This window comes from Thermobia domestica, chromosome 3, assembly GCF_964235325.1.
Source record: "Thermobia domestica chromosome 3, izTheDome1.hap1.1, whole genome shotgun sequence".
Taxonomy (NCBI): domain Eukaryota; kingdom Metazoa; phylum Arthropoda; class Insecta; order Zygentoma; family Lepismatidae; genus Thermobia; species Thermobia domestica.
Window position 1 is genome coordinate 236,898,258 of NC_137456.1, and position 72,089 is coordinate 236,970,346.

At 35.6% G+C, this 72,089-nt stretch overlaps 1 protein-coding gene across 1 annotated transcript; it reads right to left on the reverse strand.

Moving 5' to 3' along the window:
• Window positions 1-3,100: 3,100 nt before the first annotated feature.
• LOC145682166 (putative inactive 1-aminocyclopropane-1-carboxylate synthase-like protein 2) lies at window positions 3,101-37,145 on the reverse strand. Its single transcript, XM_081753754.1, has 5 exons — window positions 37,059-37,145; window positions 25,705-25,899; window positions 19,713-19,877; window positions 6,526-6,683; window positions 3,101-3,212 (listed from the first exon to the last, which is right to left on the reverse strand). Exons 1-5 carry the CDS (start codon window positions 37,143-37,145, stop codon window positions 3,101-3,103), a joined length of 717 nt encoding a protein of 238 aa, XP_081609880.1.
• Window positions 37,146-72,089: the final 34,944 nt, after the last annotated feature.

Consider the following 72,089-nt stretch of genomic DNA (forward strand, 5'->3'; position numbering starts at 1 on the left):
ATATTCACACCGTTAAATTCTAGGTACGATCTCCACATATTAGTAGGAAGACATATATTGATTTTGCTCCAAATACAATAGGATATTCGGGTCTAAAGCCGTATTATTGTGAATGTGCACATGGAAATCGAATAGATTGATGTTCATATGTCCCTGCAAACATTATTTATCTTTCGCGTGCTCGATACATCCAGTAGAGCCAATAAACTTCAGAAAACTAAGAGTGTTGCCCCCGTAAACAACAATTGTGTGTCTGGTTTCACGAGGTCACGAGTAGATCCCCATCATAGTGAAGCAAGTGCTAAGACGAATGATAGTGCTACCTCTTCGGACAAGTGATCATATCACCTTCCAGTATAGAATGGGAATGTGTGCGAGTGTTGCCCCCCGTCTTTGTTTTTTCAAGTGTATTGTGTCATTTCTTTGTGTCGTGCTTTTTTGGTGTCTTTTTATTTTTCTGTGGCCATTAAATATGTATGCCACGCGTATAGCCACTCTTAATGTCAATGGCATTTCTAGTCTCACCAAGCAAAAAGCGCTAGCCGATTACATCAACCAATCGTCTCTGGATATAATTTTCCTGCAAGAATGCAATATTGACAATTTCTCCTTTCTTTTTAATCATTTGTGGGAAGTCAATCCTTCCGAAACTGGTTCTGGAACAGCTATTATATATCGCAAAGATATCTCATTAACCGCTTTCTCAAAATTTCCGTCAGGACGTATTATCGCAGCCAATTATGAAAGCATACACTTTTGTAATTTATATTCGCCGTCCGGGAATACCAAACGTGCTGAGCGAAACTCCTTCTATCTCACCGACGTTCCAATGGAGTTACATTCTGGTGCCAGAGATTTGATTTGTGTAGGAGACTACAATGCAGTGTTAGATCCTATGGATTCAAGTTTTGGTTACAATACTTCTCCTACATTACGTAAATTGATTCAAGACTTTAAGTTAGTTGACGTATGGCGTCATTATAAAGGTAACACCCCAGGGCACACTTTTTTTCGACGAAATGGATCCTCACGTTTGGATAGGATCTATGTCAGTACCACTTTAATTAATTTTGTGCGCTCCATAAACGTTCAACTGGTATGCTTTTCTGATCACTGTGCTGTGGTTTGTACCATTGATCTACCCATCCGTAAGTACTTAAAATCATCCTTTGTTTGGTCACTCAATAACAGCATTTTACCTGACGAGGATCTACAGTTGCTAATTACCAATAGGTGGAACTATTTAATGCACTTTAAATCTCAAAAGAAAAGTTTGTTTTCATGGTGGTTACATCACATTAAACCGTCCTTTCGGTCTATCTGTAAACAGCACTGCAAAGACAAATCCTCTCTTCTTAAAGAGCAATATAATTATTACCATCACTTATTATGTGACTACTATAAAGAACTTGCTCAAGGAGTAGACGTACTCCCTCGTATTAAGGAAATTAAGGCACTCCTACTCACTTTACATCGAAAAAAATCAAGGTTTTTTCACGAGAGGCAAAACAACGATGCTTCAGCATGAAGTTCCCTCTTTACATACAGTTATCTGTGAAAGGCGCAGAGGTAAACAAAACCTTATTTTCAAGGTCTCCTTTCCTAACGGTGTAGTTCACGAGCATGATCAGGTAATCCCAGCTTTGTACGATGCATACCAAAACCTATATTCCCCCGCTCCAACCCAATCTTCTGACCCTTGCTTCGAGCGTCCGACCGGTACTTTCACCCCGGAGGCTCGTAACATATTCAATGCCCCCTTTACAGAAAGAGAAGTCAAGCAAGCTATTTTTGCGGGGAAGTTAAATAAATCTCCGGGACCCGATGGTCTTATATTAGAATTTTACCGCCAATTTCACAGCATTCTTACGCCTTTTCTCACAGAAATGTATAACGAACTCCGACTCACGCCCACGTGCATCTCTTCCTTTACCGCTGGCATAATGGTACTTGTACCTAAACATGCAGGTGCGCATGACTTTGATAATTTTAGACCGATTACCCTCCTTAATGTTGACCAGAAAATTTTATCTCGTTGCCTTGCCTCTCGTTTAGAACCGTTTCTGAATCAAGTCTTACACAATGATCAGTATGGTTTAAAACATACAAAACCTATATTTTTAGCACTAAGTAATATACGAGAAGGTATTCATTGGTGTCAGAAAACAAGTTCTCCGCAGGTCGCTTTATTGGCGCTTGATTTTCATAAGGCATTTGACAGATTGTCACATGATTACATGTTTAAGGTACTTGAAAACTATGGTTTCGGAGACAGTTTTCTTAATTTGATTAAATTTCTTTATACTCAACGATATGTAAGATTAAAGGTTAATGGTGCACTTACATATCCTATCAATGTACGTCGAGGTATTGCACAAGGTTGCCCCCTGTCTTCCATTCTATATAGCTTGGTTCTTGTTCCCTTTCTTTTAACACTGGAACAACAACTTCAAGGTATACAGATTGGTGCAACATCCTTAAAATTACAAGCATTTATAGATACATTGTTTCATTACCAGTCCACAGGAACTGTCACGTGTTGAACTTCTCATATCGAACTACGAGTGCGTTTCAGGTGCTATTCTCAATAAACAAAAGTCATGCCTGATGTGTATAAATCCGGCTGACCAAACACGTGTATTTGTCTACGTTCCCCTTTACTGATCGCATCAAAATCTTAGGCGTAACTTGGCAACGTCGCATAGCAGATACTATAGACTACAATTTTCATACCACAACCTGTACTTTGGTTGCACTCATACACCAAAGTAAAGTCCGGCAGGTCAGTCTTGCAGGCAGAGTATACCTTTTAAATGTTTTTATTTTTAGTCGTCTTTGGTTTCTGACTCAATTTTTTTCCTTGCCGAAGAAATACCTAAGTATCATACGAAAACACACAGGGCAACTGTTGTGGCATAATCACTGCCTAAGGGTAAGTCACGAGACTGCGTGTTTATCAAAACGTGATGGTGGCCTTGGCCTTAAAGACATTAAATTTCAGAGCTACTCGCTGCTGATTCATCACGTCTGTCAAACATTATGCTCCTACTCCGAATCCTTTTCCAGCAAGGCGTTATGTGTACCACTACGTCATATTGAGTTACAAGCTCCCCTGCATATACAACCTTGGATTTCCCTTGTGCCATACCTCAAGGACGTATTTCTTGATATTAGTTACTCGCTTATCGCACGGAGTCACCTTGAAGATCTTTCTGTTAGACAATTATATAATCATTATCATGGCACCACAACTTCGGTTCCCTGTATTGTAGAACATTACCCAATGACACACTGGAAGAAAATCTGGTCAAACATTCATACTCCGGTATTGTCTCCTGCCATGCAATCTCTTTGGTACAGTGTTGTTCACAATATATATCTTACTAACGGGAGACTTTATGAATTGGGTATCTGTAATATTTCTTTCTGCGGTACTTGTTATGTTCTCGATACTCTCCAACACCGGCTCGAAAGTTGCCCACGAAACACAGCTATATGGTTTCATTATCAAAAAATCATTGCCCGTATCTGCAGAACAACTCCTTCTAATATTCACTGTACGTCATTCATGCTGCTTCCGGATTATCAATTTTATCCCAGCACTAAACATAACGCAATTTTATGGATCACGTCCCAAACTATCGATATTCTTTTATGTAATGATTTTAATAATAATGTGACTTTGTATGTCAATCAATTATTGTTCCGTATGCAAACTCTAGCACTTTCAATTCGTAAACAAAAGTTTGCTAATTTTCTAGCAGCAATTTATTGATGTGTCTATTGTACTTTTTTTTTTTGGTATAATTGGATGCTCACAGTACAATTTTCTTTGTTAATCCTTTCTGACGTAATTGGCTAAATAAGAGTACAATAAAGTATTTAAAAGAAAAAAAACCGGTTAGCGTATGCGCCTTTAACGTGGGAGACCAGAGTTCGATTCCCGGAAGGAGCTAAATGCGGTTCGGATTTTACGTTAATTAGTAGGTTCTATTTTCGCTGCTGAACTTTGGGAAGAATACTTGATTTTTGGTTGTTATCCCTTTGATGAGATGGACTAACACTGGTGCAAATGAAATCTTTAGTTTTACGTCCCACGATTATGCCACGATTATCAGTTATTAGTAGCTTCTGAAAACAAACCTATTCATGACTTTTAATTAGAATATCACAGATGATGCCATTAAATGAACTTCTTTGAGTTTATGACGAACACGAACATCGAGCTTTCTTAAGTGCCTCACAAGCAACGTACAGAACAAGGCAGGATCAGATCCGACTCAAACTTCTCCCAGAGGACACATAATAGAAAATAAGAAAATATCCCAAATTGGAGCTGCCCCCATCCAGAAACACCGGGGATATGTTCCGCAACATAACGCAACACGCTACAATTTGATATAAGATTAACGTCATGAATGGTTCTACATAACAATATAACTCTCATAATCGTTGACCATAATTGTACCTCTTCGAGAAACCACATGAGAGCGCTAGTGCCGCTGATAATAATAGAACTGCCGTTTAACTACTGTTGTGTTTTTGTTTACTCTGCTCACTGGCAATTCGAATAATGTGTACTGCAATTCTAGGGCTGAAAAGGAAACAGCATGTTTTGGATATGACGTCCTTCCAAGAAAAAAAAAACATTTTACCCTATAAATTCGAAGTCGCGGTCAGTTCACGAGAAGAACTCATAACAATTTAATTTTTAAAAAAAAAAAACTTTTGTGTCAACTAAACTTCACAATACTGTTGACCACGTACGCACCTTTGGCGTGAGAGATCTGGGTTCGATTTCGGACGGGAGTTCATGTGGTTCAGATTCCACTTTAATCAGTAGGTCTACGTCTCATATAGCCTTGCTACTAAAAGGAGCGTTAAACTTAAAATCAACTCATCTCATGCGATGGTAAATGAAGATAACGGCACCAATCTCCATTTCCTGAAAGAAAATACACATACCGTTAAATTCGAGGTACGATCTCGACATATTAGTAGGAAGACATATATTGATTTTGCTCCAAATACAATAAGATATTAGGGTGTAAAGCCGTATTATTGTGAATGTGCACATGGGAATCGAATAGATTGATGTTCATATGTCGCTGCAAACATTCATTACCTTTCACGTGCTCGATACTTTGCTAAGATCGTTCGGCCTACAAAAATTTTAAGCAAATTCTGTGTTGCCGGTCTTGTGACTCCAGTAATAAACGCTTATAGTGATGAAGATTGAAGGTTCAACATACCGTGTTCTTCATTTTCCCTGCAATGTGTTCTAACACAGGAAAGACATTGCAAGAACATTTTGATATATTTGTATCATCATCTTGTGCATTATAACATTTCATACATTATATATGAGTATACATCATATATAGGGATAATTTTAAAAAAAACATTGTTTTCTATAAATCACGATTTAAAATATTGGTATTTTACTAAGAAAGAATGAAAATCAATGGCAGTAGTGCTCTCACGCTGTTTCTGAAAGAGGTACGATTATGATAGTTATATTCTCACATAGAACCATTCATGACGAGTCAGAAACTCGAACTCAACCATCTTTGACTTCTGACAATATTCGTGCTAGTTAAAAACATTTATGGTGTGACACGGGTTGCATATCTTCAAGGCATGTCTGACTTTAGTTTTTCTCATTTTACACCAAGTTGCACCACGAGCATCAAACCATGGTTAAAATATATTATAGGTGGGTTAATGCTACTTCTATGGAAAAAAAATAGAAGCTGGTCACTCAAACATAAACCAAAAATATTTGAATTCGAAGCACTCACTTTTTCGATGCACTTTTTGCTAGAAATTTGAAGAGCAATTTATATTGTTTCTTGTTTTCGGTAAGGCCCTTCAAGCAAAGTATAGGCCTATTCATATTTTGTTTCACCCTCGTAACTTAAGTAGTTTCAGTGAGCTTTGTGGTAAACAAACATCGTGTGCGTGGGTTTTCTCGGGGTTATCCCGTTTCCTCCCACTTTCTTCATTCCACCATTTCATTAATTTCTCATCATAACTCTCTCCTTTAGCCTAGCCGGTAAAACTTAAAAATTTCATTTCATTTTTAAGTAGTTTCCGAGATATGAACAATTTTTGATTTTTGGAATTTTCAACAATAACTTCGAAATTCGAAGGAATTTGAAGTTGATTTTCTGGTCAAATAAAAGTTATCTTTGTATATGAGACACCATTGGTATAAATATCACAGCAATCCGTGTAAGAGCACGTTTTACCGCTTTGCCCGGCTATACCCTCTATAAGTTGTAATTTCTTTTGATATGTTTTCGAAGAGTGCACTTGAGTAAAGTTCTGTGGTACAGTATACTTTACTATGATTAAGAGATTATAATAACAATGTATAGAACAATCCCTATTATAAGCATGTGCTTAAATAATTTCGGTAGATAAAAGTAGATAGAAACAGGGAGAAAAAAAGCTTTGTATCGTTTCTATGGAATAAAAGTTAACTGTTTCGTCCCTATGAAGGCTTCATATTAAAGTACCTACCGTTTGCACACATTCATTAAGTCGTAGATAAGTTTTTGAGAATATACATCCCCTAATGGATTGTTTGGATTCACAAGGACAAATCCTTTCACTGATAACCCCTGTTCCTGCAGAGACAAAATTTTATCCTCCAGAGCTTTGATTGTCAATATGAAACCCTAAAGAAAGAATAATATTTTATTTAAATTCTGAGAATAATCGGTTCTTGTGAATATGAAAATTATTTAGGATTAATGAACAGGGCTTAAATAATGCTAAATTTACTTGACTATTTTAAATGTTATATCCATTTCTAATATCAAGTTTATCATACTTGAATTACAGTGTATCATAGGTTCTAATCCTTCTATTATCCGACTTGCACGGTGAATAGGTCTGAAGCATTAAGCTGGTAACCCCGTAGCAAAAAAAAAAAAAAAAAAAAAAAATGCTGTTACCATTAGTACCAAAGATGTTATAAAATAGACGATCTGCCCATATACTATGTATCATCATCCTATTAACTCAATGAAGCAAAAAACAACCGAGCGTCCCACGTCTGATTGGCTATTCTCGTTTCCCCCATCGTCTGATTGGCTACTTTGTTTCTGTCATGAATGTTGGCTCAAAACATTGCGATCTTATTGGGCGGAATGGGCAGAGTGGAGGTGGCGAAACTGTGACGTATGGCTTCCAAGATATTTTTCTATAGGCAGATCCTCTATTTTATAACAACCTTGATTAGTACAATTTAATTGTAACACAGGCCAGTAGCCTCAGCATGATAACCACTCTAGTTTTTTTTTTTTTTTTTTTTTTTTTTTTTTTTTTTTAATATTAAGGGTCTAGTGTTTCGGATTACGTATTTTGTAGTGATCAGCAGTGGCGTAGGCAAAGGCCACTTATCAAGATTTTATGAAAACATTAGCCTATTAGATGAATTTGACAGCATGTACCTGTCTCCCTGCATACGCTATTAGGCATTACATACGTGGGTTCTACCTTCCCTCCGATTTCATTTCTCATTCCACTAATTACTTCATTATCATCCCCTTTCATTTACCACACATTCTAACATCATAATCGGGAACATTAAAACTACAACTTTTCTCATTTTTACTAGGTTCAAGGAACATGTGACTGGGACGTGTTCTGTCGGCTGAGATCCGACTGCATTTTCATGACACAGGCGCTTTTCAGTATGCTCATAACGCGTTCATTCAATTATACAGTTTGTGAGCTTACGCATTTTACTCCGAGTTGTTCTATGGAACCGAGGTGGCATGAAAACAGAAAGTAGTTTGTCTTCATTATTTGTAGAAAAAGGAAAACCTATAGGAAAAATTACTTGGAATATATGTATGGGAACGCCGTCGTATACTTTCGCCCTGTGCTCTGATTTTCCACGGCACGGCACTGATTCTGTATAAATATGCGGGAACGTTGTTTCGCTTACCGTACCGCTTGTTCACGAATCCTTAAACAGCCAGTGTCTTGTCTCCCAGATCAATGACAACTTTCGGCAATGTCTTGCCTTGCGGGATAAATGAATAATCACACCTTTACAGTGATTGGTATCTGTCGTCAAAAGAAAGTTTTACCATCTTTGCTCCACGTTCTAGTTATTGGAGGAATCGGTATAGAGTTATTAGGGACGATACCAGATAAATGATGAAAATGCAAGTAAAAGATGGAGATGGAGATGGAAATTATTAATTAAGATAATACCCAGTTATCATAATATCCAAGATAAGATAATATCCAATCACTTCTACTTTTAATTTTCGCGTATCCGCTAGAACAACACGGTCTAGTGATCTCTTTTACACTCAAGCGACGAGAGTTAATATTGTCCAAATGTCCCCTCTAAACCGAATTGTCAGTACCTAATCAGTTATCAGAAACTGTAGACGTTTTTTTTTTCAAGTGAGTATACTTTCATATCATCTATAAATAAACTATTTTTGTAATGTCGATGTTGTGTTGTACCATCTTGACCTCAAATTGTTATTAAATTGTTATGTTATCAAATTGTTAAAATGATTCAGTGTAAAATGGCCTAGTGCTGTATCTGAAATCTGTTATAAATAAATATCCACACTTCTCAATTTATATGTCTAATTACATTCTCTATTGATATTAATATTAATTATTATCTTTTCTTTAAATTTACGCTTTCCTGATATATGTCAATATGAGTGTGAACCTTCCTAACTTATATATTGTGCATAAGTGGAACATTTTAACATTAACACATATAAGTGACGCCACGTATTTACAAGTTACATTATTTTCGCTTTATTAACCACCTCTTTAACCTATAACGGGTAACATCCTTTCAGACCTATCACTTCTTAGTCTCCACCTGTGTATTAAATTTTGCTCGATTGGCTTAGTACTTCTTGCTGGAGCGAAGCTACATTCGTCATTCCCTTGGAAGAGTCCCATTGCAGTCGAATCAATCATATTGTGCTGTAATTGTTAATGAAATATTCTCTTCTGAGATACGAGCAAAAATGTAAGGTGTTTTGGGAAAATTTTGTTCGAAGAAAATTTACCCCCAAAAGTAAACTTCACTTTGTGATTTTTAATAACTAATTAATTATACCATATAGTAGGGTTATAAATGAAGTCGTTTATTTATGAATTATCAACAAAATGGTAGAGTCATTTCTGAAAAAAAAAAAAAAGTTCGAAAAAACTCACCTCCAAGAGTACACTCCCTCGTAGGTTTTTCAGAACAATTGAGCTACGCCATATTATCAAAGTAGTAATAGAATATGTATTTATGAAATGTGAACAAAATCGGATGAGTCATTTTTGAGAGCTCATCTCCAATAAACTACACTTTTCTCCTAGTATATACGTCAACAGAAGTGTGAATCATACTAGCCTATACATAGTTCAACTCAGTAAAAGAAAAAAAGTAGCGCCACCTTTATATGAGTTATAGTTTTTTGCTATTTATTACCCACACCCTTAACTTATATTCAGTAGCTTCCTTTCCCCTAATAGCATGTTGGTTTGCAGCAAGTCTTTCACTATATTTGATTTTAACTTGCTAGGCTTTCCGTGCACTGTACACGTGCTGCAGGTGTTTTGAAAGAGTTATCTGCAAATGTCGTAATTTAATTTTCACTTGCTAGATTTTACTTGCCTCGAAGGTTTTCTGCAAGTTTGTAGCAAGTGTGTCAGTTCTAGTTTCTACCAACAGATGGCACAGAAGTCTAATCTTAGAAATCTCCCCGCCAGGCCACCATTTGTAGTAGGTGCGAAGTCTATAATTAAGATAATTACGTAAGTAATTTTAAACGTGTATTGTTTGGCAAAGTTGTTGAGAAAAATATACTGTGTGATTGTTCGTATACAGTAAATGTTCGGTTTGTAAAAGGCTTGCAATTCAATGCAAGTATATACCTGCAGAAGACTTACTACACTCACTTGCTGAAGACCTGCTGTAGACTTGTAATGCAAGTATATACTTGCAGAAGACTTTCTACAAACTTACTGTAGACTTGCAGTGCAATTGGTATCCTTGCAGAGACTTGCGTCAAACCTACACTAACTTGCTGCCGACTTACTGTGCACTTGCAGTGCAAGTGGAAACTTGCAGTAGACTCGCTGTGCAATAAACCCCTTGCAGAAACTTGCTTTGCAAACTTACCATACACTTGCACTGCAGGCGTGCTGCAAGTTCGAAAAGCGTCAACTAGGAAGTTTGCATTAAACTTGCATCAAACTTGCAGACTTGCATCACAAGTCTGCTGCGAGTTTGCCAGACTCGGATTGCAAATCTGCTGCAAGTTTGTTGCAAGTCATTTTTGCTATCTGGGTCAGACCTGGTAGTTTTCAGTATCAATTTGTGTACTAAATTCAGCTCTATCGACTGAGTTGTTTTTGCTACAGCGAAGAAGTGTTACTTTCGTCATTCCGAGCGAAGATTCTCATTGTAGTTGAATCAATAAAGCGTTTTGTAAACTAGTAATACTATGTTTTGCCAGTTGTCAATGTTGGAAGTAATATCTACTGTTTCTTGCTTCCACCTAGAAGAGTCGGAAGTACCCTCAGCACAACGATCTGGGGGAAGAAGTAGAATTTTAACTTCTCAATTTATTTATTTATTTATTTATTGTAACAACAACACAACAGGCGTCCTGCCCATTTACAGTGTTTGTTTACATATATGGTAAAATATCATTATTTTTACAGAAGAAAAACATACAGAAATTTTTATTGTTTCATTAATTAACTCAGCTCATCATACTACAAATTGTGTTCCTAAACATTTTTTCAGACATATTGAATATGTCTATCATTTCACACTTTTCTTCAATATTATTGTAGTGAGTGTAGGTTCATAAATGTTAATATTCCAATCTAAATATGATTACCACCTGTTAAGGGTTGTGTGCTTCATGTGGATTGGCGGTAAAGGTTGTTAAAGTATTGCACTCTCCTATAGGTAAACAAACAATGCCTGCAGTTTAAATACTATGTTCAAGTTACTTAGTTACTAATTTATATTGTGCTTAACATGAAATAAATACTTACAGATATTATATACGTAATTACAATCGTATTTATATGTCCGTGTTTAGCATAATCACTATAGAATTTTAAATAAGCAAATTAACACAATACAGTTTTTAAGTTGCAAGTAAATCGTCATAATAAATTTAGTTTTAAATCTGAAATTTTCTGCACACTAGCACCATCTATTAGCATCAGGTATAATGCATCGCACGTAGCGGAGTAACGACTTTAACTATTAGGAATTATTTTAACTATTAGGAATTAGTGTTATTTGGCTATTTCTATTAGAAATTGGTGTTACTTTAACTATTAGGAATTAGTGTTACTTTAACTATTAGGAATTAATGTTACTTTAACTATTATGAATTAGTGTTACTTTAACTATAAGGATTCACTGTTACTTTAACTATTAGAATTAGTGTTACTCTAACTATAAAGAATAAGTGTTACTCTGATTATTCGGAATTAGTGTTTCCTCAACTATTAGGAATTAGTGATACTTTAACTATTAGGAATTAATGTTACTTTAACTATTATGAATTAGTGTTACTTTAAGTATTAGTATTCACTGTAACTATTAGAATTAGTGTTACTCTAACTATAAAGAATAAGTGTCACTCTGACTATTCGGAATTAGTGTTTCTTCAACTATTAAGAATTAATGTTACTTTAACTATTAGAAATTAATCTTACTTTAACTATTATGAATTTGTGTTACTTTAACTATTAGGATTCACTGTTACTTCAACAATTAGAATTGGTGTTACTCTAACTATAAAGAATAAGTGTTACTCTGACTATTCGCAATTAGTGTTTCTTCAACTATTAGGAATTAGTTTTACTTTAACTATTAGAAATTAATGTTATTTAACTATTAGGAATGTACTTTAACTATTAGAAATTAGTATTACATTAACTATTAGGAATTAGTGTTACTCATCACAAGGGCGAAGAAGGCCACGAACAACTTTATGCAACTGATGAAATATGTAAGTGGAAGACATAAAATTCCAGCAACGATAAATTGCTATATTTTTCTTTTAAACTATCGCTACACTGCAAACCAAACTTTTTTATTTGAAGTTCTGGGGCAAGGGATTCTATGTCAGCGTTAAAAGGATTGCAAAAAATTTTGATGTCATTTGTAATTACATCATAATCTTATATATATATATATATATATATATATATATATATATATATATATATATATATATATATATATAATATATATATATATATATATATATATATATACAGTGTGGCTGGATTTAGGACGGTGCAAAGGTGCACTTGCACTCCCTCTGCATTGTAAATATACACTATCTAAAATAAGAAGCTGGCAGTGAAAATACTTTCCGAAACTTTCTGCCATCATGTTTCCGTTTGCGGCTTAAAAGAAAGCAGAGCTTTGCAAAAGCAATAGTTTAAGTCGATTTTCTAAAGGTTGAAGGAAAAAGATTTACCAAGCAAAACAATATAACATTTGTCAAGTAAGGAAGGAAACAGAAGCCAGGACGAGAGAAGAACATTTTTTTTCCTGCATAACACTTGCGACCCTCTCTAAAAATACTTCCCTCCGTCCTATGCATCAGTGTTATCAGGGATGAAGAACATTGTCATGTCATTTTGAGGAGTTTCAGTATGATTGGTTATTTTAGTAGTTATTGGTGCACCCCCCTCAGACAATCCGGGATCCGGCTCGATATATATATAGTTTCCATCTTGTACTTTTAAGTTAAGGTAATTCATGAGTTTAGTTCAATCTGCATAAAATTATATCTTCAATAGCCACACATTGTTATTATGTGATTCGATAGATTCGATTAGTCAGAAGTCGATTCGTTTCATTCAAGATAAGTTCGGTTATTGTTCGGAGCTCAAAAACTCGCTTTAGAACTTTGCTGCAGTTAAACCAGCGTATTGCAGTATAATATGGTATTCCATCCCCCCCCCCCCAATCTCTTCAATAAATTCGTGAAATGGACAGTGATTAAACGCATGCGATCAGATATAATTAACAGTTGACATGAATAACTTTAAAACTTCTGACATATCCAAGCACCAAGAATACTGGTGAATGATGCAACATACGATTGATGGTTTTGAAACACCGTAATTTTTGTTGCCTTTGATACGAGAAGTACGATACCTTTATTTTTTCTACTCATCTGCCATCATCAATAGTAATACACTGTATTTTTTTCCCCACTGAACATTGTTTTTCTGAACAGCATTTTCAATTCCTTTAAAATAGTGTTTGCTGACAAACTTATGCTTTGTTAAAAAATTAGCTTTTCCTTGACATATTTCTTCTGCTGTTGCAAAAATGCAATCCTTGATTAATTCACCGTAGGTAAATAGTTTCCCACGTTTCGCAATTGAATGAGCCATGCAGGAACTAACATGGGTTGCTGCTTCTTGTTCAACATTTATTTTCTTAAACAACAATATTGTTGACATTTCAACCCGCTTATCAATGATTCATATTTTTGTAACCGTAGGCTTTCCTGTACGTATATTTGGAGTAATTCTGAGAATACTTAGTTTTATAATGACGTTTCATATTGTATTCTTTGTGGAGTGATATTGTTTTATTGCAAATTGCATGCATTAAATTATTCTTATTGTTTGACTCAATCACGAAATATTGATATATCCATTGTTCTCCAAATGTTCTGCACTCATATCCTTCATTTTTCCCTATATTTATATAAATCCATACAAAAGACACGTAGGGTAACTTCAAGTCAAAATAATGCTAATTAATGTAATTATAAGCCGGGATTTTGAATAAAGAATTCACCGGTTTTATCCATTCACAATTAAAAACACTATATTTTTATTATTAAACTATAGTAACAAAACACACTAGTCGCACTATATTTCGCTTTTTAGGTCGAACTTGTCGCTCCGAACTCAAAAGTTGAAACTGTCCTACTCTCAATTGTCTACCGTATTTATATTACACATCTTCGGTACGCAGAACATATTCGAAAATACTCGAAAGTATTCGAATCTTCCACACAAGCAATCGCGAAGCAGGACATTTCCAGAACATGCTCTAGTTCTGGTACTCACTTCACGAAAGTGCTATATAATTCGATTAACAATTTTGCGTAATTCTGCAACTCCCCACAAGAAGGTGCTGGCGCCACAGTATGTTGGTATTACGAGCTACCTAGGTAGACCCTTGAGACTTAGTGGAGAAATCAGTACAATCCTTAGACTAAGAAGTTTGGAGACCCCTGTTATATCTAAAGTGGATTGGGCTACGAAACAATTTTTGCCAGTTATATGGCTATATTATTATTATTCTCGATGTAAAGCTAGTATATTGTTATCCTTTTTCAGATTATATTAATCGTGATGTGAATCACAATGTACTGTATCTGAGTTGGGGTTGGTAATTTTTAATTTTAATGTTTATGCTACGAAAAAGGTTCACTCAATAGTTAACCCTAATTGTTTTCGTTATCTTATTGAAATTAAGCTCCCTTTTTCTATCTTAATATATCAACAGAAGACAAATTTACTCACTTTGCTTTTCACAAAGGAGATTATTTATCATTATACATAGAATTTGCTGGAACTGATTGGTCTAATATACCTAGCAATACTAAGTTCAGAATACAATTTTTACCTGCTATAGCAGTTGAAAATTCAATAAAATTAAGTATGGAAAATGACATACCTTTAAGTAGGCCTATATCTAGGAAATGTCCATCTTGGTATTCCAAGAATTTAATTTCTATAATTAAAGCTAAAGAACAGTATCACAGGAGATTTAAAGCTGTCCTAAACGAGAATTAACAATTCAAATATAAAATACTTCTGATAACTTTACCTATATTTATGAAAGAGAGAACAATTTAAGGAGTACCTCGAAAAAATTAGAAATTCCTAATACGGAGAAAGGTTATTCGAATCAAACCTCTGGACTTATAGTTAATTGTATATATCTGGTAAAAATTGTTGGCTGACTCCTGGGCTGAACTATTTGAGTCTATATATTTAAAACTTTCCTTTTTACGTAACATTAACGTATAGACAGTGGCTGGCAGTAGATGTTTCTACCCAGTTGACAATAATAACAAAAGTTATAAAAGGTCTTAATGCTGTCTTCTTGTGTTCTTGATCATGTACCGATATTTATATTGAAGGGAATCAACTATATTACTTCTCCGGTATATTTGAATCGCTGCTTAATTGGAGCTTGCTTACCTCTGTTTATCCAGATCATTGGAACGCTGTTGCTGTTGTCCCTCTTTCCAAAACATGGTAAGGATCTAGCGATTATGGATCAATTTAACTCTTGAATATTATTCCTAGTGTTCATGACAAGTTGGTTTGCAGGTTCTTGTATAATAATGTTTATTCTAGTATCTCTATACATCAACATGGTTTTGTGAAAAATAGATTAACTGCTGAGACGATTCTGTCCTGTTTTATGACTGATGTTCTTCCTGTTGTTAAGAATAACGAACAGGTTGATGTAGAATATTTTGATTTCTCCAAGGCTTTTGACAAATTATCTCATGATATTTTGAGTATTTTCTTTGTCATGTAGAAAATTTATTGTTAGATACAAGAGTTGTGTTTGATATCTACAATATCTGTTCCGGTGTTCCTTAGTGTTCCAAATTGGGTCCGCTTTTATTTTTCGTGTTTATTAATGATAATTTAAGCGATAACTTGAATTGCACATATAATGTATACAGATGGTTTAAATATTTACAAAACTGTTAAGGATTTTGATGACTGCTTTGTAATTCAAAATAATATTAATAATGTTCTATATTGGTCGGAAGTTAATGTTGTACCATTAAATTGTAATAAAATATTTAATATGATTTTTACGAACAAGTCTAATATAGTTTATTTTACTTATGTTGTTGATAAGACATTCGTTAAATTTGCAATTTTATTAGATATTTGGGTATTGTCTTTGATAACAAGTAGCTTTTTAATAAATACAGTATATACCGCTAAATAACATTGTTTCAAAGGCTCGTAGGAATATTGTTTTTTTTTAATGGGTATTAATAAACATTAATTGTGAGAAAATGTGCCGTCTTTATTACGTTAATACAAGGAGTCAGAGTATTTGTCCAGTATCTGGAATAGAACTACAAATTATCTGTTAGTCTTGAAATTATTCAAAATAATATTTTGTTATGGTTACGTTGGAAATTTAAGCGTTTCTTAGATAAAATAGTAGAAAATGTAAGATAGTCATTGCTCATTTTGAAGTTGTCGCAGAGAAGAACTATTACGGATCTCAAATTATTGCATTTTATTTTACATAGTAAACTGAATTTGTTAACTATAATAACTTTATATGTTCCAAGCCATTACACAAGGAATTTGAGAATGTTTCTAGGTGCCACCTATCTAAAAGATGTTCCTACTGGCAATGATTTGGCCATGTTGTTGATGTGTTTGTTGAGGATTGTGATTTACTTCAAAAGTAACTCTATCTATATTATATCACAGGTTGTGTGGGGTTCATTATTATTATTATTATTATTATTATTATTATTATTATTATTATTATTATTATTATTATTATTATTATTATTATTTGCATGTGTAACTTGTATAGTATGCTATTAAACTTATATTTTCGTATCATTGTGATGTGTTTGTTTATAATTTGATGTAATTTTTTGTATTGTAAATTGCATTGGATATATTGTCTGTAATTTCCTGATTCAATAATAATAATAGATCTATAATAATAATAATAATAATAATAATAATAATAATAATAATAATAATAATAATAATAATAATAATAATAATAATAATAATAATAATAATAATAATATGCTACATAGAGAGCAGCAATAATTCTAAGAAAGGGATATAATGTCATTCGATTCTTTGTGAGCAATGTTTGCGGCATCATTGCAGCTGCACATGTCTATGCTGTACGATCAAAGGGATTAACAACAATGCATATTGCATGCACATATACTGCAAACCAGACGACGTCGAACTATTAGTAGGGACATTGGTGGCTGCACTATATTGCTGAATTTGTATGCTGGCGTTCGGATATAGGTTGGAAACACTATCGTAAGAGTTGTGCTGCAGTTAGAATATATATATGGATTTTGCGAAACTGTTTTTATACTTTAAAAAAATCGTATTATTTTCGGGCCAATACTGTGATTTTGAATTTGCAAATGAAAATGTATATTTCCACTTTTGGATATTGTTTTACCAGTAAATTTAAAACATATAAAGAAATCTAATAATTCAAAATTTTTATTTTATACGCCCTCAGTATTTGGATCATTTTTAAAAAAAAAAATGCTGCAAATCTCGTTTTTTTGTAAGAAGAGAATATATTTCGAAACTGTTTTCTATATTTTCTTAGTTGATGTAAAGAATAAACAGCAGCTATATGAATTTTGTTTCGTTATGAAAAAGCCATTCATTCTCTCGATGTTCAAACCAGCGAGCCTGGGACTGAAAAGGGTTCTCATTCAATAATTCAGTAGGAAGACGAGTGCTGTAAGTCGATAGCAAGCTAAACTTGAAATCCGAGTGAGCACAAGCCTCAGTGAGATTAGAGAGCGCTAGTACGAGCGAATGTGAGCCCTAGTAAACGACAGCGAACCGAGCCCTTAGCGAACGAAAGCCCAATGAGGTAAGTGAAAGTTTGATCGAGTAGTGAGAGCCCCATTGAGGATAGCAAGCCCGAGCTCAAATGAGTAAGACTATGAGCTAGCATAAGCCTAATTCAGATTACTGAGCGCGAGCCCCTTTAAAAATAGTAAGCTTGAGCCCAAGTGACCCTAGCTTGTAAAATAACCATCTGTGCTCTCGACTGTTAAAATTCGAATAATTCAATATTCGAACATTCTAATAACACAGTCACACACAAACAAAAGTTCTGTGCACGAGACACCTGCTATGGATTCGATATATTTTGTTACATACAATCCATATTTCGAAACCCCAGGAAGATTGATAGTGCCAATTTTTTGTTATGGACGAAAAGCTGGAGCGATTTTGGATAGGGAGAATACACAGCCATTTACAGCCATACAGAAAAAAAGTTCTGTGCACCGTACCCCATGATATGGATTCGATGTATTTTGTTATACAGAATCCAAATTTCGAAACCCCAGAAAGATCGATCTTACAATTTTTTTATTATGGGCGAAAAGCTGGAGCGATTTTGGATAGAGAATACACAGCCATATACAGCCATACAAAAGAAAAGTTCTGTGCACCGTAGCCCACGGTATAGATTCGATGTATTTTGTTACACAGAATCCAAATTTCGAAACCCCAGGAAGATCGATCGTACCATTTTTTTTTTTTTTATTATGGGCGAAAAGCTTGAGCGATTTTGGATAGGGAGGATTCATGTAACACAATCACAAGAAAACAAAAGTTCTGTGCACCGTACAACATGGTATGAATTCGATGTATTTTGTTACACAGAATCCAAATTTCGAAACCTTACGACGATTGCCCATATCAGTTTTTTAAGAGCGTGAAACTTGAGGAATTTTGGACAGGGAGGATACATGTAACACAGCCATACAAAAAAAAAAAAAAAAAAAAGTTCTGAACAGTGAGCCCCAGCGTATGGATTTGATATATTTTATTACACTGAATCGCGTACTTACACAGAAGAACGTGTATCCTCCCTATCCAAAATCTCTTTAATTTTTCGCCCATAAAAAATTGACAGAGTCAATCGTCCTGGGGTTTCGAAATTTGGATCATGTGTAACAGATTACATCGAATCCATGCCCTAGTGTTCGGTGTACAGAAATTATATTTTTGTGTGTGACTGTGTAATGGGTATTCGAATATTTGTTATTAGAATAGATAATAATTGTTCGAATAATATTAAAAACGAATATTTGGATATTCGGATACTTGAATAACAGTAGAAATATTATTCAAGAAACGAATGATACTAATTTGAACAGTACTACTCTTGCCTACTAATTGAAGCTACTCTAAAATCGAACATATTTTGTAGTGGGAAAAATGACATGTGTATTTGTTTTGCTTAATATGCGTTGTTCTTATGGTTGAGTCGTTAATACGTTTTTAAATTATTTTTGAGCGTGATCGGCACCATTAGTTTCGGTAATACATATCTTACTTTAAAACACGTTAATTATAGTCGGAGATTACCTCCGTCGCAGTGAGTACTTCAAACGAAACAGCACTTTAAAAGAACTCTTCGGTTACACCTGAACTTTTTCCACATAGATACTGTACAAGTTATAATAATAACACAACCACACACGCACAAAAAAAAAAAAAAGTTTTGTGAACCGGACCCCAGGATATGGAGTCAATGTATTTTGTTACGCAGAATCCAAATTTCGAAACCCCAAGACAATCGACCGTGTCAATTCTTTTTAAGGTCGAAAAACTTTAGTGAATTTTGGTGCAAATTTTTGTACGTAATACAGCACATACGTTTTTCGCCCACAAAACAAACTTGACACATTCAATCGTTCTGGGGTTTCGAAATTTGGATTCTGCGTAACAAAATACAGCGAATACATAGCCTGGGGTCCGGTACACAGAATTTTTATTTCTAGTGTGTGTGGCTGTGATAATTATTATTATTGGCTGCAAAATATTTAGAATGGAAAAATTAAATATTACAATATATTATACGAAAGCATTACCTTTGGTTTTACTGGAATATCCATGAATTGCACTCCAGTTCCATTCGTTATAGACTTGAAGACACCTGAATAAAGTGGACTAGTAGATAATACAATATCATTGGGCTTTAGTAGATAATAGGCTATAGATTTTAGAGCTCCTCTGGCACCATTCATTATAAATACCTATGGAATAAATTAAATTTTATTAGCTATTACTAATGGAAAAAAATGAAGGACACCAATCTATGCAACTTCATAATGATATTTATTTTCTATTGTGAGGTCTTTTAACAATTTAATCGTTTGGAAGAGAGATAATTGATAAAATAGTAAAAATGAAAAATTCAGATATTTTAAAAGCTGTTATAATTTCTAGTACTTCCTAGCATTGGTGGATAGGCCTAGTGGTAAGACTAAAGGAAGAAAGTTGTTCATGGAAATGACAAAGAACGTTTTATGAAAATACATAATACTAAGAGCACAATGACACCAAATAATCTCAAGATATTGGGTTCATGCATTTAAAATATTTGAAGGGAAGCTACTTTCTACAACACAATGGAAGAACCAAGGTCATGTGTACGACATGCCAAACTATGCACATATTCAGAAAACAGGCTTTAGTACCTAGCAGGGTGTTGTGGAACAGTGTCGTGTGAAAGTGCGCAATGGAGAACACAATTGACGTTGATTTTACTTCATTACTTCAAATTGAAATATTCTGTACATCTACTCACGAAAAACCAATAACGCATTTGGCTCAGTATTGTTAATGAAAGCACCATACGCAACTTATTAGTGGAATTTCATTTCCGTATCGCAACATTGAAAAATAAGCCTAATGTCCACCAATCAACAACATGTTCTAATGATCCAATCAGGAACATCGTAAAAGTATTCATGGAATTACAGACGGGTTAGATATACACCCTATCACTCTCATTGGGTTGCCCCATGCAATGGAAAATATTAAATAATTGCACTTGTTAGTTTCACGTGAGTGGTGAACAAAAATTGCCTCCGGAGATGTGTTCTCTCTGTGTACAGAATAATCGGGAAGGTTTTCTGCACTATATTATCACTTCAAATGAAAAATAGATCTGTTACAACAATACTACGTAAATGCATAGCACATAAGTTGGATTGTGACATACGTCTAGGACGGTTTCCAAAACCATCCTTCCACTGGCAGAAGATACTGTTCCTTATATAGTAGTCTAATGTAGAAGTGATCCATCATGGATTTCTCCGTTGAGACAAATCATACATTATGGATCGTTACAATGTTGGACTCCATACAGTGCCACAAACTTGTCCATATGCATCCAACAATGGTAAAAAGAAATGGTGCCTTCAAATTACACGACAATTTACGATACACATGTCATTCAAAAGACAATACAGGATCTCCATAAGTTGCAGAAACCTTTAGATATTCATCGTTATTTTGTCGCCTCTTCAATTGACTACCGCAGTTTCTCGCATCGCAGACTCCAGGCTTGTTTCCTCATGGAATCCAAGCCTCAATTCAGTATTAGCATAAGTGTATGGCTGTATTTGAAGACTGCTCTGGCTAACTAGATGTTGTATGTATATATATATATTTCTTCCTTTGAAACTGATGCACATCAGTCGTATATTTCTGTCGCATCAACCGTAATTAAAGCAAGCAAACTTCCACCATTTGCCGATCCACAGGAGCATTAAGTATCAATATATAACTTCTGACTGCGTAAGGGAAGGTCAATTTTAGTTTGAAGATCTCATGAACGAATCACACTGGACATCGTTCAAAGAAAATTGATACTATTTTCGGCAGAGTAAGTGGAAATTGTATGACTAACGCCAATTCATTCTCCATACGAGAATGTAATAGCCATGAGGAACGTCAAAACAAAAGACTAGCCAATCAAGATCTCTGAAACAGTTCCCAGATACTTTCAAAATGGCTGTCATGACATTAGTTGTATAAGTTCAATTTACTGTGAGTGTCGGTAATGGAAATCTACACATACATTATTAGATCCTAAATCTAATGCACTTACCTGCCAAAGTAATAACACATTATTTTAATTACAAAAATAAGTTTGAAGGTTCTTGGACAAGACAACTAGTTTAGTAGTATATGTGAATTCACTGTCTGTGTCTGCAACGCCAAGACCATGAGAGTGAATGACTATTGCGTAGTTTAGTGGCTTCGAGCGTAGACGTATTCGGGTTGCCCTGAAGAGTCTGGTCTTGCAAAGTTCTTGTTTTGTGCAATATAGTGTTGTCAGCCCTTGTGACTCAGCTAAGAATATTAAAAAATCGAGAATTTAGAACGGACAAGCCCATCTCAGGACTTTGTACGATGAGTATTTAGAGTAAGATTGAAACCTGAGTTGCTTTCTGAAATAGCAGCGATCACTTTAGGTAGATAACAGATTGTGATGTTATAAGAATAAAATGATGGTAAAAGAGAGAAGAAATATCTAGGGGAAGAAAAGGCATTTACACAGTATCTATATGCAGTCTGGAGGTGATCTTCCATTGGTGGTCCTCTCGACGAAAAGACGTCTATCTACTGGAACATCCTACAATGGCTATAGCTGACGAAAAAACCTTGGGTGCAAATTGCGATGTAGAAGCCAAATAGTCACAGCCAACTTAAGACGTAAAATGAAACTGAATATGAATTCTCTCCACCAACACTTTAATGATTGTATCTTATAACTTCGAGTCATAACTTCAGAAAGCGCTGCCACTTAACTTTGGACAAAGTCTATGTCCCGAAAAGAATGTAACATGGAGATATGTTACATAAATAGTAATCGTCATCACACTCTTCACCTTAGCGACGTCTTGTAGTTTTAATCCTCGATAAACGTTAATGAATTCCTCGTTCATTATATCGGTATCAGACTAATGAACAAGTAGTTGTATATAGTGATGTCATAAAAAGGTGTTCTCAGCAATGCATAAAAAGGGTAACAATCTGTAAACTTATTGACATTGAGAAATACAAGGAAAAGACAAGAGTTAAGACATCAAGGAAATTATGTTAAGCCCTGGAATGCGAATGAAGTATACGTTGTTGGAAACTTAATGGAAATTAAAATATAAAATCTTCAAATTTTTAGATACTTCAATGTTTATGACGTCAAGTTGATAATGTTTGTTGATTTCTAACGAGTTTAGTCAAACATGTCCAAAATTTATTATTATTAATTTACAGCTCAGAAAATCTATCATGTCCAATACCATCTGTTAACAGTATTTCTCGTATCGAACCGTAAAAATGATAGGCAAAAAATCCGTAATAGCACTAGTAATGGAGATAATTGAAAAGCTTAATTCGAAGAAAACTTGTCATACTAGCATTTCGTCCTTTGAACATCTTAAAAATGTTTATGATGTTGTAGGGTTAGTATTGAAATATTTATTCGTAAATATTTATTGCTACAGCCGTTTTCAAAATTGTGAAAAAAAAAATCTATTAGCCTCTACCTCCATTGAAATTTTCGAAGAACAATAACTTGTGCAGCATTGTAGAATTGTTAAAGTTTTGTGACATTATTTGGGGATTACGAATTTTCTCCCTATCTTCAAAAACAGGTCAATTTACTGGAGATTGAAAATTGGAATTTTTTGAGCTGTCTAGTTTTTACTCTGTCAATAAACCGTTAGAATTATAGTAATCTGGTAAAGAACAGCTCTACGTATAGGCAGAGTCTTTACAAAACAACTAAAATATAAGAATTGTGGTTTGATTAATTATTTAGATACTTTTGATGTTTTTCTCAGTATTTTTTCATTCTTTGCAAGATTTCAATACACTACATACTTGTCTAACCTTAAATGTGAAACAGACATTTTAGCCCAAATCTCAATATGCGGTGTTTACGTCAACAATGTGCCTTCGAGATGTAGTAGATAAAGTTGAGGAACATAAAATTTAAAGAAGCCTCATGTTTTGGGTCTACATTGAAAAGCGTAGAATAGTAACAAATAGTAGCTAGAAATCATGTTTTCATTCTAGTCATAATTCATACTTTAAAAACAAAAAAGTTTCAAAAGCAATGTTTTATATTATACATAATGTGCTAAAATGAGATTTTTTTGGTGGAATAGAATGAAGAAATTGTAAAAGCATTGGTCACTATCCTTCAGGTTGAGGACTAGACCTTTTCTGAATATCAAGGAAGTGGTTTCGTGTATAATCCGTTGTAATTCTCGTGCCCATTTCTTTTTCATTTTACCCCACCATATCCTTACTCTTCACTATATTTTCAAAGTAAATCATTGTTGATTGAATCTTAGGAGACATTGTAATATATACCCTACTATTTAAATTGTATTATTAAACCCTTTTATGTTTTATGATCTTATGTTTCAACGAAAGTGTCTTTTTTCTTTTAAACAAGAATTTTAGGAATAAAAAAATGGATCAAAAGATTGCGATTTTGGCCAATAATTAGTTTTTGTATCAGGGGCCACAACATTTTTGAACGGCCCCTAAATCGAGTTTCCGTATTTTCTACGGAATAAACACCTCATAGTGAGTTAACTAATAGTTTGGCTTTGGCTACATTGTATGTAGTTCTCCAGATATAAGGCGTACAAGAAAATTTTTGATTGAAATATATTGTTAGTATTTGGATCAGGAGCCACAACATTTTTGAACGTCCCGTACACCGAATTTTCGTATTTTCTACGGAATAAGCACATTATACTGAGTTAAGTCATAGGTTGGGTTAGATATAGGCCTACAAGAAAATTTTTGATTCAAATATATTTTATCTTAGATTAGGGGACACAAAATTTTTGAACGGCCCTTAAATCGAGTTTTCGTATTTTCTACGGAATAAGCACACTATATTGAGTTAAGTGATAGTTTAGGTTTGGCTGCACTGTATGTAGTTCTCCAGATATAAGTCCTAAAGGAAAAATTTTGATTGAAATATATTGGATCTTGGATCGGGGACCACAAAATTTTTGAACGGCCCCTAAATCGAGTTTCGTATTTTCTACAGAATAAGCACATCATACTGAGTGCTAAGTGATAGTCTTTGTTTGGCTGCACTGTATGTAGCTCTCTAGATATAAGGCGTACAAGAAAATTTTTGATTGAAATATATTGGATCTTTTGATCCAAAAATACAGTGTGGAAGCAATAGTTTCTAAGTTTTTCGTTAGATTCTCTGCACAAAGGTGTCAAACTAGCACTGAACAATTCTGAAATCTATTAAAGTTATTAACTGATGTTGTTGACGCATACACACAGTCTAAATATTAATACATTTGCAATAAACATAATTAGTTTTACAGTAAAACAACAAACTAAAGCTATAATTATCTGAACAAATTGTATTGACATAAAAGTTTATGCATTTCTACAAAATGTCATAAATCTAATTAACATAGAAGGGTGTGAAAATAAAGTTGCATGTTTTGACCCTGACAAACAAACATAAAAATAATGTCATAACAGAATTGTAATTATGAAAATTATCTGACGAGATTCATTCATTTCTTAAGAATGTGTTTTTTTTTTTTTTAATTTACTTATTTTTTGGATATAATTATAATGCGATAAAACTAACTTCGGAACCGCTAACTTATCTAGTAGTTATGGGGGCCGCATATACATATTACGAGTGCTAGCAAGGTTGCTGGTGAAGGAAGGTTGCAGGCGGCTCTAATCAGATGCAAAAATGAAAAGAAATGAAATCTTTTAGTTTAACGTCCCAGGATTATGCCTGTTAGGCTAAGGGAGACTAAAGCAAGTGAATGATGATGGAAAAATTAGTGGAATGAAATTGTGGAAGAAAACGGCAGTAGCATGAGAAAACACACGAACACGATGTTGTCCAACACAAACTTATTTGGCCGGGATTGAACCAGGGACCCCAACGTACCATAGGTAAGCGCTCTACCACCGTGCTTACTCTTATCAGATGCAAATCCATTTTGGTTTTTACTTAAAATTCAATTACTTACAGAATTGATTAATCTTTAAAACTGTACTTACGTCCTCAGGCTCAACAGGAATGGATGCATTCAAATGTTCTGTGAGAAAATTAGCAATAGCTGTTTTATGTTCTAAGACACCACTGAAATCAAAGTAGTGAAGGTCTTCAGCAGTGATAGTAGATTCTTGGTTCAGACGCTTTAAAAGCATGTCTTCCAATAAATAACTATCAGCTTTGTTAAGATAGATCATATCCTGAAATGAAAGTTGAAAATATTTTGAATTACTTTTCGAATTTCTTTACTTATTAACTTGTATACAGCCATGTTCAAAAATTCTTGTTTTCATATCAAATACCTTTATTCGCATCTATTGATAGTATAGTTTCACACATATTGTGCTAAAGCCCAAAATATTAACTTAACGTATTAGATTTAGAAACTCTGGCACTTACTGCATTAGTGCTTGCTGTGCTCATCACTTGAAGTAGTCCCCTTCAACATTCACACACTTCTACATTCGCTGCTGCCACTGTATGTACCAATACTATAAATAATTTTCTGTGAGTTCATGTAGGAGGTCTGTCGTTTTCGGCTTGACTTCTGAATCAGGCAAAACACGTTTGAGTCCAGCCTTAGGTCTCTTGAAAAGGAAAAAGTCAGGGATGATAGATACGGCGGCGAGGAGCAACGTTCCATGACAGTAATGTTCTTGCGCGAAGAAAAAAATCGGGTCGGTGCGTTGTCTTAGTGCAGAATCTAGTCATTTTTTCACAGCTAAGACAGCTTTCTGCTCGCATTGTCGAGAAGCCTGATCAAAAGGGACCCGGACAAATCTGCCAATTACCAAATGCGCCAAACGCGAAAATGACCAAATGTGCCAATTGTGAAAATGGACAAATCAGCCAATGGACAAATCTGCCAATGGACAAATCTGCCAATTGACAAATCTGCCAATTACCAAATCTGCCAATTACCAAATCTGCCAATTACCAAATGCGCCAAACGCGAAAATGACCAAATGCGCCAATCGCGAGAATGGACAAATCTGCCAATGGACAAATCTGCCAATTGACAAATCCGCCAACTACCAAACCTGCCAATTACCAAATCTGCCAATTACCAAATCTGCCAAACGCGAAAATGACCAAATGCGCCAATCGTGAGAATGGACAAATGAGCCAATTACCAAATCTGCCAATTGACAAATCCGCCAATTACCAAATCTGCCAATTACCAAATCTGCCAATTACCAAATGCGCCAATCGTGAAAATGGACAAATCTTCCAACTGACAATTCTGCCAAACAGAAACACCCAACTCTGTTTGTATTATCATCAAATAACTGTATAATCTAGTAAAAACATAAGGAAAGAAAGTATTTATGAATAACAAGCAAGAAACTAAGAGTAATTAAGAGAAAGTAATCAAATCATCGCCCAAATATTTGAGGATTTGAACGAGGTAACCATTTACAATAGCATTAACATTTACTTATTGGGGGAGATCGGGGCTGGTTGACGATTAATTAACATAATGAGCTGTTGCTACTGTCATAAAGGGCGACCTATGGATGCAGCTGCCACCTTTATATGGAATTTGTAACTTTGCGGATTATGGTGTCCATTAGATAAAGAGTGTTTTTGCCAGTCTGAAGTATTTTTTTCAGTTCTCTGTTACATCACAGAATCGTCACTACTTGGGGTACAGAGGTAAGTAATATAGCATTAGTTAGATCTGAACTTTGTTTTTATGGATATTCAAACAATAAAACGTAAATGCCAAACAATTGCTGAGTAATTACGACTTTGTTGCACAAAATGGGCTTGGGGTTAGTTGGCGTATAGCATTTGGGGTTGGTTGGCAAGTGCGCCAAACAACCTCATGTGAAATTTTATTTCATTTTATTTTTATTGTTACATTGTTTGTTTTATTGTTATATAGTTTACAGTTCTACCAATCTTTTACTTCAATGTTATAGAATAGCATGCAGATATTGGATTGCTGTCAAAATTTAGAAATCGAGAAAAGACTGTATGCCGGACTCTGAATTTTCTGAATAGGCCTAATTCTCAGGATCAAGAATGTTTTGCATGTGCTCTTTTGTTACAAAAATAGAGGCCTAGCTATTGATTTTTCTTTCTTTGTGGAAAGTAGGAAATAAATTACATTTCTCGATAATTCAGCTAAAACATATCTTAGTTTCTCTTAGCTACTTTGTGAACAGCGGGAAATAAACTACCTTTCTTGATAGTTCAGTTATTTTAATTACAATTTGAAATAATATGAAGAATTAACCTACATCAAATCATATTAAAACTGATGTGGTTTGATAATCTTGTAGCTTTCAATGCCATGACAACCAAGCTAGAATGAAAGAAAGAAGTTTTCATATTTCATAATGCTGATTCTTTTAAATGTTGTGAATAAAAGTAATTTCAAACTTCAAATAGCCTACTTCGTTGCAATATATATAATATATTCAGAAAAATAACGTATATTTCTAATAAATCCAATTTTTTGTGTGCTTTGCTATATTTAAAAAGAATGCCAACTAGCCCCACGCTATCAGCCAACCAGACCCTCAGTAGGGGTCGGTTGGCATACTCCGTTTTAAAAGAAAGAAAAATTATTTCTCGAAAACTGTAAGCAACAAAACAAAAACAAAAATGGAATTTATTAGAGGAAACATTGGTCTGTCCGTACACATCCATTACATTGCAATACAGTGCACAATCTGCTCATAAAAAAATAATGAAAAGTTCGCCAACCAGCCCCGGTCTCTCCTATATGTTTAAAAAGTTGGTTATTTTGTGAAGACCGGAGAGACATATGATGTAAAAGTTCAATAAATCGTACATGCTCTAAGGCAATGAGAGATAATTTGCTTGTAATTATGTGTTAATTTCGATGAATTTATAACTGTTAAAAATGGATGTTTTTGTTATTTGCTGAAGTGATTGGCCACTTTTTGCACTGAGGTTATAGTTTGGGGCGCCCAACCTCTTGGAAATTACTAGTGATGGGCAGTGGAAATATTCCCAGTGGGAAGGGATTTTAAAAAAATAGGAATATTCCCGGTTTTTTTCCCTGGCCTATAAATTCCCGGGAAGGAATTTATATCCATTTCTTTACTTTATCTTCCAAATTATAAGAACCGTATGACTAATTACATTATTTTAATATATTATGATTTACTTCTAGATTTTAAAGAATTTGGAGGTTAAAAAATTTAAATTTTTTTTTGACTGTACTTGACATAATTAATAATATGAGTTTTTAAGTACCATTTCCATTTGCACTAAAAGGTAGGGTAATTGTTTAGTATTGGGGGCCCAAAACTAGCAAAAAGTAGGACGATTTACGGAACAAATGAGTTGATAGTGGTGTTCAATTAGTCAAGAAAGTATTGAACACAATTTAGTTTAGGGCAGTAGGGTATTTGTACAAACCGTAAAGGTAAGTGGAAGTGATTTATGTGAGAAAAGAAAGTGGATTGTTGGTAACGAAGATAGAAAACAACGTGCCCTGCGGGGCTCTACCCCGCCTTCACTCGCTAACTCTCGCTCGGCAATGCTGTCTGAATTTAATGTTGGTAACGTAATTTAACGTATGAAACCATAAAACAACCGCATCGGAATAGAATATCGCAAAAAAAAAGTAGGTGCAAAATCAGGACCCACCAAACTAAACAATAGCCAAAAGTAGCAAAGTACTAATTTACAAATGATGAAAAGAATCCATTTTGTAAAGTAATGTAGAATTATGTAGAAATAGAGATGAAGTACTATTAATAAACCCTGAACCACCGTTAGTAATAGACGTCGGTCTGTCTCCTGTCTCTGACTCGAATTTCTGAAGAGGTACTCGGACTTCTCTTACATGTGAATTAAAGCATGAAATTTCGAGAAATGGGCAGGAAAAAATGTCGTGTATGGCAATATTACATGCAAAATTATAAAGATAAGAAAGTATCTTGCAATCGCAAATGTTGACAAAATGGTGGGACATGTGTCTTCTGGCACTTACCCAACCTAATTTGTTTATAACACTTAAAAATTTAATATGTTTATATCAGTAGTAGAGTCAAGTTCAGATAATCCACTTACATGTAAATTTAAATTTTTTAGCGGTTTAAAAGTATGTCGACTTACTATACCATTTTTGAAACATATTTACTTTCGTAGAACATATTGTAAATAAATATAGATTTATGCGTACTCTCTAAATATAATAAAATATTAATAAAATAACATCGTTCAGAATATACATTTTAAAGGCTCCGCTGGGAACAAGAGTAATAATATACTATGATATAGAAACGAATTTAACTTTGAAATCATAATATAGTAATAGAATGCAATTTTATTTGTGATTGTAGATAAATTCCCGGAAAATTCCCATTTTGGGGAATCTTCCCGGGAATATTCCGGAAAAATATCTTCCCGGAAATTTACCCATCACTAGACATCATATATACATGTTACAGTTGGCAAAACTTTTTAAAATGACACAGTTGCAAGAAATTTATAAAGCGATCGTTGCTTGTTTTCGCACCTTTGATACTTGACCAACAGTTTTTGGTAGTTGTCCTTACCACATATTCTCCTAATTTCACGACTTTTAGTAGTATTGCCAACTTTAACATTCATTATTATATCTCCTAAACGGTGTGAAATATCAAATTGCTGTAAACGGCATTATGATCATTACATCTTTTGAAAATAATCTACGTAATTAGATGTGATACTTATCTCAGCTCTTTTTCGAAATAAAGCCCTTTGCAAGAAGTCAAGTTTTGAATTCCTTGTAGCTTTTTTCTTCTGTTTGATAGAAATACATCATATGCTGACCATAGTATTCGACACTAAGGTGCTTTCGATGTGCGATGCACCATCCGTCTCACTTGCGTCATCACTGTTATAGAGATTCCAAAATTGGGATGTTTCTGGATTTTTGTGATATTATAGCATAATTAGTTTGCAACACTGAACAATAAAAGTGGTATTGTTTGTTTTCGATTTGTATGTAGACTTAAGATTTGTAATAACTTAACGTAGTGCTATTCAAAAAATACAACTTTGTGTTGAGTTGGTAAGTGAACTTTGTGATGGACAAACACCGTGTGCGTGGGTTTTCTCGGGGTTCTCCCGTTTCCTCCCACTTTCTTCATTCCACCATTTCATTCATTACTCATCATCACCGTCTCCTTTAGCCTAACCGGCATAACCGTGGGACGTAAAACTCAAAGATTTCATTTCATTTTTTTTTGAGTTGGCAACATTTTACATCTGGTGATATTAACCAATACGTGGCTAGGTGTCCCCCTTCCTACAGTTGCTTCATGCAAGGTTTCGCTTCCTTCCCTCTTTTTGTTTTTCTCTGATCACAATGGGAGAAACGTCGAGAGGAAACGGGCGGCGGTAATTTTGTCACCGGAAAGTTCGTCACGGTAATTTCGTCACTGGTAATTTTGTCACCAAAATATTACCATATAGGTAATTTCGTCACCGAAAATTTTGTCACGATAATATCATCACCAGTGTCTTTTAGAATATAATACAAGTACAATGAATGAATCGGAAAAGTTTTTGAAATTGCTTTCTTTAATTTTCAACTGAAGCAAATCTAAATATAATAATAATAATAATAATAATAATAATAATAATAATAATAATAATAATAATAATAATAATAATAATAATAATAATAATAATAATAATAATATTTATTATTATTATTATTATTATTATTATTATTATTATTATTATTATTATTATTATTATTATTATTATTATTATTATTATTATTATTATTATTAAATAAAGAGTTACATATTTCAGATATCGTATTTGAGGGGATACGGCTGTTTCGGTGTAGGATGTTTTGATGTAGGACGTTTTGGTGCAGGGCGTTTCGGTGCACGGATGTCTTGGTGTAAGGACGTTTAGGTTTGAGGCTGGTTCGGTGTAAAAGTTTCAATGTTTACATCGAAATGTCCACTCTTCAAAATGAAAATTATTCGTTACGGAGAAATAAATTCATGAAGTAGAAAATATAAATTAATACATAAAAAAAGTAAATGCTGCTGTAATTGACAGGGGTTACTTATTTATAATGGGTCCCCTCACTTCATTCTATGTCAGAACTTCTTATATCCTCAAATGTTATAATTATGAATTGATTGGGAAAACGTTTTACGGTAATGATATATAGTAAATAAAAAAGTGTGTGATGTATAAACATTGTGTACACCACACACACCTTATTACGACAATAACTGTGCACAAATCGCAAAATGCTGCACAATCTTTGAAAGGAAATTTTCAAACACAGAAAGTTTTTCTTCAAAATAACTGCTTTTATATCATGCATACCGAATAAGATTAGCAAATCTAGGAGAAGAAAACTGATTATGAATCAGTGTTGGGATCTTAATTATATTATTACGGAGATGTAAATTGATGTTATAGTTGTAGAGAAGGACAGTGTCAGATAAATGTCTCAAGAAAATTTTTTAATGGTCTAAAGAGCACAAGAAGAGTCTGAATCCTACCAGTTGTTCCCACAGAAATGGTTTATATTATGAGTTACTCTTTTGTTCTTAAAATAGGTTCAAAGTTGATGAAATGTGACCACTCCACGAAGCTAATAACAAAATGGACTTTGGGTTAGACGCTTGAAGAAAAATCTCTTGGAACCATGATCTCACAAGACTTGATGTTAATTTTTCCGGATTTGATTCTTTTACAAGGATGTTTACAAATTTAAAGAGGTTGTGTTGGACTACAAGACCAAATGTTCCATTGTTTTCCTACAAAACAATTAACAGTGGTGATAACAAAACACTATTTACAGAAATTATAGGCTGTATGATGTAGCTATGAGTCATAGAATTTACTGACTGCGCCACACTTTCCACTGTTTGTGTCTCTGTAAACACTAGAGTACGTCCCGTCTACATTTAAAAATGAAACCATATTGATCAGAGTTATAAATATTTTCTTTTCCAATAACATGTGTTGCTTCTTCTTCGCGACAAATGCATTGGTACTGGCTTCTAACTTTTTGGGCTATAGATTTAATCAAACGTCCTGTTAAAATAAGTACAGAAAGGGGTTTCGCGTCAGTGTGCACCTTCTCTCAGTAGTCCCTGCCAATTATAATTGTTCTTGGCTAACTGCAGAACATTTCAAACCAGAAGACTATTTGTAAAAGTAATCATCATATTGGATCCGCCAATTTGAATTTTGTAATTTTAACGTCAGGTTCTGAATCACCTGTCCTAAAACCCCCTTGGCAGTAAGCTGGCTGTATCATTTAATCTTCTATTTTAATGATTATTTTCTGTTTATTCTTGGAGGCCACCCTTAAATCCGCACCATTTCCAAAATAAAAAAAATATACGTGACGATTATTTTTTGATATTCTACAAGTTTGCAAAGTTTCATTCAAATCAGTAAATTACACTTCCGTAAGTCTCCTTGTTAGTGCTGTTCAAATGGAACACATAAGTTAATTGGCGGACATGAAGTCAGAAAAAAGAAAAAAAAATACGCTGATGTTACGAAGAGACTGAGCAATAACAATGAGACTCAATTACAATATTAATCAGTTTACGCTATTGCAGAGTGACTACACTATGACACTTCATGACTGTTCATTACAAGCATATGATTAATGCAATCAAATATTAGGCTATACACCGAAACGTCCTTTACAGCCAAGCGTCCTTACACCGAAACGTCCTTACACCGTAACGTCCGTACACCGAAACATCCGTACAACGAAACGTCCAGCACCGAAACATCCTACACCGAAACACCCTACAGCGAAATTTCCTACACCGAAACATCCTAGACCCGTATTTGAGATAAGAGATAAAAGTTTCCAGTAATTCTATCACAGAAATATTATCAACTCGTGTACAGCATTGCTTTTTTTTCACCTGACTCACTCAACGTGGAGAAAGGTTCAAGAGATTGGATTCACAGAACGGTGCAAGAGCAATGACTATTAGGCGTGCTATACATTACGAGATCAATCCTAGGAAATATCGTAGGATTTATCTTCGGAAAAATGTTATGACATATCTTGTAGGAAATCCTACCCTTTTGTGCCATACACGTGAAGAGTTTTCCTGTCTGATCGAATGACGTTTATCAACTGTAGTTCTATTTAATAAAAGTACAAAGTTGAAGAATTATTATGCTAACCACACTGCACATCCTACTGACAATGGATACCTTTAAAAAAAAGAAAAGGAAAAAGGAAAAAGCATAAAAGTCAGAAGGGTGCTGGTAAACTATTGGCGCACCACATTTTAGAAATTTACAAGTAAAATTTAATACTTTGCATGAAAAGACATATTTATAAATAACATTTTTTTTCCAAGCAACATAATTAAATACAAAATAATACACACTGAATTTTTGTTTACAGCTGTAGGGTTACTAGTGTAAAATCATTATAAATGTTTTAACGACGGATAAAATAGGTGAGAGACAATGTTTAGCAGAAAGAGTCCAGCTAATTTTTTCTTAAGAAATGTTACAATTTCGGTAGTTTCTATTCACATTAGTTTAGTGTAGGTTGGTTCAGGTTAGTTACGGTTATGTTACGTTAGATTATATTGGTATATGGGTCCAGCACAATTTTCAAAAAGCGATAGAAATTCGCTTACTTCTATTAATATTAGGTTAGTTTAAGTTAGTTAATTTCATTAGGTTAGATTTGATTAGGTTGTGTTAGGTCTAAGTACTTGCATCTTCCATTTCTCCTGTAAATTTTGTATGTGTTGCCTACTTCTGGACCCCTTCTGCTAAACATTTACAGGAGAATGCATTTACCTAAGTGAGTGCATATGAAAGATGACCGGTGATACTAATTTCCACCACCGGTGTATTTCTGCATAGTTTACAGAAGCTATAATTTATGTTTACAAGTGGAGCGCTACTACCACGATACCATGACAAATGCTACTCAAACTCGTATCATTGCCCAAACCCACTCGTTTTCACTACATTCACTGACGCGCCTGCTTCCTTCGCTCACACCCCCCCGCTGACGCTCCGGCCCCCGCTTCGCCGTGCAACAACTCGGTTAGATAGCATTCGTACTTTCCAGAAACCACCTAACACAACTTGGTTTGCGTTTCTTGAACTATAGTTTTTATACTATATATCCGACCCCCGTATTTGCACGCAAATCGTAAAAGAATTGTAGTTTATCAACAATTGCTTTTCATGGTCTCCGTGAGGGATTTTATCTATGCTATGTAAGATATTTTCATGTCAGTCAACGCAAATCATTTAGGAAACAGTGACAAATTATAATTTTTCAACAATTATTTCGAGCGGTACACCTAAACTAAACCTGCACGATCAGAAGATACCTCATTAGTTGCGTTTTCACTTGTTTTGTTTTCACTTTCTCTCACCTGATGTCGCTTAAATCAATATCTTACGAATTTTCTTTCCGTAATAGAGCGTGCTCTAAACAAGAGAAATCTCATAGGATCGTTCAGAACACAGGAAATGACATGCGATCTGATGCCATACACGTTAAGATTTTGACTCTAGGACAAATCGTAAGAGATTTCCTAGGATCTATCCTATAATGTGTAGCGGGCCTTATGGGAGAAAATGAACGGATTGACATTTCTTCCCGCAACAGATGTGCATCAGGAATACAAGAGGCTTCGGCGGAAGAGCTGGAACTTCTGGACTATTTTGATAGTACTTAATTCAACAAGTTGAAGAAACGGTTTCAACTGAGCTACATCAAGATGCTGTGGGTCAACCACCAAAAAAGAAACTGAAAGAGTGTTTCAGATTTTGCAGAAACGGCTCCAGTCTTTGTGCATAACGTATAACACTGGAACTAAATGTTTGAAAAAAAATTGCTTGTTGTTTCCTATCATGTTATGAATAATAGAAAATCAACCTGTAAAACACTTATTGCATTATAACAAGTTATATTTTTTTCTATTTTCTGTTCTGAAATTTTGAAAACTTAATATTTGTAAATAGTGATATATAAATCCATTAGCTACACAATTTGCCTGTGCTTTTAACATTTTCTGAAGCTGACATTATGTTCTTTTATTATTGTTTGTTCTTGCGTCAAGTATCCGAAACTTCGATTTTCCAGAGTCGAACACCAACTGAATTGTTTTCCAAGTTTGATTAAGATAAGATTAGCTGTTTTGGTCGTTTACTTTGTCTCTACTTAGTTCAACAAAGGTGAAAAAATGACCATGACAAAATTTCCTACATTCTAATATTTTGGTGACAAAATTACAGGTGACGAAATTACTATGTCAAAATTTCCGGTGACGAAATTACCTAAGTTTAGAGGAAACACCTTGGCATATTTCTTCCTCGTTGGCAGCAACACGGTCGCATTACTAGGTGAAAGTCAGATGGTGCGAGGATGTTTCCTCTCGACGTTTCTCCCATTATGCGATTGTTTCAATGGAGGCACAACCAATCCCTGTTTCCATGTCAAATTTTGCAGATGACCCCCGTTGAAGATATTCACGATACGCCACTGGTGTCGGTACTATTTTTAGTGCATTCTACACATACGATTTAGTAGTTTATTTTTTTGTTTGACGGCTCTATGTGCATTATTAGCTGAGATAAAGGCCTGCTACGGGTACTCAGATACAAGTCTGCAACAACGCCTCTAGCGGTTAAATGGGAAGAGATATAACAAAGTTTGTCCTCTAAAAGTTGCATGGCATTTAATGTCCTTTTGAACGATTTCAACAGTTATACCACTTTGCATTGCAAATTTCGAAGTTGCTCCCCGTTGGAGGTATTCACGAGAAGCCACTGGTCACGCTACTATTTTTATTGCATTCTACACATACGATTTGGTGATGCAATTTTTTGTTTGAAGGCTCTACGTGCAATATTAGCTGCGATATAGGCCTGGTACATTCTTATTGAATCACCCGGTATATATATATATATATATATATATATATATATATATATATATATATATATATGCAAAATGGTGTCTAGTAGTAGTAAACCAGAAGGAGACCCGCACGCTGAGAATTAGTCGACAACGTATGGAACCGGCTGGGCTAGCCACTTATGTCCTATCCGCACCTCCTAGTGGTGCAGACTGGTAACTTCCTGTCCACGGTGAAACTTACAGGTTTCCCTAATGATAGGAAGGCGAACATGGAGGGCTATCACCAACATGCCTGCTAGGCACTGTGATTTTTGCCAAATACCTTCAACTTGTCTAAACAATCATGATAGGACACAATAAGCCAAGAAGACCTTTATTCTCCGGAAGCTGAACTCTGTCTGGGCAAGGCAACGTTCAGAATCACATGCAGGCAGAGGGTGCTAAGAATCCCCGGAGTTACGGACTAGGTTGCTATTTAAAACTGACCATGGCTACATACAATGCAAAATCCCTGTCTTCAGAAGCAAGATTCCAGGAGCTGGAAGAAGAGCTACAGAAAGTCAACTGGGACATCGTCGGATTGAGCGAAGTAAGAAGAAAAGGAGAAGAATTAATCGAATTGAAGAAAGGACACTTATTCTACTACAGAGGATCAGAATGTGGCAAGACTGTTGGAGTGGGATTTCTTATCAACGAAAAATTGAAAAACAAGGTCCTTGAGGTAGATAGTATATCTAGTCGAGTAGCAAGGCTTGAAGACAAACTCTCCCAGAGATATACACTACAAGTGATTCAAGTGTATGCACCTACTACAAGCCATTCAGAAGAGGAAATGGAAGTGGAAATGGAAATGAAATCTTTAAGTTTTACGTCCCACGGATATGCCGGTTAGACTAAAGGAGACGGTGATAATGAGAAATGAGTGAAATGGTGGAATGAAGAAAGTGGGAGGAAACGGGAGAACCTCGAGAAAACCCACGAGCACGGTGTTTGTCCACCACAAAGTCCATACGGCGCGAGCTGGGATCGAACTAGGGACCCCAAGCACCAGAGGTGAACGCTCTACCACTGAGCCACCGCGCCCCCTAAGTGGAAATGGAAGATAGGTTGTTGCGGAAAAGAGTTGGAAAGACCTTCACCCAGCACTGTATTGACAACGGTTGACTATGATTATATATCCAGTGAAACTTGTAGAAACCGGAACTTGAATAAAACGGAAATCTGTCTATATCGGAAACTCCTGACAGTCCTTATCGCTGTTATTCCTTCGAGTTAAATTCGGACCCACCGCCTTCTGTTTTATACAAGTTTCACTATATATATTAGCTAAAATGCTAGTTCTTCGCACAGTATGACGAAGTTTGTGCAAAATATTTGAATCCCCCAACTCCCCATATAATGCTCATTTCAAAGATTGATTACCCGGTTTATTTCGACTGAATCTATTCTTTGTTCATGTCATACTCACCGTCACTTTTTATTTTTAACTCCCCCCTCACTTCCCATACCAGTGGAGACAATATTTTACGGTAATGGCATTGGGAGTCACCATTCATCTCCGTGACCCCGAACACTAACATAAAAATTTGACACTAATACCAGTCATTTTCGATTATTTGTATATGTGATCCCCCTGTGACCCCCTTGGGGATGATAAATGTATCTCACCCCTACAACATTTTTTTCCTGGTTATAAGTAATATGTGTACAAAGTTTCGTTAAAATTGCTCCGGGCGTTCCAGAGTTATGCTACACAATATATAGATACATACAGACACACCTACATACATTAATTTTTACATATCATCCTCTTGTGACCCTCCTAAGGATGAAAGGGGTATCTTTCGCCCATAGTGTGCGTTTCCTCACTGTAAGTAATACTTGTACCAAGTTTGGTTGAAATTGCTCAAGGCGTTCCAGAATTATGCTAGAACATATACACACATACACATAGGGTCTACATACGTTCATACATACGTATTTTTTATATACAGTACATCCATGTTTATCCAGACTATCTGGGACCAAAGGCAATCTAGAAAATCGAAAATCCGAATAATCCTAATAATATGGATAATAAGCAAAACACATCCTGAGTCAATTCACTTCAACGTCTTGTGAGTAAAGCTTTCTAAAACTCGATAAGAATCATTTTATGTACAGTATTACCATAATTTACTGTGAAATCTATACACGAACTGTACATTTAATCAAAACAAAAAGAAAATGTTTGTCGTACTTATGGTTACGTTCTTGCTATCATAGTTAAAAATTATTATCTATGTGAACATTAAATTTTAAAAAGTTTCTACAAATCCGGTTTGGATTATCCGGAGATCCGGGTGAACGAGGGCCGGATAAACGAGGTTGTACTGTACGTAGATTAAAAACTTCAAACTTGTTAGGGCATTATCTATACATATAAAAAGGATGTATGTATGTATGCGTGTGTGTATGTATGTATGTTCGAGTATAACTCTCGAATGCCTGGAGCAATTTCAACCAAACTTGGTACACGTATTACTTACAGTGAGGAAACAAACACTATGGGCGAAAGATACCCCTTTCATCCCTAGGAGGGTCGCAGGAGGATGATATGTAAAAAAATAATGTATGTAGGTGGGTCTGTATGTATCTATATATTGTCTAGCATAACTCTGGAACGCCCGGAGCAATTTTAACGAAATTTGGTACATATATTACTTATAACCAACACAAAATGCTGTAGGGGTGAGATATACCTACCATCCCCAAGAGGGTCACAAGGAGATGACATATACAAATAATCGAAAATTACAGGTATTAGTATCGATTTCTCAGTTTTCGGGGTCACGGCGATAAATGGTGACAATCCAGATAGCGTTTCAGTCTCAGTGGAGGTCAGATACCCCTACCATCTCTAGGGGGGTCACAGGGGGAATGACGTACAAATAATCTAAAATGAGCGATATTTGTTTGGAATCCATGGCTTTCGGGGTTGTGGAGATGAATGGTGCCAAACCTGATGGCGTTTCTGTCCAAATGTGGCTAATAAACCCCTATCAACCCTTCGGGGTCACATGGGGATGACATGTATAGTCGGGATGAACCGTGTAATCAATTATTGAAATGTATATTGTTAGGGTAGTTGGGAGTTCAAATATTTTTATAAACCTGATCTCCCCGTTCGAAGAACGGGCATTTCAGCTAGTTTAACCAATAAAATACAAACCAGGGACATACACAGGCGATAGGTTCTGGTGGTCCGGACTCATCTCCCTCCCCCCCCCCCAAAGCTGCTTTTCTGTGAATTTAGTCTAATTTTAGGAGCAATTTTACAAATTTTAAAATTCTTTATTCTCAAATTGAAATTGGACCCCCCTCTAGAAGGAAATTGCTGTGTATGCGCCTGATAAAAACAGCAGAGGGAAAGTGGGTTGGATTGATTGTAACTACCGTTTTAAGAGTGATTCGTGCAATTAAATAGGGATATTCATTGGTGCATCGATCGGCATCAGAGTGATAAATTTCGGAATAAATTCCAGCGAAAAATTCTACGGGTGCTGAACGCCTATCAAAAATTCTCTATAAATGTTTGATCCTAGAAGCACCCATCTAATTAGTTAATTATTAGTGTTTAGCGTTTCTTTCCAGCACCGAGGCTATATATAACTTGGACCTACAGTTTGAGGTGGGATCCGAACCACCGCAATGCGCTTAAACTTAAAATCTCTCCCACTGGGAATCGAACCCAGGACTTCCTGTGTGGCAGATATATCCTAGCACTAGACCTGTCTCAAATCCAGTCTCATGTGTAATTATAATATGCGCTTATCCTAGACACTTTTGTCTGATTATCAAATGAAAACTTCCGGTTAAGTTGAAAATTACGTATGTGTATACAGTTACTGTAAGCAGTAATGAAAGTGATGTTTAATTTTGTATAGGTGAAAATTCTTTGTATCTCCTTAACATGCACAACGATATGTTCAAAAAATATTTCCAACGCTAAATAAACCACCTGTAGACCTTGTAAACATATTTTATATTTAACTCAATAGTCGTTTACATAATCACTGGAAAAAAATCAAAATGTTGTTTCTACACTTTTTAGTAAAAACACTGTATAAGATGTGAAGTTTCAATACTATAACAGTATCTTCATCAGACTTAAACAAAGTTATCTGTTTTTTTTTTTTTTTTTTTTTTTTTTTTTTTTTTTTTTTTTTTTTTTGAGGGGGGAAGACCCTGCTATGATCCAATTTTCCAGCAAGTGCGCCTTGTGGACAAACATCGTGTAGTTTTCTCTAGTTATTTCCGGCTCCTCTCACTTTCTTCATTTTACTATTATCGTCTTTTTTCTTAAATTTGTTACATAATCACTGGAAAAAAAATCAAAATGTTGTTTCTACTCTTTCTACATCCCGTGGTGTAGGCCAATGTTGTGGTTGCAATGAGGTACCTAAAAGAACACCAAAAGCCATTCTACTAATGTAATGTCGTATAATGCATTGCCCTTCTTCCTAAGATGCCTCTATTGGCATGCAATAGGTTGTAATAACTTTATCAAGAACGTGGTATGTATAAGCTTTAATATATGACATTTTAATGAACATACGTAAGACACTATAATATTTATACATGCCATTAAATTGTGTAATTGTGACTCTATATTATGTTTGCAATTGTAAAAAAAAGTACATTATATACCTAAAACAAGGTGACTGAATGAGAAATGGAAGAAGAATACATGTTGATTTCGAAGTTACGACTACTTACTTTATAAATTTATAGTTTATATCTATTCTCAGGTTATCGAAATGACTAATGAAAAATATATAACTACAGTAGTTATGCAAATCAAAGAAATATGAGTCGAAATGTTAAGTTTTGTGTAAATAAGTTTATAGTTATAAATAAATTTATAAGTACAGAAAAAGGAACATGTCATACGAATCGTTATTTTAGAGAACCTAACCTATTCATTGAAAACCATAAAGTGAAAATTGTAAGAGAATAACACTTACCCGAATAATAAGAAAATATATATATACTTTGTATATACTTTATTATAAGTAGGCAACTTGTGATACTTTTATTGAAGTTATAGCATTTGTTCCAAAGGACGTAACTGAACATGCCCATGAATATATTATAATGAAAGAAATACAAGAGAATATGAAGATAAATATGTGAGTAATGTTCGTCGGCCACATGGCAGAGGGGCGTAATTTGCATTTTTAATTTTTTACAGGAGAGAAGAAAAAAGATTTTGCTTGATTTGAATCTCTCGGTACTCTCTCAGATTAGAAGCAAACACAAATCTTTTTTGTTATTTTGATATTTGAGGTCAAAGTTTATTTATTATGCCTTTTATCATGTGCATTTTCATACATAACATTTTTATTGAATTTCTACATGTTAGTGTCGTACATACGCCCTTATGTCATAAACAATTTATTTCCAACAAAGTACTTAAATGAATTTCTACATACCGCTGTTGTTTACTTACGCAATAATAAAACAGTATACACAATGATACAGTATACACAATGATACAGTATACACAATGAATTAAAAACACAATTATAACAGTAGTCCTTTCCGTCAGTACTTTTTTCTATCAGAGGAATAGTAATTTTTCTAGATTGGACTTTACCACGTTCTGTTTACACAACCAAGATAACGAAAGAGAATATTCAATACTTTTTTTCATACATAGAGATGCAATAGTGAGATTCAATAGTGCTGATTAATTTTTACCCATAACAAGATTAATTCCAATCTTCATTAGCTATTTCAGATTATGCACAAGTACTTTTACTGAGTGCCCGAGTAGGAAATCTCTAAGTAGTCCTTAGCGTAATCGAATGTAACAGGATTTATGGAAAAGCTGTGATACTCTTACAGGATTACTTTAGTGTTACAGAGTTTCATTAAATCATTCTTCATTTCCTTGGAAATTGGTAGCAGTCCTGAGTACAGATGAAAAAGATTGTATTTCTTTCTAGGTGTTCGGAAGGATCTTGAATGTGAGGATTCTCTGAAAGGCTCTGTCATCCTTTCCTTGAAGAGAATCTTATTTTCGTATTTTGTGAATCTCAGCCATCTTAACTTTTGCCATGGAAAAGTAACACCGTTCTGATCTTCGAATGTAGCTAACTTATAATAGCTTTTTGTTGCATCAAAATTATAGAAATATTCTGTTGTCATCGAATGTTCCGTGAATGGCTACAGCTTTCGTCTTGCCATCTTAGCAACTATACACCAATCAGAAGGTGTATAATTATCTATGTTCTTCTTTGCGCGTTCTGTGACTCTATGCATGGAATCAGCTTCCATCTGAGTGTGTTCTGGTTCAAGAAACTTGTGGTCAATACAGGTTACACTTGTATTATGGCTGCATACATACACATTGCTGCATTTTCCTTGTTCAAATTCTGTCCACTACAACAGTCTGAATACATCGTCACTTGTTTACTCCAGGAGGTAAATTTCGCAAGTAGAGTAGAATGCAGGAGGCAATTTCATCAGAGCCTCTCTTACCCCTTGTTTCATCCCATATGTAACAAACCCCTTCGCGTGTGGCTAGATTGTAGATGGTGAGGTTGTAAACATTAAGTTTACGAACATAATACATAACACCCGTTTTACGTGAAGACGTTGTCAAGACTTGTTTGAGATCAAAACAGATAGCTATATGAGTATCGTCCTTTGTTGCTTTTTCTTTGTCTTTTTGCTCTTCTTACCTTGCTTCTTTTCTTTTCAAATGTTATTCATAAACCAATTTCTCTCTTTCTTTTTCCTCAGAAGACAAATTTTTAAAACTGACAAGTTTTATATTGATCTTTCTTCGGCTTGTGTATCTTGATATTCATTTTTTTAGAATTTTCCAGTATGAAGTAAGCCCCATCACATTTCCAGGTGGGACTTTCTTCCCCTTGCAGTATTCCTTATAAAGGTTGTAAAGCTTCACATACGACAGTCCTGCCTCAACATAATAATAGCAGGTTGAAGATCGACAATAATGAGAGTCAACTCGGGACATCGATAGCACATTCTCTTTTACAATATTTTTGACTGCTGATGTTAAACTGTGTTTCGGTTTGTGTTTCCCTCGAAGCTCGTGACCTGTACTTCCCGAAGAAAGCCCTTTCTGCAAAACGAAACGACACACTTTATCACTAACGTCAAGAGTACAAAGAAAAAACTGGTTGCAAACTTGTATCATTTTCCCATCGATAGTTAAATAATAGTCAACTGTGTATTGCCTTCTGGAAGTGGTGTTATATTTTCCGCGTAACTTTAACCTTCGCTTCATGTGACGCAGAAGATGATCTCTCTGTCTATGTATGTCTCCTAGTTTCCAGTATAAAAGATGCACAAATTTCCAGGTTTTTTTCTTTGATAATTTATTACCAACTGTACACGCATCTACATGAAAAATTGGGTACTCTGCGCGAATCACGAATTTTGCCAGCACTGGTAACATATTTCTTACACAAATTACGATTAAGTTTGGCTTTCTTCTTCTTCCAGTTCATGGGATTCGTATGTCTTTTGCTTTGGATGCATGTGATGATTTTGTGGCCACATTTATTTCTATTAGCATTTCATCATTTGAAGTACTTTCACCTTTGTCCACCTCAAAATCCAAGTCGGCATCGCTATCGTACGATAGTCTAATATCAGTAACGGAGTGTCCAGAGTCGTCTGTCTCCAAAAGCCTGGATATTTCCTAATCCGATAGCGAAACACCGTCCATCCTGATCACTCTCTTCATCTCAACTACAAGATCCATACATACTGTAAAACTTAAGAAAGGCCAATAATGCCATAAACTGCAACATTATTTAGTTTACTTATTCACCGCCTACAATAAACCATTGGAGAAAAAATATATAACGTAATGTGGCTTATTTTGAAGTCGCAATTGCTTTAATACGGATCTGAATTCAACTTACGCCCATCCATTGTACTTACGCTCAGATATACGTTTCCTGCAATGTGAATATTATATTTCTGACATAAATTCGTAAGTGAACATAAACCTTCCTGTCATGAACAACTTTGTGAAACATGTCTTCCAAACTTTGAACTGAAAATCCGTTTTTATTGGGAATTAACTTACATCAATTTGCCAGGTGCAAGAATGTAACTTAAGTGATTCAATGAGCGAAAAAAATGCATTTTTAAAAAATGTCACGGTAGAGACGATTATTTAATCTTAAAAAGAATGTAAATGTATGTCGAGGAAATATTATCTTGTAAAGGACGAACTGCGTTTCTTTACTAATATGACCACAAAGGGTGTAACCGTAGCAAATATTGTTGGACAAGTCTTTTGGGAGCCAGTTTATTTCTTTTCTTTATTTTGTTTATTCAGTTATGAGTATTTCAAGTTTGAAGTTACCGACGAAGTGCCTGTGGTGCACCATCATGTAAGTAGCCCACTATGAGAGGGATACACTTTACACAAAAGCTCTTTCAATTTTCAAAGGGCCTGTGACACTTCCTATAATGTATCTGGGTCACAACAACCGATTTTGATGAGTCTTGGTAGACTAATAGAACACTTTGCAAAACTACTGTAACTAGCAGGAATTTGTCAAAAAAACTGTAGTTTCAGAGATACAGTCGATTCATTAAAGACCAAATTTGTCGTGATATCTCGAGAACGAATCGACAGAAAACAAGAAAACTTTGCGAGCCATAGTAGATACATGATAGCTTAAAAAAATTAAAACGAATTGTTTGCACCTGCGCAAAACTGCACATAATGCGAAAATAATTGTGCGCATTCGCATATCTCGAAAACGTGAAGACTGCGATATATTTTTCTCTTGCTTAGTTTGAACTACATGACAAGTATAACATAATGCAAGAAAAAAACTAGACTCAAAGGTGAGCGTTTTCAACCAATTCAGGTGAGAAGGTGTTAGGGTGGTCTGGCCCCGGACACCCGTCTCTACTTACGCACTTTGTCTGGCTTCTCAGTCATACATTTCCATTACACCTGTGTAGAAGTCATATAGTTAACATTAATAGTCGCCATATTCGGGTGTAGTGATATCAAGTACTGTAAGTCTTCAATGTTACACAACAGTAACATAGTATTAAGAGAGCGTAAGGAAACACTATCAGGCCTAAAGACGCAGTCTATTCGAACACATCAATGTGATGCAGGCATCTATGCTTCAAAGAAAAGTGTCAAAATCATAGGTCATAGGGTTTACTTATATATAGTTAGTGTGGCCACGAGACGAAACCTTTGGTGTTGTCTCATCTCGTCGCGTGAAACAGTCTCGTCGCAAACATAAGATGCTGGTGTCGTCTCGTGTCTTTGTCTCGAAGCCTGTGCCTGGTGTCGTGTCGTCTCGTAGAACATTACGAGACAAAACTCATGATAAAATTGAAGGGAAAACCGACTATATGCTAGTCGTGACCCGAACAAGCCTGCGTAACTACCGTCGCGGATCTCTTACGTCAGCCTTTGCTTTATACAACTGGGTAGTATTGCTACGAGACGAGGCGGGATATTGGGGCTGTCGCATTTTGTCTCCTTACAACACTGTCGCGTGTCTCGTCTTGCAAATAATAGACAGATTTCGTCTCGAAGTGTTTGCTCGTTGTCGAGACAAGACGAGACATGAAAAAGGTTTCGTTTCGTGGCAACACTAACTATATATAGGTAACCCTATGGGCTATGATTTTGGCATGTTTTTTGATGCATAGATGCCTGCATCACCCTGATGTGTTTCAATAGACCGCGATCATAGGCCTGAAAGTGTATCCTTACGCTCTGCGTAGGTGCAGACAATTCGTTTTAATTTCGTTTCAAAGGTATCATGTATCTACTATGGCTTGCAAAGTTTGCTTGTTCTCGGTGGAACCGTTCCCGAGATATCACGACAAATGTCATTTTTAATGAGTCAACTGGCTCTGAATCGAATCTCAGAAACTACAGCTTTTTCGACAAATTCCTGCTAGTTACATTAGTTTTGCAAAGTGTCCTATTAATCTACCAAGTTTCATCAAAATCGAGGGTTGTGGCCCAGACACCTTATGGATGTGTCATAGGCCCTTTAAAAGTAGTGGAAGAAATAATAAAAAAGGACTTGAACCATATAAATATTGTTACTTTACTATTTCAACAAAAACAAAGTTACAACTGTGCTGACGACCTTTACGGGGATGGATATTTCACAAGTTTGGTTGGACATCTCATAGAATTTGTGTAAAAGTACCATAAAATCTACGAGCAGCCCTGTCTATGGCTGACCTAATTCATTAAGCGGATGTCAGCTTCTTTTTTATATTTTCGAAATAAACCAATATATGTATTCCTTATTATAATAGAAGAATGCAGCTGGTAATCAGTTAATAATAAAAAGTCTTCAATAAGAAGCTATAATCTTTAACAGAACATGGATAAGGAAGGTAAGAAGAAATGTAATTATTATAGCAATAATAACATCGTTAATAAGTAAGCAGTAGTTAGTATAATCATGACTTGTTTACAAACACGTATCTTGAAATCTTTTTTGAGTACTATATTTAAAAAGTTTAGAATATTTAGTTATTTTTCATATACACTGTAAAAAATTTAGCCTTAAATTTACTGACCGATTACCGTCAACTCTCGCTGCCATCCGATTACCCTAAATTTTACGGACCACCGTTTTTTCATAAAAACGGCAGACCGTATATTTAGAAGCAAAATAATATTGACCGTGTTTAGAAACAAATTTGGTACCGTATATTTTACGGTAATTTACCGTAAAATTTAGGGATCGTTTTTTTTTTTTAAAAAAAAAAAAAGCAAAGGTGTGTTATTACCGTACAAGATTTACGGTAATTATCACACCGATTCCCTATCTAGAGGTCCTTGCCGGTCCAGCGTGCCCTCTTGCTAGATCCAGTAAGAATTCTTGCTGGGCAATATATATTGACCCAAGTTTCATCGGATTGCTGGAAACTGTATCAGTACACACACTAGCTAGCAATAATGTTTCCTGGATGGATGCAACTAGAGTGCACGCTGGTCCACTGGTGTTAAAGACTACTTAACTAAAGAAAACACAAAAGTGAATGAAAGAAGCGTTGCACCTACGACGTGCATAATATCCATAAGAATAAAATTGAAATTAATTCTTAGTTTGTAATATCGAACCCTTGTTCTGATATCATCTTGAACATACATTGCTTTTTCTTTTCAAAATTACCAATTTTGTCATGTATTGAACAAAACACCAGAAGAGGATTCGATATTACATACCAAAAAAAAAAAAAAAAAACTACTTCTTGAATTTTATAGCTGAGTTTTCGCACGCTTTGAAAATGTAGTTGGAACAAACATCCATGTCCTTTTAAGATATGCATAAATCGATATTCTGTTGCAGTGTTAAGACTAGCCTTATCGCATGTATTTTCGCTATGAGTACCAGTAGACTAATAGACCTCAAATATTCTAATCAGCGATTCATTCGATTAGTCGCATTATTACGGTTTCAGATAACCAAGCAGGCACCCGACAACATAGCTTAGAATGGCCAGAACCATGACTAAACAAGTGTAAAACCATATGACCTCACAACATTGCCTACAGTATCCAGTATCCGCTATCCCAAATTAATAAATACCTGTTTGCATAATTATGTAACAGTGGCATCAATGCTCAAAAAAAAGTCACCAAACTTCCAGAGTATCGAACTTTTGCATGTTTATTAAACGCACAAATGTATTAACAAGACACCAGATCAGATTATAGGTACTCAGAACAAAATTAAAGATAAAAATATTTACAGAAATATTTTTCAAATCTAACAATTCATTTATCCAGAAAAAATAATGACAGCATGGGCGCCCGATGAAAATTTTCTAGGGAACTCATCTCCCTATGGTTACTATATACCCTATTACATTTGATATTTTTTATTTGTATTAAGAAATTTAATACGTTTTCGTTAACTAGGGGAGCGACCCCCTGCCCCTCCTTCGGGCACACATGAGTGACAGTATACTTTTATTTCTGTAACATGAAAAATTCCAGTTGATGTAACACAATTTATGTAATGCTGTACTAAGTACGGTAAACTACGAAGCACTTTTCCTAATTTTTTCTTTTTTTTAAAAAAAAAAGAAGAAAGAATTTCAACATTGTGATTCTAATTCTAGCTTCACCACCACTCGTAGTTGGCTACATTATCATAAGACGTTAGTTTATACATCCAGCAGCTTCTATAGTTCACTGAGAGTCAGCTTTGCTGGGTTCTTAGACTGTAGGAACTTTGCCCATGTTACAAGTAACTGTTGTCCTCTTGACCTGATTTACAGTCGTGAAATTTAAAACCGAAAGTTATAATAGAAGAAATTGTTTTACAACTATAAATTTTGGTATTTATTTTTTGTACGACCTTGTACTTAGTGAGAAATTCTAATTTGTAATTGTGAAAGTTGTGAATATTCGAAAGAATGCGAATAAATATTTTTATAGCCTTGTAAATAATAAAGTAAATATTTTAAGTAAACAGTTTTGTAATTTTCTTCAAAAAGATTCTAAAGTGACGGCTTGATGTCCCTATTCAAATTAACCGTCCCGAAAACAGGTTCGGATTCATTTTAACCAATTTGAAAATACTTATTACCAAGACTTCTTAATTAACTTGATTGTTATTACCTACGATTACAACTAGCATGTTCGAAAACGTATATGTGTGTCACCTTACGAAAAGACAAGCAAGCTGCTAGTTCGCTACTGAAAGGACAATGAATGAAAGCTGTCACTGATTATTGGCAACGAAAGATTCAGTTGTTATTTTTTTAAAAAAATAAACTAAACATGTAAACGTGTACTCGAGCATCTCATTTTAATTGGTTCGATGTGATTTATTGATTTATACATATATAATGTGTTTGACATATATATATATATATATATATATATATATATATATATATATATATATATATATATAATTTTTAAAGGAAGAAAATCAATAAACATTCTGGACTATATTTCATTAACTGAGTAATGTAGTCTTAGAATTGGTGTAATAAAGATCTTAATGACAGAGACGACGACTTCTATATAACTTTGGGAAGGCATTGAAATATGTGTAGTTCCTTGTCACAAATTCGAATAAACATATCTACATCCAGGGAGGCCGATCCCCAAGATCAGCACGCATGGTTAATGACATTATAATTCAGTTTCACTTTTATATCAGTAAGTAGCTGTAACAAAGCATCAATTTTCATATCTACGAATAGGATGTTTTAGTACATGTTCTAGAAAAGTTTACACGGGTTTTCACATGGCATTTTGTTTACCTCAATATTATCAATGGAATGATATATGTCTCGTCATTGGAAGACTGTTAGGACTACGCGTATCATTCTTGGAAATATGTGTGTCAGTGTTAAGAGAAATCAAGCAACAAAAGGTACAATCCGATTGTTAACAGTTAATATTTTTCACTTTGGGAATCTGTTATCAAGATCACAAAATTATTTTATGCACTAAGCATACAAGTTACAAAACACTAGTTGCTAATGTGGATCTACTAATAGATGAAAAGTTAACTCAATTATACTAATTTTCCTTTTATATCAACTAATCTTGGATCATATTTAATCCACATTAAACGTATTAACTACATAAAGAGAAACTTGCTCTGAAAACACTGGTCAACAGTGAAAATGGTTCGGAGATAAAACTAATCAATTCTCACTAATTTTAGGGTGCTGATAACGAATATAAAATTCGTTTTTGAAGATTGGTTCGTATTTCAAAGAAATACGTTATCATCCGATGTGCTCTGCTGGGCAAATTAAGGGTTCGTAGCAACAGAAGCTGTCTACTTATTTCAATAAACTTCCATCGTTTGACGGTTAGTTTCATTGCTACCCTCAGGGACATACGCAGGGGTGGGTCCTGTGGGTCTTGACACCCCGACTTGTTTGTAAATTTAGTCTAATTTCAGGTTAAATTTTACAAATTTTAATATAATTTAGCTTCAAATTGTATTTGGACCCCCGAAAAGCTTAGGGCCCCTCCCGAAATAAATTCCTGTGTAGTCTCTGCCTATTTATATTGCTCGCACTTCATCGCTGACAAAGAAATATCAACCACTTCACGGTTTAATTTGTATTGAAGAGTTTGACAGAGAAAACATGTTGTGTAACGTTATTTTGTAGTTACAATTTGCCATTTCGGACGTAGTGGTGGTGGTATATTGGGCGGGTGGGTGGGTGCTGATATTATTATTATTATTATTATTATTATTATTATTATTATTATTATTATTATTATTATTATTATTATTATTATTATTATTATTTATCTTTCTATGACTATACTAAGCAGAAACATGTCGCGTAAATGTGTTTGCAGTGAAGAGCAAATTGTTTTTAACGAAGTGAAGCGAAAAGTGGTATTTCGCTCCTATCATAAAGAAAGCCTATCACTTGTACTTTGGCTGTAAAGTGGGAGATGTGGACAAGAACTGAGCACCACATATATGTTGTAATACTTGTTCTACAAATTTGCGGGACTGGCTACACGGAAAAAGGCCATGCGTGCCATTTGCAGTTCCAATGATATGGAGAGAACAGACAGATCATACTTCAAACTGCTATTTTTGCATAGTTCTTCCAATTAAAGGTATATCCAAAAAAGAAAAAAGTGGACTGATACTTATTCAATTCAAATATTCCTTGAAATGTTCATCACTGAGCCACACTCTGAAGAACTAAAGGTTCCACAACTTCTCGTACCTTACTCCAGTTTTTTACCCGATGAAGAACAAAAGGTGAACAATGTCAACCCACATTGTCAAATTCTGCTGCAGATTCATCGTCTTCCAACGATTCTAACCTCACAAAACCAAAATATCATTATCTATTCACCATATGATACTCAACCTGAATTAAATTACCTGGGGTTTTCAAAAAGTGGCGCAGAACTGCTGGCATCCAAACTCAAGAAGTGGGGAGCTTATTCTGAAGATCTAAAAGTGTTCGTGTTTTGAACAGGTCAGAATCTCCAAACAGTATTTTCAGTGGAAAGTGACATATTACGTTGTAACTATGTAGGCCTAACTGGTCTTATGAGTAAACTTAACATAGACGATAATCTCAATGAATGGCGGCTATTCATAGACGCATCAAAACATTCTTCAAATATATTCTGCGTAAACTTCCACAAATTGCTGAAACTAAAATCAGGTATGAATCCTTATTGGCACTCAAATTCGCCTCCTCAATTCAACTCCTCAATGATCCTGAATTTGATGCAGTGTTAGAAAATGAAGAGAGGATTGCATGAGATTCTTTCCGAAAAGTGGTGACGAATGTTTTGGAAAACGAGCGGTCTCAGAACTATAAGAAAGTAGAGTTGTACCTAATACCTTCTACCAAGCAATAGGGTGTAATGTATCACTAAAAATACATATGTTCCACTCCCACATAGATTTCTTCCCAGAAAATTGCGAAGCAGTCATTGATGAACATGGGAAACATTTCTACCAAGTTATATATATGATGGAGAAACGATATCAGGGCTACTGGAGCAACTCTGCTCTTGCCGATTGTTGTTGGACGGAAAATTCCCAATTTTACCCTAATTTCCCCTTTTCTCGTACAACACACACACACATATATATTATAATGATATCATTTGAAAGCCTGTTTTATTCTGAAGAGAATGACGTATAAGTCATGATACTCAAATAAATAATAGGGCCGCGGTGGCTCAGTGGTGGAGCGTTCACCTCTGGTGCTTGGGGTCCCGGGTTCGATCCCAGTCCCCGCCAAGTGAACTTTGTGGTGGACAAACACTTTGTGCGTGAGTTTCCTCGGGTTTCTCCCGTTTCCTCCCACTTTCTTCATTCTACCATTTTTTCATTACTCATCATCACCGTCTCCTTTAGCCTTACCGCCATAACCGTTGGACGTAAAACTCAGATTTCATTTCATTTCAAATAAATAATACTGTTCGGACTAATTTGATTTTATAGTTATCTCACTTTCTTTCTATATGAAATTTGGTATTGTCTAGCAGAACTGAGAAATATTTTTTCCGTCACAACTATTGTAGGTATTACAATGAAACTTGGCACATATATTATTTATAAACTACAGTAGTTTTACAGTATATTATATTTGGGTGCCTTTAGTTGAAATCGTACCAGGGGGTGCTACATTTGAACAAAGGGACTTTTGGACGGGAAATTCCCAATTTTACCTTGAATTTCCTTCTTCTTATACATCATGTACACATGCGCATAGTACCATTTGCAAGCTTGGTTTATTCTGAAGTGAATGGCATATGAACCAAGATAATCGGATGAACAGAATTGAAGCAATAGCTACTTAAGTGAAAGACCAAATAGGCTTGTTGGCTATCCAATAATTACAACAAACATTAATCTTTTCGGGTTCGATTCCCAGTGAGAGGGCATTAAAATTCAAACGTGTTACGTCACATCTCATATAACCTAAGTACAGCAATGGGATACTAAACTCCAAAAACCAACATCAGTAAACATTCATTTTGAAACATAATTGCGAATTTATAAAAGTAACACACATTAAAATTAAAATACCCTTTTCCGCTCTTTCATAACTTCTCCTTCCTCTTCTTCTTTGTAATACTGTGGGACGATGATTGAAGGATACATCTAAAGTAAAATGATAGTTCGGTGACTTATCCATTGGCAGATTTGTCCATTGGCAGATTTGGTAATTGGCGGATTTGTCAATTGGCAGATTTGTCCATTTTCACAATTGGCGCATTTGGTAATTGGCAGATTTGGTAATTGGCGGATTTGTCAATTGGCAGATTTGTCCATTCTCACGATTGGCGCATTTGGTCATTTTCGCGTTTGGCGCATTTGGTAATTGGCAGATTTGGTAATTGGCAGATATGGTAGTTGGCAGATTTGGTAATTGGCAGATTTGTCAATTGGCTGATTTGTCCATTTTCGCAATTGGCGCATTTGGTCATTTTTGCGTTTGGCGCATTTGGTAATTGGCAGATTTGTCCATTTTCACAATTGGCGCATTTGGTCATTTTCGCGTTTGGCGCATTTGGTAATTGGCAGATTTGTCAATTGGCGGATTTGTCAATTGGCAGATTTGTCCATTTTCACGATTGGCGCATTTGGTCATTGGCAGATTTGTCCTAGGCCCGATCAAAACCTGTGTGTAGTTGTAGTAATGCTGATTGTCTGTCTGTCTGTCTGTCTGTCTGTATGTATGTATGTATGTATGTATGTATGCTTTCTAAGGTCTGGGGTCAGTCGAATGATTTCAGGGAGTGACTCACAGAAGTATCTCCCCCGGAGCTACGAAATTCCCCTCCGGCAACAAATCTCCCACCATTCTCAACAAGAATTTTCATATTTTTCCAGTACTACTTTAATCTCTTATGTATTGAAATTTTCCCCGGGAAAATTGTCTAATATTATCACTGTCTGGGAGAAGCGGGGTACATATACTGCATGGCTTAGTTTCCGGATTGTTGATTAAAATTCATGGTTTGTGGAATATGAAAATAGATTCCAACAAATTAGGTTCATTTGAATTATAGCATATCAATACAAAATTTTTGTTGGCACTGATTCGTTTCTGCTACATATGAAATATAAGGGGAAAAAACAAGGAATGTCCATGTGTGTGCTATCTGTTGGTGACTCTTGGTACTATTTGACTCTATATGCCATGCATGCGTAGATGTAGAAATGTCCATGTAAAAAGAACCAAAAATTTGACTAACCCTCAGGAGTGTAGCCATGGGGGGCCCATCGGGGCCAGGCCCCCCAAATGATTTCCTGTTCCCCCCAAATGATCAGCTTTTAAAACATCATCGTGAGATTACTTCGCCTCAATCATTTTAAAATAACAAAGTTTACATATAATTAATAATTTACGGTACAATAGTATGTAAAAATAGTATTTTACCATACGGATCGAAAAATAGTATGGTATACGTTTTTGTGACAACAGATTACACAATTTACTGTGATTTGTATTTGACAGTTTGAAGGCAAACGTTGTAGCAAATACCATAAAACAATGGTACCAAACTAAGTGCGTGGGTGGATAAGTATAGTGAAATGGCCCCAGATGAATCTTGGAACGACAAGTGGGTGGTATGTAGGTACCCTCCCTCATAATCCCTCATGTTTCAAACCTCAACTCTCATTGGTTCATGAGAAATGGAGCAAAATCAGAAAAGTGCAATTAATTTATTTCTCAAGAATGGCTCGATCGATTTTGTTCAAACTTGGATGTATGTATAGTTGCATACGAGGGCTTTGTCTGAAAAAATTAACAGCTCCCCCCAACCATTCTCTCCCTCAAAAAATTCGATTCAATATTTTCGCCTCTTTTGACCTATGATGGTCTGCGAGCACAATTATGAAAAAAAAAATATTAGATGTCGCTTTAACCCTACAATCACACATATTTTTTTTTCAAAATTGTATGACGGGTACGCCATGGTCAAAATTAACCAAAACCAACCATACCACACCTATAAGGGAGTAATTGCCAAAAGAGCAGCTTTTTATGTAGCTTTAGCATATTTGCTACGTGAATGAATGAGAAATCACATCTGAAAAGCGCCAAACTCACTAAGGCCCCATTTGATAGTTTGTGGCGTCTCCATCCCCATTTAACCACTTGCCTTATTAACCCGAGTATACTCGGAATCCTGTTATGTATAATATATTATTAACCCGAGTTTACTCGTAGTATCTGTAACAAAAGTTGGCATTTTTCTGCGAACCCGAGTATACTTACTACAGAGATAACTCGGGATAATAATGTTAAGGTTTTTGTTAAAGGATTTATGACGTCATAACACCGTCAATTAGGGTCTATATATTTTGTTTCAACCGTTGTTAGTGGCATCAAGTGTACATTCCAACAAGCAAATAAAAAATGCGTAAAATCGGTAAAATCTTTGTGACTAAAATATGTAAGGCAAGTGGTTAAGTCAAAGTGAAACTGTTGATATTGGTGTTTATTACATATGAATCAATCTGCCTGAACGTGAATGTTAGGTTAAAATTGCCATTAGATCCCCGTAAGTATCCTATTTGAGAATGCCTGAAGTTTCAGTGTGAATGTTCATATAAAAAAATCAATGTTACCAATACCTACAATGTCAAATCAAAGTGAAATAACCTCAGATGGAAAGAGAATGACCATCAACAACAATATAATGTAATGCAACTTTGGTGTAGTGTCTCCCATAGGTCCTGAAAGGGGGGATGAGGGTAAGAAGTAGAGTAGTGGGAAGCTGCAACATTTGAATAAAAGGTACATTTCATCCAAAAAATAGAAGAAAATATAATGGAAACGGAAAGCAAGTTGCATGTAAGAAGTACAAGTATTTCAATGTGTGAAATAAATAGGGATGAAAAGAACATTGCAGTACGTACTTCAGTCCTTGTCACTGTTTTCATTTATCAGTACACAAATGTTGTTGTAATCGAATATTTTGCTCAATATTTGTGCTGGTTTTCAGATCCTCGACAAATATCTTCCATAACTAGGTAACAAATGATGACTGCAACATAGGAGCAAGAACCGACTGTTCGCAATCCATTTGCACAGTCGCAACAATACCTATGACATTTTTGTAACCTTCTGTATTTGGTTTTAGCTGAAGCATATGTATGTCTTGCTTTGCGTGTGTGTTGAATGCAATGTCGTTTTCAATATCTTGTCGTTGTCTTCAATATACTGCATATTAATATTTCCTCTTTCATCCAACATTTCAGCCAAATAACATATTGCCTATTTAATCCACAAAACAATCCTTTCATATATTTTTCGGTCATCCGAGGAAAATCCTTAAGACACTGTGAATAAATAGATGTAAACGGAAGTTCTCTTGATCGCAATTTCTTCTGTTCAACAAAGGCAGCTAAGGTGTTTTCTTTTCCTGAAGTTTTCGCAGATTTCATGATTGCGGTGACTGCGAAGTGTTTTTCACCTGGTGTCACACAAATGGAGAATTTATTGTGTAGAGAACTAGCAATTCTATAATCCAGGCCGATACTACCTATCATTTCATTGTCAAATATTTCTTCCAACAGACGATACTTTTCTTTCAGCATTCCATGTGTAGCTTCAACTGCCCAATGACTTCTTGTAACAAACCTAGTATCATTTATTTCTGCAGTGGACAATTGTGATTTTTTTGCGTTTAAATCCAGGCATAGGAACTTCAAAACCTTTGTCCTCAATATAAGTTTTACAGGGTCTATATTTTAATCCATTGACTACTAATTTACTAACATAAACGTACAATGCTTATGTAGATGTGGGGTCTTGCCCTCCAAGAAAATTCGCAACAGACACTCCTGGCTATCAGTATTCCCTTTTTCGCGACAAATTCACACAATCAGAAAGATTCATTGTTTCGTGTTTGTTCTCAAATGACAAGGGTGTTCATTCCCAAATAACCCATTAAATACCAACTGTTTCACTATATCCCAAACTAGGCATCAAGGCGCCACAGGCCATCAAATGGGGCCTCAGTGAATTTTGCACTTCAGGTGTGATTTCTCATTCATTCACTTAACAAATAGATGCTAAAGCTACATTACAAACTGCTCTTTTTGCATTTTGTCCCGTATACGTGTTATGGTTGGTTTTGGTTAATTTTGACCATGGCGTACCCGTGATACAATTTTGGAAAAAATATGTGATTGTAGGGTTAAAGCGACATCTAAAAATTGTCTTTTCGTAATTGTGTTCGCAGACCATCATAAGTCAAAAGAGGTTCAAAATATTGAATCGGATTTTTTGAGGGGGGAAAATAGTCGGGGGAGCTGTTAATTTTTCAGACAAAGCCCTTGTATACACTTATACATACATCCAAGTTTGAACAAAATCGATCAAGCCGTTCTTGAGAAATAAATTAATTGCAATTTTCCGATTTTGCGCCATTTCTCATGAACCAATGAGAGTTGAGGTTTGAAACGTGAGAGATTAATGTATCTTGGGGGTACCTACATATCCCCACATATCGTTCCTAGATTCATCTGGGGCCATTTCACTTTACTTACATTATATTTTTATATTCTGCAACTAGTGTTTTCAAAAAACATCTTTTATCACATGGAACATTTGGTGAAAAACAACGTTTTTATTCAGTTTTTCCGTTAGGATTTCATTCGCTTTCTTTAAATGCTACTTGGTGTAAAATAGAAAGTGAGATATAGCTGTTAATAAAATAACTATGCTTTTTAAGTCACGAATAATAAATAAATATTTTTGTCAGGAAATCTTAAAGAAATTAAGTGCAATTTCAAAGAAAATCAGTCTTATGTATAAAGGTAACCAAGAAAGTTCTGTCGCTTTCTTTGGAGGTCTGTGTTTAATTTACACTCACACCGTGAGTTGAATGCGAATGGAGATAAGTCGAAGGTCAGTTGTTGGTGTAGGTATATGCAACATACTACCTGGTTGTGGTAGTTAACTTACACCGCAAATTTGCATAAGGACAGAATAAATATGGAACCTGCACAGAGAGTCATAAGGCGTGATTGCTGCAAAACTTCAAACTGGACTCAAACGCCGCTACAGTGGGGCGGAAGATATTCCAGGTGTCGGAAGACCAACACATGTACAAAATCAAGATCTTCAGGTTGCAATTGAGGCGAACAGTGGCCAGACATGTCAGGAACTCGGACTACAATTCAGTGTGAGTGCAAAAACCATTCGGCAGCACCTCCATCAACTGGGAAAACGCTACAAATGGGGTCGATGAGTCCTATATGATTTGCATCCGGGTCAGACAGCAACGCGAGTAGACAGCTGTGTTTCTTTGCTGTCTCGACTGAAAAAGGAGTCATTTCTGGACAGGGTGTAGACATGTGATGAGAAATGGGCTCTGTACGAAGCCCTAAGGCGCCATCATCATTGGTCAGCATCCCATGGACCGGTTCCAAAACAGCCAAAACCAGCACTCCCACAGAAAAAGGCCCTCCTGTGTGTTTGGTGGACTGCTCGCGGCATCGTGCATCGGGAACTGCTACTAGCTGGTCAGAGCATCAATGCAGCTGGCGCCAGCACTTCTGAATCCCAAAGGGGTCCATGTGTTACAGGAAAACGCTAAGCCCTACGTGACTAGGATAACCCGGGACACCATTCTTCGCCTTGGATGGGAAACACTCACAACTGCCATATTCTCTGGATATTGCACCGTCCGATTATCACCTGTTCCATATCTTGGACAATCACCTCGGAGGACGCCAGTTAAAATCCCTAGTAGAGATTCAAAATGCACTTGATACCTTCTTCACTTCACGTCCCAGCAAGTTCTTTCACGATGGAACCCATGGTCTCGCAGAACGTTGGCAGAAGATCGTCGATGGTGATGGGGACTAGTTTTGATCTTCCAGGTACGTCTTAGGTGACATATGGATGTTCGAAGGTATTGGGTGAGAAAGTGATAGAACTTTCTTAGTTACCTTTATAGATAGGTTCTGTGTACAAGGGCTTAAATTGAAATAGTTATGCACAAGGGTATAATATTTGGTCCGGGGCAGTAGTTCTTAGTTAAACATAATAAAAAAACTAGGAATATAATTTATGAAGAAAAAATTATAAATAAATAAAATTAATAATAATAATAATAATAATAATAATAATAATAATAATAATAATAATAATAATAATAATAAGCTAAAACAATGTAAAACTGAAAAAAGGGGGAGGTGCCGTTGCCATAGAAACAAACGTTTCCATAACAACGAATCCTGTCACTGCTTGTCAGTCTAAAACTGTTTGAAGAAAAGAATAAGTCGTAAGTGGGAATCCTTCACCCCTGGTGGGGATGTTCATGAAGCTATCAGCTTATGTCTAATTACGTTGGAATATATTAGCCGTTTCTTAATTTTGAACATACTAGATTCGATCGAAACGAAAAAACTTTTTATCGGACTTCTAAAGAGAATGAAATAAAATAACTAAATACATGACCGTGTTTATTATCTCTAGGATTCCCAGTCACGACCCCCCTTTTCAGTTTTATTAAAAAATAAAAATATAGAAGAAGAAGATGAAAAAAAAAAGGAAAAGGAAAATAGAAGAGGAAAGAGGTAAAGTAAGAAGGTAATAAAAAGGAAACTGTTACTGCATATTTTGAAAAATATGGTAAAGAAAGTGAATAATTATCGAATTCCAATAGCTATTGGGTTAATATTTGGTATTCAGGTGATTAAGGGTAGACACATGTTAACCCATACATCCCCGATCTAGATCCATTTAACCCCAACTACCAAATTATCCCGATCTAGATCTGAGATAGACGAGAAAGTTTAAGTTTACAGTTTATTCAATATTTCCAGAAGTTCTAGACTAATATCCAATACTTGAAAAATAGAGGACGAAGTTGATGGCATGTTAGAATCGACCACAAAGAAAAAAAAAAAAATCAGAGTATTACATATTCGTAGAAGATTTTGACTTTCACAGTTCTCCCATGCTGATCATTCGTTCAGGCTACTTCAGTCCTTTTTACTTCCTTCATAGAGCCAACTTAAGTTAGTATTAACTTTCAATGAGTTTAATTGATAACTACCATTAATTATAATAAATCACACATATATGTCAAAATAATGGATGCACTTAATACTAAACCTACATTTCACTCACACACACATTCATACAGGACAATGTATACTTCGGGTTGTATTTAGTTAAATTAAACTAACCTAACTACATTACTATATACATTTATTACATTTCAATAGAAGAAAAATTAGTTGGACATAACAGGGAAAAATTTAATACATGGAAAGAATGTTTCATTAACATGCATAGAAATTCGCTACTTGCAACAAGATCAAATAACACATTTCTCTTCCTATATATATATTAAAAGTTGAATTACATGAAAGAGAATTTGACAAAAAAAAAAAAAAAAATGAAAAAAAACAAAAATAAGGAGATTCACAGATCAATACATTTAGGATTCATTGTAATGAATATATATATATCATTGCGGAAAACGAAAGAAAAAAAAATAAATTAAAAAAAAAATATATATATATAATTGGTTAATCATTCTAAAAAAAAAAAATACTTTAATAGCATTTTATTAGGTCTCTGTCCCAAGAGGAGACATTTCGACGATTTTATGAGTCTTTGTTCTCACATCGATAATAGCTCCTTTCTCCAACTCTCTTTTGCACTGTGGTTTGTGTCCATGAGAGTGTTTAATTGTTTTTGTTTTAGCTATAGACAAATAGTCGCTTCATATCACATATATATTTATATTTCTCATTTTGTCACTCGACGCACTCAATATAAAATTTCAAAGTTTATCAAGGTTAAAAAATTTTGAATCCAGTCACAGACATTGAGAACATATTTCCATATTCCGGTATTCACATTAAGTTATCAACTAAATTTCTCTTCATTAAATTTAAGACCAGTAATTTTCTTTATAGTATAGATCTTGTAGTCAAAAGATTCTAGACACTGAATAGTTAAATTTCTGATCGTAGGAGAAGGATTTGTTTCAGAGTCTACTGATAGAAGATTCGTTGGTGGGGCACACTGTTTCGTAGGTTATTAATTTCACTTTGATCTTGCGAATAAATTTGGATGAGGATTAGGGTTATTTTACTTATCTTACGACCTGCTACTCGTTTTACTTACATGCGGTATTTAACATTATATTCAACTTTAATAGTTACAGACATCAGTAATCACTCAACAAAATGTAATTTATTACAATATACGCGGTAACACTATATGTCACAAATAGTTGGTAAAGGTCGGGTGTCAAAAACCTATGGCAACCTAAACAAAACCAGGGTAAATACCGAGCCCATTACATACATACTCGTATATATATATATTCATATTATTCAATACAATAAATTTCACTTTAATATCCATCGTAGTATTTTGTCGACGTTTAAATTCTACATAACCGTTCATATTCGACAAATATTCATATTTTATAAATATTTATATTTTATTGGCTCAAAGACAAAACAAAAACCCTGACTATCAACATTCACCTTTTTCCTTCATAAGGTTGCAACATTGTATTTCATATGAATAAACCCGATAATCAATAATCATTTTCAGTTTACTAAAGATCCGCGTAGATATACAAAAAAATAGTTGGTGTTATTTAATGACATAAGAGGTGGAAATGCAACAAAATGAGCAGGCACGTAACTTTTAACACTATGTAAGTACATATATAGATGTATATACAGGAAAAAAATCAATGTTATTCGAAACTAGTGGGCCCAAACTATTAATACATACACACTATATGACCAATCAATAGAAATAAAAACCAGAAATCAGTAATCAATTGATATAAGTTGTATGATCAATGAATAACGAAGGTTTCTAGGAATCTGAAAGCATAGTGTACCTTCTCGTCAATTTCTCCCGTGGTGGATTAAATATCGCGAAAATGGTCCTGAGTTGTGCTGCAATACCTCCACGAATTGCATCCCTCGATGTCTCAGTTAGTACATACGATCGAAATAAGTGAAATGAATATTGTATGTTTTATGAGTTTCAGAAACCGGGGGGGGGGAAGGTTGAAAAAGTAAAAAAAAAATCTCGAAGTAATGAAGACAGAGAGAGATAGAGAAGAAGGAAGACGAAGAAATAGTGGCGCCAAAGACTTAAGTGGGAAATAACTAACGCTACAAAGACAGAAATCGAATTTCGCTCTCAACAAAATCCATAGCCAAAATATTCTTAACATGCCAAAAGGGTGGTCTACTCAAATACGTAGACTCAAGGAACGCCCTGCTGCCAAGGATGCAAGTTCTGTGTCCATCAGATCCCAATCCCACAAGAATTTGGTTGTAAGATTGAAATCCGATCCCCGTATCCGGCCCAAACCAGCAGGTTCCCGGAAATCGTCCGGAAGGTTAGAGAAGGCGCTAATTTAGAATTTCAAGAAAAGAAAAAAAAATCATCCGACCTCTTGGAAACTAGAAGATTCCAGAATAGGGATGAAATTAGAGTAATAGCTAAGGTATCCCTAATTAGTAATTCGCCAAAAATAAAAAAAAATTAAATAAATAAACTGAATTTTGGATCGGTGATTTCAATTACCGAAACATCACCGATGGCTACCCAGCGCAGACATGCCACCGTCTGGGACGTCGTTAATTTCCCTCATCTAATTAAACTAAGAAAAGACATGAAAAATACTTAAGGGGACTAGGGGTCGACGTCCGGGTACGCTATCCATGAATATTAATTTAGTAGCAGTTAATTTAATCGGATAGTCCGAACTGAGTTATATGAACACTGCACAATAAATAAATAAGGTAAGCAACAAAAAAAAATCTCGGAGAGGCAATGAATGCTAAAGGTACAAATGACCGAAACCTGTACTTTTCGATGATCACAGGATATAGCAGTTGGTTTTCTTAATTATCATTTCTGTCAACCTTTAGAAGTAATTCCCACATGATGCTACTCTATCTATTGAAAGGCTTAAGATCTGGGGCTGTTGTTAGGAGGTACATAAATGCAAAGTAACACACAATTCCCAACTATAATTTACTATCCAAGTAGCAAACTCGGTTGGATGAATGCACTGGTGTGGAAGTCAAAACGCGAGAGATTTTTTTTTCTCTTTCTTTCTTCGTAAACATATTCATATTTTCACTATATAAAATTCACTAGGCCTATCCATTTAAATATAGGGGTCATCATTTCATTCATATTATATATCATATTATTAACATATCATTACATTCATTCATTATCTACTAATTTTCGCACGAAGTAATATTTTATAAACACCCTATTTCGTACATTTTACACGCAGGCCATACACATATTTACATTACGCAGTAATAAATATATATATATATAACTATCACAATCTATCACGCTCAAACCACCACACGATCACATTCATCGAACCACGTACTCTTTATTTCGAAGCACCCAAATTGTATTTACCTTGCAGGTTTTTTTAAAAAAAAAAATCATACATGGATTTACGGAAAGTTAAATTGTCAACGATTAATCTATTTCTGATTTGTTGATAAAACTGAAGCAACAATGGAATTTTCTACAGCTACGGGAAAAGAGAATTTAATACTACATTTTTAAACAAACAGTAACAGCATATGGGCTTTACTTCTATTAAGAAAATAGGTGTTCTTTATTTCAGCGGATTATTCATTAACTACTGGACCTAGCAAGCTGAAATTTTCAGTACAGTAAGATCTCATGCTATTTTATACGAAGGTATACTCATCCGAACCGAAAACCATGTCCACGGGAAGTAATTTGAGAATAACTGTCCAAAATCAAACAATCTAAATCACTAAGTCATGCGATGTCGTACTGTCAACAAACAATTGACTACCGAAAACTGACGCTATAGCGCTGTAGTGGAGGCATAATTTACCGTGTACTGAAATGTATACTTGTACTCATTAATCAGAAATTTAATATTTACTCTGGTTTATTTATGTTAGCAAAATGGTACTAAATTAAAGCATATTTATACACTGTCCAAATCGAAAATTCACACACTCACACAAAACTACTAACTACATACACCACTGTTAGTACTATACATAAAGACAACTAACTAAAATAAAACATGCACCATTTAGTTACATGCATGTTGACGAAAATAACCTAACACATTAAATTTAAAATACATTACTCCCTCGTCGATATATACAGTCGGCTCTATTTAATTTAAAAGGGGTCAAAAATGAGAAAAGTAACACTAGGTCCAATTGACCTGACCAATTGTTTACATAATGATTACCAAAAGTTGATGCCCGGGGGGCACCTTAACGAGGTTTATGGAGGGACCCTTCCCCTGAAAGGGGAAAAGGCCCTAAAACGAACAATAACTAACCCATTCCCCCGCTAAAACTGGTTCAATTCAGAAAAGGGGATAGGAGCCCTTTTGAACTAACTTAAGCTGCCATTATGATTATTTACAGTACTATCAAACCTACTACATACATGCAATTACGAAATAAATAATGATAAATCACATTTACTGTATACACGACCAACATGCACTAATCAGGTCGTAATGTCCCTAATCCCTAATTGAATTTGGAATAACAAAAAAAAATAAAGTCACTCTTTCACTTCTGCTATTATAGCTGGGCAGCAAACATGGCTTCCTAGAAAGACAGAACTGGATGCTTCACTAACTTATTGTTTCTTTACGGAAAATGTAGCTTTTTTCACTGTTTTGGGGGCTCCTACACAGCCTTCAGTGTTCAATTATGAAATTAAATCATATTTTTACCTGAATTCTATTAAAATCCTAGTCCTTTTAACGCAGATAGGTAGGCGAAAATATAAGCTGCGTCTCGTAAGGTGTCTTCTATTATTCTAATAACATTGCGCCGAAAAAGCCAGAGGTAGGAGAATTCCTCCAATCAGAACGAAAACTTTAGCCGCGGAAATTACAAAGCGAATGGAAATTTGGTAAATCCAGATATAACCGGATCTGAAAGTGACTATGGACTACTGAGAGGGGGTGAGGGAAAAATTAGGTACCTGACTAAATTCTACATTGGTCTGAAATTAAGAAAATTTATATCCAATGACAGAACTATGTTTCGGTATGACGTCAGAATGGTAAACCTTGAAACTTTTCAACTTATATATCAGAAAATGGGATTTACACTTAATCAAAATGTAAATAAATATATTATACAGTGGGAATATGGTTATTAATGAAACCTTTCGATTCATTGTATTTAATTCGAAGTAAAGGGAGTAAATAAATTGTGTAGCTGAACCGAAATTGAATGAAAAAAAAATTACTAGGTACAGGGTGCGTAAAAAAAATTGCCATTACTTTCAACTGTAATGGTACATTACAGTTTTCCCCGGCCCATTAACAAAATTTTGTTAGAATAACAAAATTTTGCTAATTGGGAATACTAACTAATGATGCTTGTTAAGTTAACACACTCATTCATCCCATTCAAACGTTACCAGTCACTCTAGGACAGTGTATTATATCTACTTGGGGTATTGCGCAAGTAATTCACTACGTTTATCTTCTGTACAATTGAAAATCTTTAAATTTCGAAAATTGTGAGTTCCGATACTTTTGCCTTTAAGGTTATGCAAAACAGCGCAGTTTTTTAACAATTTTTTCGCGACAAACGGGCCAGTGAAAATTTTCATCCATTTGGCGGATTCCTGCTTCATTATTGACGATAAGTTGTGTAATTTCAGCATTACTAGTTGACCTTCTTCCAGAGTAACAGAATGTGTTGATCGTTTACTAGAGTTTCGCGAATTTATATCTATCTCCGTAAATTTAAACCTATTTTCAACGGAATCTAATTGTTTTGGCCATGGGAACACCTTCCGGTAGTTGTCAACAGCAGAGTAACTCAGAAAGCGTTCCGCCGGCGTGCAACCAATACTTGAGCAATAAGTATTATTAAGAAGGTCCTGTATTTTTACGAGATATCTATACCAGGTGGTTTGATCTTCATTACACCATAACCGAACTAACCTATTGAGCTCTTTATGGCTGCGCTCTGTTATGCTGTTACCCTGAGGAGAATAGCTAGCTGTTTTCTTGTGTTTAATTTTATACTTAGCACAGAAATCCTGCCACAGTTTGGACTGGAACTGTGGTCCCCTGTCACTTAAGAATTCTTGAGGATATGGTAAAAGGTGAAAGTATCTTCTCTCTAGTACCGTTATTATTTCTTTGGTATGAGCTTTTCTGAGCGGAAGAAAAGTAACAAAACGAGAGTAAATATCTATTAATGATAAAATATAATAGTATCCCTGGCTAGGTGGTAATTTCCCGATAAGGTCCACCCCCAGAGTCTCATGGGGTACATTTGCTCTTATGTGATATTCTTGCTGAGCTATGGTTCGGTTTGTGAACTTTGTTTCCGCACATTGGATACAGTTTCGGATGAAATTTTTTATGGTAGATTTTTGATTTTTCCAATAAAAGATTGCGCGACAAAAGCGATAACATTTTTGAACTCCAAAATGACCTGTGGAGTGAACAATACTGATAATTTGGTGAATACAAGCCTGAGGTATTACTAAAAGCCATTTTTGAACTCGCAACGGTTTTATGTACATTAACCCACAATGCATTGCGATTCTACTCTGATTACCACTATTTTCATATCGCTTTAAGAACGTTTGACATAATTCATCAGTTTCCTGATTTTTCTTGATATGATGTAAATCAATGTCAGCATATTGTGTTTTCGTTAGGAAATGCACATAATGGGTTTCGGGTTCAAGCAATACCTCGGGCGGATACCTACTAAGTGTATCGGCGATAAAGTTCTCGCGGCCTGGACAGTGCTGAAATGTTAAGTCAAATTTTTGTAATTTAAGTAAGATCCTGGTGGTTCTTGGTTCAAGGTTCTTCTGAGTGAAAGCATGAGTAACTGCTGCATTGTCGGTATGAACATACGTGATACGACCCATAATATATTGTTCAAAGTGCTCACATAGGAACAGAACGGACAGTAGTTCCAACTGAGAGATCGACAGAGACAACTCGTAAGGCTTTACCCGTCGACTAGCATATCCGATGACATTAGGATCTTCTTGACCTGCTGGATATTGTGCAAGATAGCCAGCCAGATTTTCCATACACGCATCACTGTGTATGTGAAATGGCAGGGAGAAATCTGGCTGACTTAGAGCAGGCGGATTGCTAATAAGCTCTTTTAACTTATGGAAAGTTTCCAATGTTTCATCGTTCCATGTGAATTTTTGATCCTTTTTTAGTAGTTGATATAATTTAGCGGTAAGTCCAGAAAAGTTTGGTACGAACTTTCTCCTCCACCCTATGAGGCCTAGGAACTTTTGTAATGCCTTCTTTGATTTCGGAACCGGAAAACAACGAATGGGTTCATTTAATTTAGGGTCGACCCTTATCGTTTTGCCACTAATGATATGACCTAAAAATTTTATCTCCCGTGCAAAGAACTTACATTTTTGAAAATTTAAGGAAAAATTTGCCCTCTTGAAAATTTCAAAGGTTCTTTCTAAATGAGATAAGTGTTCTTCTTCCGTGACCGATTTTACCATAACATCATCAAGGTATAGAACTACAAAAGAACGAGTTGAGTCGTTGAAAAAATTAGTCATAACGGATTGAAAAACAGCAGGACTGCTCTTCAATCCCTGTGGCAGAACGGTAAGGCAATATTGCCTTCCTTTATACACAAAGCTAGTACACTGATATGATTCTTTGTGTAAACTGATCCCATAATAGGCACTAGATGCATCAAAAGATGAGAACCAAGTGGCTTGTGAAACACGATGTAATAAATCGTCTATTGGTTCAACCTGTGCTTGTGGAGAAATAATTTTTGAGTTGGTAGCCCTGAGGTCCAAAACGGGACGTACGCCCCCAGAGGCCTTTCTGACAACATGAATAGGATTTCTGTATGGGGACATCTGTTCTATAGCAATTCCTAACCGTAACCACTTATTTAATTCGGCCTCAAACTCGGGTTGCATTGCTTGTGGGACAGAATAGCAAGGTCCCACAACTGGTTCGTTATCTTTTAGTTGAATTTTGTATGGAGGCGCATTAACACGACGTGGGTACTCGGAGAAGAGAGATCTGTACTGTAATAATAGTTTACGGAGACCTGATCTAATTGGTGGTGGTAAATCATCCCGAGTAGTAATGTAAGTGTCGATGTCTTGTGGAGAGACATTGCATTCGGCATTCAGGAATGGATCCAGCTGATCGTCCCTGTTAACCTCTCCTCCATTGAGAGGTGTCACTGCACAGGCAGCTTGACAGATAAACCTGGGGTCAAGCATGGGCTGATCCATCACTGGCCGCCCTGACTCACCGATTGCAATCTCTCTTTCCGGTATTCCCACTAACATTACATTTGGTTTATTAGTTGAAACAGTAACTGCATTCCCGAGACTGTCTTTCATACGAATTTCTTTCTTTTCACGGTCGATGATACAATGAAACTTATCTAAGAATGGGCAACCCAAGATTAAATCCGTTCGCAAGTATTTAATAACAAAAATAGCTATTTCAAAAATATGGTTTTGAATATTAAGATTAAAATTTTGAACCCCTTGAACTGAAAAACTTTCCTTCCCAGCAAATGCACCCAGTGTAAGACCCGTGTACGGCCTTAATTTTGCAGAAGGGAAGCGCTGTTTCAACCTTCTCCACACCTCCCAGTCCATTAGGCAGAGCTCCGAACCACTATCGATGGTAGCAACAAGTTCAACGCCACCGATACTTCCTTTTAGGCTGGGAGATGCCGAGAAATAGCGTTCTTCCCCCACCGCAAATGGCTCTTCATCGATTACGAATTTTATTATAAATTCTAAGGAATTCGGCGAGGGGTATTCTTGTATCTGAAACTCGGATTTACTATTATTAGAATATTGCATTTTGTGGTTAATGGGGTGTATGTACCCGCAGTTATCCTCCCCCATTTCATCAGGTAACTGCGGCGTTAGTTTGTCGACTTTACCGCAGTTTCGCGACTATCACTCCCATTTAATATTGTTCTAGGCTCACCGTTACCACGCACTTGCGAATGGATTGAATTCTGGGGTCGATTTACATTATTGTTACTATTATTGTTATTATTATTGCCCTGACTATTACCGTTCTCCCTTCTTCCGTACGTCCTGTTAAAATTCCTCCTGGTGTTATCGCCCCTATCCGGGTTCGATGCCATGTTGGTACGGTCATAGGGACGATAACTCCGGCGATTGTTGAACATGGGCCGATTCCTAAATAGTCGCCGGCCATTATTGTTGTTTTCTGAGCCATACCCACTAGGATAACGAGATCCAGCTTGGGTATAACTCAGGAAATCTGTCTGGCAACTTGCCGTTACCTTCGTCTTCGTCGGTTTTAGAATCTTTGCCTGTCGGGCGAAGTATCGTTTTGGTGGACCACCAACTTCCTTACCGCACAAGGCAGCTAAACGTGAGGTGACTTCTCGCACCGTTTGGCACAAGTGGGACGCTATGGCCCGGGACTCATCGGGTGGAAGAGCGTTAACTATAATATCTACCAGTTCGGCCTGAGAGGGATGTTCAGCTATCTGATAATATAGTTCGATAATTTTCCAAGCATAGTCCAAGAGGGATCCATACTTGGAGCGATCATACCGGAGTGATTGTAAGTTTCTTTTTTGGAGTCGTTCGATGTGCTCATTACAATATTCTTCTTTGAAAAGAATCAAAAAATCACCGAACGTCCGGATTTGGTATTTAACCGAGGCAAACCATGCGCCCGAAGCGGCGATCAAACATTTTTCAACTATTTGTAGGCGTTCTCCATCAGTAAGTTTGTACATGTCTAGATATTGCTGCAATCTTCGCAGAAAAACTCTAGGTAACCCGTTAGTAATGTTCCCATCGAAAGTGGGAAAACGTTCAATATCCCGGAGGGAAACTTTAGAGCTCATACTATACGGGGCAGGAAAAGAATCCAGTGGAATCAACGCGTTATCCTGAGCAGTTGGGGTTGTCACCGGATTTGCCACCGACGGAGTGGTCACTGAACTGAACGCTCCCATATGACCAAGAGAGGTTTTGTAATTTGTGTTGACCATGTAAGGTTCAAACTTAGGACCCACCACGGTAGTAACCGACGGTCCGGCACATCTCCTTTCCCCTCCTGGCAGCACGCTGTACGATTGTACCATTCCAAAGGTAGAGTGAGCATTTACGCTAGTGACTGTTGTAGTCACAACACTCGACTGCATCGGTACATCGAAATTACTCAACCATGATTTCGAGGTTGGCTGATGCGGGGAGCAATACATTGCTGTGTCCCGTGCATCAGGCAACACTTGACTCTTACCCGGGAGGACATTACTTGTTTCTGGGAAAATTTTCCCTGGAGAATCGCCATCAGGAAAAGGATAGGAGATATCAGACTTGGCGATTTGCAATTTAGTAATATTCCCCTTAATACTGTCTACTTCGGTTTGAATTCGACTAATTCTTTGATCAACCGACTCTAGTTTAGTTTCTATTGATAGGTCGGATATTACAACATTCAATTTACTTATTTCAGCCTGCTGCTGTTCAACCTTTCGTTCGATGTCACCAAATCTTTTGTTCGTACTCTCAAACCTTACATCTATTTCGTTTAATTTTTTATTTGTTTCGTCTCTGAGCTGCTCGGTAGACTGTTGGGCCTGGTATCTAACCTGCTCCAATTCAGTAGACGTTTGCTCTTTCAATTTACTAATCGAAGAGGCAAAGTCTAAACAAATCTGGTCAAACTTATTGTTTAATACCTCGAATCGAGCGTCGGTCTCTCGTTTCGAGGTATCAAACTTCTCATTTATCTCACGCCTTAAGTTTTCACTATTCTGATCTATTTTCTGATTTATCTCACGCCTTAAGTTTTCACTATTCTGATTTATCTCACGCCTCATTTCTGTATTATTTTGTTCCATGTTAGAAAATTTTTCATGCATCATTTCCATCATCTGGCGAATTAATGCAGACGTGTCAGACCCTCCAGATGACATTCCTTCCTTCGGGTTTGCCGTCTGATCCCGAGAATCACTGTGATTTTCATCTTTTTCCTCATCGTCGAGGTCAGATATCTCCGCTGGAGATATTTGGCCTCGGTCCTTTTCACAGTCCTCACAATATTTTTCTATTTCGCCGGTTTGCACCTTTTCTGCATTTTCAGCAGTGTCATCTAAATTGGAACAAGCAAAGTGGATCCATTTTTGTCCACAACCGGTGCATCTAATTAATCTTCGCGGGGCGCGAGATCTTTTCTCTTTTTCATTTAATGTGCATTGAGTGCACGTGATTTCACACTCGCCCTGTGACACCACAACCTTTTTTGTTGCCATAGTTTTGAGACACTTTACACTTTACAAAAGACAAGATATATATAGCAAAAATACACATATACTATAAAATACTTATTTGCTATCCAGACAAGTATTATTCATGACTTAAAGGACTCCCATTCTCTTTCCTTCCTTGAAACCCTTCTAGCGTTTAATTCTAATTTTAGAAAAATTTGGACACTCCTTCTCTTTCTCCCCCTTTGAAAAGGAAACAAAAATGACAAAGTAGCCAACGACTCTACTTATTTCATTTGACTATAAAATTTCTCTTATTAATTTCAATGTTATAATCAATTCAACATGCCTTCAACCTCACTCTTTGACATTCTTAAAAAAAATTTCAAATCTATCGGTCGCCATTTAAACTGAGATCCGTTGCCATGGAAACAAACGTTGCCATGACAACCATTCTTATCGCGGTTCACCAATTCAAACTGATTGGCATGATAACTGGTATTATTCAATAAGCATTTTCAGATCCGTTACCACAGCAAACATGCGTTACCATGGCAACAATCTTGTCACGTGTCGCCACTCTAAAACTGAAAAAAGGGGGAGGTGCCGTTGCCATAGAAACAAACGTTTCCATAACAACGAATCCTGTCACTGCTTGTCAGTCTAAAACTGTTTGAAGAAAAGAATAAGTCGTAAGTGGGAA

Coding starts and splice junctions, on each gene's coding strand:
- LOC145682166 (XM_081753754.1), bottom strand. CDS start 37,145: ATGTCCCAGTTGACTTTCTGTAGCTCTTCTTCCAGCTCCTGGAATCTT. Junction 6,684..19,712: donor ATATTCCAGTAAAACCAAAG/GTAATGCTTTCG, acceptor TTCTTTCTTTAG/GGTTTCATATTGACAATCAA. Junction 3,213..6,525: donor TTAATGAATGTGTGCAAACG/GTAGGTACTTTA, acceptor ATTGTCTAACAG/AAAGATCTTCAAGGTGACTC.